The 52,935-nt window shown below is 34.5% G+C and overlaps 4 protein-coding genes, 1 long non-coding RNA gene and 1 pseudogene across 6 annotated transcripts; 2 read left to right on the top strand and 4 right to left on the bottom strand.

Moving 5' to 3' along the window:
* The first annotated feature begins 18,924 nt into the window (after window positions 1–18,924).
* On the top strand, window positions 18,925–24,032 carry LOC129871661 (uncharacterized protein At4g29660-like). 2 transcript variants are annotated; one of them, XM_055946619.1, is made up of 3 exons: window positions 18,925–19,062; window positions 22,257–22,469; window positions 23,642–24,032. In XM_055946619.1, the coding sequence occupies exons 2-3, from the start codon at window positions 22,287–22,289 to the stop codon at window positions 23,759–23,761; spliced, it is 303 nt and encodes a 100-aa protein (XP_055802594.1). In that variant the 5' UTR covers window positions 18,925–19,062; window positions 22,257–22,286; the 3' UTR covers window positions 23,762–24,032. The 2 variants fall into 2 exon arrangements, with proteins under 2 accessions (XP_055802594.1, XP_055802593.1); XM_055946618.1 differs by lacking the exon at window positions 18,925–19,062 and adding an exon at window positions 20,600–20,797.
* A 3,661-nt stretch (window positions 24,033–27,693) lies between these two features.
* LOC129870782 (transcription factor MYBS3-like) lies at window positions 27,694–30,242 on the bottom strand (annotated as a pseudogene).
* Window positions 30,243–32,373: 2,131 nt separating this feature from the next.
* LOC129870959 (probable acyl-[acyl-carrier-protein]--UDP-N-acetylglucosamine O-acyltransferase, mitochondrial) lies at window positions 32,374–35,493 on the bottom strand. Its single transcript, XM_055945828.1, has 8 exons — window positions 35,482–35,493; window positions 35,190–35,314; window positions 35,006–35,132; window positions 34,621–34,702; window positions 34,407–34,522; window positions 34,223–34,306; window positions 33,762–33,866; window positions 32,374–32,964 (listed from the first exon to the last, which is right to left on the bottom strand). Exons 1-8 carry the CDS (start codon window positions 35,491–35,493, stop codon window positions 32,941–32,943), a joined length of 675 nt encoding a protein of 224 aa, XP_055801803.1. The 3' UTR covers window positions 32,374–32,940.
* Window positions 35,336–39,957, top strand: LOC129870629 (serine acetyltransferase 5-like). Its single transcript, XM_055945453.1, has 2 exons — window positions 35,336–35,944; window positions 39,235–39,957. The coding sequence occupies exons 1-2, from the start codon at window positions 35,555–35,557 to the stop codon at window positions 39,724–39,726; spliced, it is 882 nt and encodes a 293-aa protein (XP_055801428.1). The 5' UTR covers window positions 35,336–35,554; the 3' UTR covers window positions 39,727–39,957.
* A 1,344-nt stretch (window positions 39,958–41,301) lies between these two features.
* Window positions 41,302–41,969, bottom strand: LOC129870887 (uncharacterized). Its single transcript, XR_008762152.1, has 2 exons — window positions 41,854–41,969; window positions 41,302–41,766 (listed from the first exon to the last, which is right to left on the bottom strand). It is a non-coding gene; the product is annotated as an uncharacterized LOC129870887 (long non-coding RNA).
* A 27-nt stretch (window positions 41,970–41,996) lies between these two features.
* LOC129870957 (mitochondrial carrier protein CoAc2-like) lies at window positions 41,997–42,694 on the bottom strand. The gene is made up of 4 exons (XM_055945826.1): window positions 42,545–42,694; window positions 42,326–42,452; window positions 42,060–42,244; window positions 41,997–42,005 (listed from the first exon to the last, which is right to left on the bottom strand). The coding sequence occupies exons 1-4, from the start codon at window positions 42,692–42,694 to the stop codon at window positions 41,997–41,999; spliced, it is 471 nt and encodes a 156-aa protein (XP_055801801.1).
* Window positions 42,695–52,935: the final 10,241 nt, after the last annotated feature.

Genomic DNA, 52,935 nt, shown 5'->3' with positions numbered 1-52,935 from the left:
AGGTATCAGGAGAGGGAAATTAATGTGACCCCTTGACAATATTATATATTATTCCGTCTGTTTTAAAATAAGTTTTATTTTTTCCTTTTTGATATGATTGACATAATTAAATTTTAAAATTAAATATTTAAATATTTTTAAAATATTGAAACAATATATAAATTGTGATTTTGATTTCGTATATGAAAACTTCCATGTAGGAAGTTGATCTACAATAACACTTGTATCAATCGTCGTTGGGATCCTCACAAGACAAATAAATTTTCTTATTTTCATATCCTAAATTATTATTTTTTGAAAGATACAAAAATTTATTTTATAAACCCTAGCTCATAATGTATTTATAAGTTATAAATAAAATTTAAGAGGAAGTCAAACTAATCGGCTAATAGATTAACTAGTAGCACTCCTATGGGCAGAATTCATATCATTTGAATGAGAAATATCAATATAATTTAAAATATTAATTAAAATTTATATTGTTTGAATTTTGAAAAGCAATAAATAATTTGAGACGAAAAATATAAATATGGAATTATTTTCCTGGCCAACTCATAAATTTGAGGCATTCAGTTCATTATTGCACAATTTGACTTAAAAAACAAAGTATAAAAATGGGAAGATAATAGTAGTTAATTATTCTTGCGGTGTCAATATTTACTTGTTTATGTTAATTTAATTTATTTTTTCTAAATTAAGAAAAAAATTAGGGCATAAGTTGAACACCACTTTTTACTTTTAATTATTGTCAAATTATTCTTGAAAATAGAAATAATTCAAAGTATGAGCAATTAACTTTCTTGAATTTGACCCCTAAAAAATATAAATAAAGGACAAAAATGGAAAACAAAAAGTTCAAATATTTATCTTGATGTAACAATCCGAACAATCGTTAATTAAAAACAGAGAATTCATAGAAAAATCGTGCCAACTGAGCCCCACCATCCCGCCAGAGTAGGATAGATCTCGCCAAAGCGGGATAGTTCCCGCCACGGCGACGCCGCTCCAGCGGGATCTTTGTCGCCAGAGCGGAATATCGCGAAACAGAACTTAAGTCGCAATTTTTTTATTTCCCCCTTTTTTCCTAAGTGCCAAAAAGAGGCAAGAGTTACCCAGAAAACCATCAAAGGGTTGCTCTAGGCTTGGGAAGGAGGGAGAAGGAGATTTCAGAACAGGAAAGGTTCCAACTGGCGGAATTCGGGCCTATCTTCACCATCTGGCGTCTGAAATCTAGGATTGGAGCCACGATATCTTTTCACAACTGCTTGGCGCCCAAGTAGACTAGATTTGCTTATCTGAGTAGTTAAATATATACCCATTTCTTAGTGTAAGAGAAATTAAGGGGAGGTTCTGTGGTTAGGCCCTCGAGCACGAGCTATGGACAGAAAAATGGGTATTCTTAGCAATCAAATTTGGTGTGAACTGGGTGAGGAAAAATTGTCTAATGAATTAAGGATAAGTGATGGTCGTGTCTTTCCGCATGTGTCATATGTGCTGGTTAACTGCTTCAATTGTATGCATATATGTATGTGAATAAGGAAAGATGAATTGAATCATGTGAAATGATTGTTTCTTGTATATGCTTGCAATGAACCGATGAGGGTATTTGTGAGATGAGAAAGCATGAACTGGATCATAACAACTGACTGTTTAATGTATTGTGTGCAAAGAATATGTTATGGGTGTTTGTAACTGTTCATGACTACTCATTATAATTGTGATTATCAATTGTTGTGCTTGTTAGGAATAGGTGTCACGTTCTGACACATTTATGGATCGAGTGTCATGTTTTAACACATTATTGAATCTGGTGTCATGTTCCAACACATTCATGAATCGGGTCCCATGTTTCAGCACGCCATTAGTCTAAGTTTGGATTCCATGAGAGGACCAATTGTGTGTGTTGATAGTCCCATGAGAGGACTAGTTATTATCATCAACCTTAGTTTGGGTGTCCTTCTCCTATACCAGAGGGGGGATACCAGCAGCCCTAGTTTGGGTGTCCTCCTCCTGTTCAGCCTACTCTTGCTCTTCTCCAACTTCCATCTCTCCCTCAAACTCATTCTGGGGAGTAGGATAGGCCTCACCTACCAGCACCTCTTCAATAGGGACCTTCACTTTGGCAGGTGTCTCTCTCTCTCTCTACCCCTGCCTCGCCTCCCTCTCTTGCCTCTTCCTCTGTCACGCCCTCGAACGAATGACTCTTCTTCTGGATCCACAGGAGCTATAGGCCTGACACCGTTATAGCGAGGGTTAACCATCTGCGGATAAGAGAGTGAAAGAGGTTAGATACCAATTGGAATCAAGTTATAGCATGAAGGAAAGAAAATAATGAAACTTTTCCTAAAATCCTGTAGCCTCTCAAAGAAAAGTACAAACGTCTTCGTATCATTCCGCAAGACTCTGCTAGAGTCATTTTGGTTCGACGAGATCAACGAACCTAAGCTCTGATACCAACCTTGTCACAATCCCGACTCGTCGTGACTGGCACTCACAATAACCTTCCAGTGGGACACCATTTTTACAGTCCAACTTGTCAAACTTAAAAGATAACAATTAAAGACTTGCAGAAGTAAGAATAAAAATAGAAATAATACTGAGTTCCCATAAACTCAGCTAACAATTTTTATAACAACAAAATACGGAAATATCCTAAGAACTGGAAATCGTCCACCAAAACTCTAACCAAATGTCAATGTAAAGAAAAAGGAGAACACTCTCCAAAAAAATCATAAAACTAAACAGTGTTTGAAAATCCGAGTCCTGAAAAAGGGACTAGAACAGAGAAGAGTCAACGACAGTTTGAAACAAACAGCTCACCCTTGAACTCGAACAAGCTTTACTCTTCTAATTGATGTCTCTTTGCAACCAACTGAATATATCCTATACTCAACAAAATGACAGAGCAAGAGTAGTATTAGTACACAAATACAATGGTGTACTGATAGAATCACGCGTTAGCTAGTAAGCAGATCATAGACAAATAAATTCTATACAATAGGCATATACATATATAGAATAAGTCAACTAATCTCAAGTTCAATCATATTCAGCAATATCACAACTCCATATTTTCCACATGCTATAACTTCATACAAAGGTCCTCTGAAAGGACCTACAAATAATCAACCTTATGTCAGAATGTGACACCCGATCTAAATATGTATCGGAATGTGACACCCGATCCAATTATGTGTTGGAACGTGACACCCAATCCAAACATACCATAATCACAAATACGTTCAATATTTACAACATTATATTGCCAAGAATAGGTTCATCAAAAAATAGGCCAGTAAGTGATCATTTCACACATAATTTAGCAGGTTTCCCTATTCATATACACACATGCATATCATGAAGCAATTTAACAAGTATATGAAATACATACGGAAAACTAGACCATCACCTACCTCAAATTTATGCTTCAACAACCTTACAATGCAAGAGTTTTCCGTATGTATTTCATATACTTGTTAAATTGAAATACATACGTTCTTCTCGTTCTTGATCATGCAAGTATATGAAATACATACGTTCTTCTCGTTCTTGATCTAGAAATAGTAAACACATATAAAGGATCAACACCATGGCCTAACTATCATGAAATATAATGCAATTCACACCCCAGGCTAAACCCATGATACTAACTCCATCTTAGGACTATTTTCCACCATTAGTTTTCAGTTCAACCCCCCCCCCAATGATTACCAATCATAAACTCTAAGTTCTAGGAATCAAAGAATGAATGTAGGGAGTAAAATCCTTACCTTAAGCGTTGGAAATCCGTGGGAAATTGATAGAATTCTCCCCTAGGCCGCCTCTTGAAGTCTTATAAATTGATTTTGCATAAAAAGACCATTTCTGCACTTTATCACGACCTAAGTAGCGACTGCTCCGCTCTAGCGGGACCCATCCCGCTCTGCCGGGATATGCAAAAATAGTGAGCTCGGAGTTTGTTCTCCAATCCCCCATTTCACAACAAACCTCATTCCAAGAACGTATTAAAATATACCCTTCACGCCAACTTCGATTCCGAGAGTTTTACTCGCCCGAATGCGATTCTGTGAAGCTGTAAATGCTTTGTATCATCTTGGCTATCATCCTGTCCAATCAAATTAGATATTTGACCTCTCATCATTCATATTATCACCCTAGACTTCACCTGACTTAGAATTCATTCAAGTTTGGCCTAGGCTTAATTTTTTCAAAGTTACTACCCAAAATTTTCTGGCCCAAAATCCTTTCCCATTGGCCTATTTTTAATGATGGAGATAGGTCGTTACAAGATATACCAATTTACCCATCACTCATCCCCGAGTCTAACTAAGAAAAATAGGGCCAAAGAAGAGATAGAGTAGTACCTGTTTCGTCGAACAGTCGAAGATACTTGTCACGCATGTCTTTCTTAGTCTCCCAAGTAGCTTCCTCTGTTGAATAATGTGTACATTGCACTTTAACTATGTTGATCTCTTTAGTCCTCAACTTCCATACATCACGATCAAGAATTGCAACTGGCTTCTCCTCATACTTGGAGTTCCTTGTTTAATAACACTGAGTCTCATTTAATGATGTAGTCCTTATCTCCATGGTACTTTTTCAGCATGGACACATAGAACACCGGTGTAGCCCAGACAAGCTATGTAGTAAGGCTAATCTATACGTCACTGGCCCTGCACAGTCAATAATTTCAAAAGGGCCAATATAGTGAGGGCTGAGTTTGCCCTTCTTGCCAAATCTCATTACCCCTTTAATGGGTGACAATTGTAAAAGTACTTGCTCACCAGCCTCGAATGTCATATCCCTTACCTTTTGGTCAGCGTACTCTTTCTGAAGACTTTGAGCTACTAGCAAATTAGCTTGGATGCTTCTTACCTTATACTGAGCATCCCTCACTAAGTCAACCCCTAATGACTCCACTTTCTCAGCTTCAAACCACCCTATGGGAGACCTGCATCGCTTCTCATATGGGGCTTCGAATGGTGCTATATCAATATTGAAGTGGTAGCTATTATTGTAGAATAACTCACACAAGGGCAAGAACTTGTCCCAATGTCCCCCGAAGTCTATAACACACGCCCTCAATATATCTTCCAACACCTGGATAGTCCTTTCCGACTGCCCGTCTCTCTGTGGATGGAAAGCCGTGCTGAAAGTGAGTTGAGTGCCCAAATCTTCATGTAACTTCCCCCAAAATTTAGAAGTGAATTGTGTACCACGATCTGAAATGATAGAAAGAGGCACCTCGTGCAGCCTTACTATCTTCTTCACATAAATCCTGGCCAGCTGTTTTGCATTGTAGTCCACTCTAATCGGAATGACGTGCGCTGACTTTGTTAACCTGTCAACCACCACCCATATGGAGTCATATTTACCCAAGGTCTTGGAAAGTCCCACCACGAAATCCAAGGTTATTCTCTCCTACTTCCATTTAGGAATGGACATTCTTTGAAGCAAACCTGCAGGTCTTTGGTGCTCGTATTTCACCTGTTGGCAGTTCTGACACTTGGCTACATATTCAGCTATATCTTTCTTCATACCAGGCCACCTATACAACTGTTTCAAGTCTTGATACATCTTAGTCACTCCCGGGTGAATGGAGTATCGTGAACCATGAGATTCAGACAAAATCTTCTAAATTAGTCCATCTACCCGGGAAAACAAATACTTCCCCTATAGTGAAGCACCTCACCTACATCAAGTGTTGAGTCTTGGGCCTTGCCCATCAACACTTTCCCTTTAATTTCATTTAAGCTCACATCCTTAAACTGCTTGGTCTTGATCTCTTCTATGAAAATGGGCCTTAGATCAACTCCGGTTATATGCCACATTTCTCTGAGATGCCTAGCCTTTTAAACCTGGCCACTAAGACCTGAATTTCTCTAGCCAAGGGCCACTTAAGAGTCCCCAAATCAGCTAAACTGCCCATGCTTAGCGGTTTTCGGCTCAATGCGTCTGTTACCACATTAGCCTTACTTGGATTGTACTCGATAATGACATCATAGTCTTTAAGCAACTCCATATACCTTTGTTGTCTCAAATTCAAGTCCTTCTAGGTGAACACGTGTTGCAAGTTGCGATGATCAGTAAACACCTCACACTTGACGCTATACAGATAATATCTCCAGATTTTCAGTGCAAACACTATCGCTACCAACTCCAAGTCATGAGTCGGATAGTTCCTCTTATGCACCTTCAATTGATGCGAAACATATGCTACAACATTCTTATTCTGCATCAACACGACACCCAAATCGGAATGTGAAGCATCACAATAAATAATAAAGTCTTTACCTTCGACCGACAGGATCAAAATTGGTATTGTGGTCAGAAGAGTCTTGAGATTTTGGAAGCTCTCTTCTCACTTGGCAGTCCACTCGAATGACACCTCTTTTTTAGTCAGTCTGGTCAAGTGAGTAGTAATAAAAGCAAAGTTTTTCACGAACCAGCGATAATAACTAGTCTGTCCTACAAAAATTTCTAAGCTCGATCATGGAACTAGGCCTAGCCCACTTCTTAACTGCCTTCATCTTTTGTGGGTCCACCATTACTCCTTCTTTGGAAACAACATGGACTAAAAAGGTAACTGAAGGCAACTAAATTCAGACTTAGATAATTTTACATACAACTTTTATCTTCCCAAAACACCTAAAACAATGCAAAGATGATCTTCATGTTCCTGTTCACTTTTTTAATATACCAATATATCGTCTATAAATACTATCACGAACAAATCCAGGAATAGCTTGAACACCCCATTCATCAAACTCATAAAGGTTGCAGGTGCATTGGTCAACCCAAAGGACATCACTAAAAATTCATAATGCTCATACCTGATCCTAAAAGCTATTTTGGGCACATACTCGGGCATAATTTTCAACTGATGATACACAGACTTGAGATCAATCTTTGAGAAGACTGAAACACCTTGCAACTGATCAAAAAGTTTATCAATACGAGGCAGAGGGTATTTATTTCTAATGGTGACCTTATTCATTTGTCGGTAGTCAATGCACATTCTCATTCTACCATTATTTTTTTTGACAAACAACACTAGGACACCCCAAGAAGAAGCACTAGGATGAATGAACCCCTTGTCAAGAAGCTCCTGAATCTGAGCCTTAAGCTCTCTTAACTCTGTCAGAGCCACACGGTAGGAAAAAATAGAAATTAGACGAGTACCCTATTCTAGGTTGGTGCAGAAATTTATATCTCGATCAGGAGGCATACTAGGCAAGTCTAAAGGGAAAACTTTTGAAAATTCACACACTATTGGGATAACTCAATAATAGAAAACTCTACCTCCACATTTCGGATGTTGGCCAAGTAAGACAAACAACCCGGCTCCACCATTTTTCTAGCCTAGAGAAAGGATATGATCTTAGTTGGCTTAGGCTTGTACACCCTTTCCCACTCTAATCTTTCCTTCCCCGGGATCTCTAGAGCCACAGTTTTTGCAGTGCAATTAAGTACATCAAAGTAAGAGGACAACAAGTCATGCCTAAGATCACATAAAAACTTGTCATGTCTAGAATCACTAAGTCAACCCAAGTCTGGTATCCTATAAACACAATAGAACAAGCACGATACACATGGGTGACTATGACTGACTCTCCAACAGAGGCAGAAACATGAACAGTGACATTCAATATATCACACAGTGCATCAAAACCCAATGCATATTTTACAAACACATAGGAATAAGTGGAACCCAGATCAAATAAAATAGTAGGCATCTAGTCACAAACAAGAATAATACCTGTGATAACTACGACAGACGCCCCTGCCTCAGTCTTGCTCGAAAATGCATAAAATGAGCCCGATCATCCTGACGGGTTATCTCACTACCTTGTTGGGCTACTTCTTGACCTGCACTACCTTTACCTCAGCCCCCATAGCCTCTTGGACTTCCTCCTCGCCCATTTTGTGGACGTCCTCTGCCATTGCTCCCTTAGTTGCTGGGACCATTGCTCTAGCCTATTGGGGTGTTGAAATCATCCTACGGGGTAAGGACACTCCATCTGTATATGGCTAGGCTCCCCACAATTAAAACAGCCACGATAAAAGGACGGGAGGCTACCTGGGAATGATGCTCCCTAACCCTCATGGGCCAGATGCTGCTGTGGAGTACCTGAAAAACTGCTAGTATAAGCGGGCAATGCTAACTGAATTGGATGGGCAGCAATCACTGACCTGCCTGACCCTATGGAATAGGATCAATAAAAGTTACCTGCACTCTTAGGCTTTTTAGCTAAAGTTTTGGTTTGCCCATCTTTCCTCACACCTTCAACCTTCTTAACAAAGTCTATGAATTCTTTGAAACTCCTACCAGACGAAGTCATAAGGACAGAAAATACTTGCAACTCGGGGTTCAACCCCTTTACGAATAACTTGATCCTCTTCTCCTCTGTAGTGACTAGCTGAGTGGTGTACCTGGACAATACATGAAACTTGGATTCATAATCAGCCACTAATAACCCTCCCTGCTCAAGGGCCATAAACTCATCTTTTTTTGGTCCCTCAAGGTACGGGGAAAATACTTTTCTAGGAATAAAACATGAAACTGAACCTAAGTGAGTAGGGGTAACACAGGCGAACGACACTCCACATAAGCCCTCCACCACTGCTTAGCCTCATCCTGTAGCTGAAATGTCACAAACTCTACTCCATATTGGTGCACTATACCCAGCTTGTGCAACCTCTCATAACAATCCAAAATAAACTCATAAGTATCTTCATTTTTTGTACCCTGGAAGACTAGGTTTGAGTTTGAGTAACTTGGTGAGCATGTCATGCTCAGTACCAATCATCACAGGACCCTTAGTGGCCTGAAAATTGTATTTGTGCCTACCACCTCATCTGCTAGCTAAGCTGCAGCAGCAAACGGACGAGCAATAGGAGCAGGTACTGCAGGCATGGTGGGTATGACGCCAGTGCCAGCCAACCCATTCAGAATGGCTATGATCTGTTGAGCTAATATTGGATCCAGAGAGGGGATACCAACAGCCCTGGTTTGGGTGTCCTCCTTTTGTTCAGCCTGCTCTTGCTCTTCTCCAACTTTCACCTCACCTACCAGCACCTCCTGAATAGGGACATCCATTCTGGCAGGTGCTGCTCTCCTTTTGCCCCTGCCTTGCCTCCATCTCCTGCCTCTTTCTCTGCCACGCCCTCGAATGGATGACTCTTTTTCTGGATCCACCAGAGCTATGGGCCTAACACCGTTATAACGAGTATTAACCTCTGCGGACAAGAGAGTGAAAGAGGTTAGATACCAATTTGGATCACCAGATACCAATTTGGATGGAATCAAGTTATAGCATGAAGGAAAGAAAATAATAAAACTTTTCCTAAAATCTTGTAGCCTCTCAAATAAAAGTACAGACGTCTTCGTATCATTTCGCAAGACTCTGCTAGAGTTATTTTGGTACGACGAGATCAACGAACCTAAGATCTGATACCAACCTTGTCACAACCCCGACTTGTCGTGACTGGCACTCACAATAACCTTCCAGTGGGACATCATTTTTACAACCCAACTTATCAAACTTAAAAGATAACAATTAAAGTCTTGCAGAAGTAAGAAGAAAAACAGAAATAATATTGAGTTCCAATAAACTCAGCTAATAATTTTTATAACAACAAAATACGGAAACATCCTAAGAACTGGAAATCGTCCGTACCAAAACTCTAATCAAATGTCAATGAAAAAAAAGGAGAACACTCCCAAAAAAAGTCATAAAACTAAACAGTGTTTGAAAATCTGAGTCCTGAAAAAGGGACTAGAATAGAGAAGAGGCCACGATAGCTTGAAACAAATAGCTCACCCTTGAACTCGAACAAGCTTTACTCTTCTAACCGAGGTCTCTCCGCAACCGGCTGAATATGTCCTATACTCAACAAAATGGTAGAAAAAATTAGTATCATTACACAAAAACAATGGTGTACTAATAGGATCACGCGTTAGCCAGTAAGTGGATCATAGACAAGTAAATTTCACACAATAGGCATATATATATATACAGAATAAGTCAACTAATCTCAAGTTCAATCATATTCAGCAATATCACAACTCCATATTTTTCACATGCTATAACTTCACACAAGGGTCCTCTCAAGGGACCTACAATAATCAACTTTGTGTCGCAATGTGACACCCGATCTAAATATGTGTCAAAACGTGACGCCCGATCCAATTATGTATTGGAATGTGACACCTGATCCAATTATGTGTCGGAATGTGACACTCAATCTAAACATACCACAATCACAAATACGTTCAGTATTTATAATATTTTATTACCAAGAACAGGTTCATCAAAAAACAGGCCAACAAGTGATCATTTCATACATAATCTAGCAGATTTCCCTATTCATATACGCACATGTATATCATGAACCAATTTAACAAGTATATAAAACACATAAGGGAAACTAGAGCATCACCTACCTCAAATTCACGCTTCAACAACCTTACAATGTAAGAGCTTTCCCTTTCAGGGTTCGTTCTTCTCGTTCTTGATCTAGAAATAGTAAACACATATAAAGGATCAACACCATGACCTAACTATCATGAAATATAACACAAGTCACACCCTAGGCCAAACCTATGATCCTAACTCCACCCTAGGACTATTTTCCATCATTAGTTTTCAGTTCAAACCATCTCCCAATGATTACCAACCATAAATTCTAGTTTCTAGGAATCAAATGATGAATTTAGGGAGTAAAATCCTTACCTTCTGTGTGGAAATCCTTGAGAAATTGATAGAATTCGCCCTAAGTCACCTCTTGAAGTCTTAGAAACTGATTTTGCAGAAAAAGACCAAATTTGGACTTTATCACGACTGCCCCGCTCTGGCGCGACTTATCCCGCTCTAGCGGGATATGCAAAAAAAGTGAGCTCGAGGTTGTGCTCCAAGCCCTCATTTCACAACACACCCCCTTCCAAGGACGTATCAAAATATACCCTTCACGCCAATTTCAATTTCGGAAGTTTTACTTGTCCGAATGTAATTTTGTGAAGTCGTAAATGCTCCGTATCGTCTTAGCTATCAGCATGTCCAATCAAATTAGATATTTTACCTCCCATCATTCACATGATCACCCTAGACTTCACCCGACTCAGAATTCGTCCAAGTCTAGCCTAGGCTAAATTTTTCGAAGTTACTACCCGAAGTTTTCTGGCCCGAAATCCTACTTCATTGGCCTATTTCTAACGACGGGGATAGATCGTTACAATAGTAGTGTGGTTACGGAGGACTTCTATGTGTTATAGAAATGCTAGCTTGGGTTTATAAATCGGAGTTAGCAGTGGTCCAATAACTAGTAGGTGATGTCCAATAGCTTAGGTAAAATTAAAATGACTTTATTTTCGGTAACAATGTATTATCTTCTTCATGAACTTATTCAATGTAAATTTGGATTAATCACATATTTAATCTATGAGTATCGGATTGTTAAATAAATTTTAAAAAAAGCTTATTAAACCTCAATCATCGTGTTTCCTTTTAATTTTTTTCAACAAAAAGAAGGAACGATGAAAATGTACCTTTTAATTTTTTTTCAACAAAAAAAACGAACGATGAAAATGTATTGGGCCTGTTTGGAATGTTCTTTTTCTCTTTTAGAAAAAAAAAGCATGTTACTTCTACGTACCCTAAAGCATGTTACTTCTACGTACCCTATTCTAATTTAATCTTCTTTAATTCTGCTTCTATAGTTTCATTACCATTGAATGTGGATGCCAAATTTATTCCTTCAGTAAAGTAATAATCATTATTATATCACTGACAAATGCACTTTTCGATAACAAAATCATTTGAATTCAGTATTTTCGAAGTAATTTTTGTAATAATCATTATTATATCACTGACAAATGCACTTTTTGATAACAAAATCATTTGAATTCAGTATTTTCGAAGTAATTTTTTTAAAAAATTTCAAAAAATAGTAAATTTAAGTGGAATTGCAAATTGATTGTCGACACTTATTTGGACTTGGTAAAGACGATCGTAGCATGTACTAAGAAAAAGGACTTACCACGATGCTTACTAGAGGCGCAGATAATTTCTTTTGTTTATGAATTTTGAATTATAGAAAAAATATCTTACAAAGTTCTAATGCGTATTAAGTGATTTTTTAAAATATAAATACAAAGTTTGTGTTAAAACTATCGAGTTATGTCGAATCCATAGATAATTTATATATAAATCTGCCTTTGATGCCCACAGATCAAATTATGTTGTCTTCATCGTTGATGTTCGTCAAAGGCACGCCACGTGGATTGAATAAGGTTTTCTTCGGCTCCCCATAATATTGTTGTGTTAAAGATTTTGAAAGTCGAGACTATCGACTTTAAATCTTCTTATTTATTCGAGTTAAGCTTATCCCTTACCTAGTCATCGTTAGACAAGGAATGAGCTTATATAAATTAAGTTTAATCTTCAAGGTTTTGCACTGGTTATCTCTATTTAGAGTGGTTTTAAATTTATGTACTTCGAATTAGGGGTCTTTAATTTTTGTCCATATTTCTCATTTAATCAAAATCTGCAAGTCAAAGTATCTTTAACTGTGACCTAATTTCGTAAAGTAAAAGCTCTTGCCCGTCATAAATTGTGTAGTGTATATTTATTCATAGTAATCAAGAGGCATAATTTTATGGGTTTTGAACTAAACTTATATGCCTTGTAACGCATAACTTAAGCCTGGTAAGACATAACTCGTATTGCAAATTTCGTCTGTAGTATATAATTCACAAGACAAATATGTAGAGAATCAAGATGCACAATTTTGTGGGTTCTAAAACTGAACTTATATCTTGGAAGGCATAACTTGTGCCTCACAAAATTTGTCATAATTCTGTAGGTTCTAAAATTAAACTTATGTCTTGTGAGCATAACTTATGCCTTGCAAAGTTTGTTGTAGTATCTAATTTTCAAGGTAAAAGTTGTCTTGTCCCATAAAAATTTAGAGAATCAAGAGATATGAATTTGTGGGTTCTAAAATTAAACTTATGCTCGGTAAGATATAATTTTTATCTTGTGAATTTTTGTCTTGTGAATTTTTTTTCCAATATCAGGGACGTTTTCAATCACTTTTTTGTTAGTTGAAGTATTTAATTACAAAAATTAAACACCACCCAAAATTGTATGACCCTTTAATCTTTAACCATTTTGTTTAGGGAACAATTTGTCATTAAATCCATGAGCTATAGTATCAATATCTATAAATTTTTATTAAAAGTTGGAATTTTAATCACAAGGTACCAATCATTTCCTAAAAGTATGACCCTTCACCTTTTTTTTTCTATATAAAAAAATCCTTCTCCTATTCCTTTTCCCAAGGCTAATAAGGCACCTAGGAAATCAAAAGTGGTAAACATTTTCTTAAATAGAGGCAATGTGGTTGACACATGCATTTCAAAAATTCTTAATAAAAATTCCACTCATTTTTCATTAATATTATCTTTGTTTTAAGATTCTGTACATATAGTTAAGAAAAGGTTTTAATTTAACAATTTTAATCATAAGAATATTGTATGGCTATCCTTTTATCTCTTTTTGAATAATTTAGAAAATTAATCTATCAAAAATATTTTCTATATATTTGCTTTCGAAAATCTCTAACAACGAGTCAATTTCTAGCTGGACATCGATAAGAAATTCAAGTTTTTAATTAGTGCATATAATTAACACTGCTCATTATGGAAACAGTAAGATTAGATTTGAAAGAAAAAAAAAAGAATAATAGTATATAACTTCTTAGCTTTATTTTCCAAAACGTCAAATACTTTAAATAAATTCTATTGATTAAAACAATTATAAAGTTTAAGTAGCTTTTCTATTTTGAGCGCTTATACTTAGTTGTGTGAAGTAGATTCAGAAATTTATCTATATGTCTAGTCTTTAAGTAAAAGAAATATTATTATTCTTTAATTTGTGAACTCAAAAATTTAAATTTTGAATTCATTTTTTCGTTCTAACAGAGCCTCATCCAACTAACATCAATACGATACATATAGTAAAAAATTTCAAAAGAATGCCTTCACCTACACGTTGTTAGTTGGGTGGCTCACCAAACCACTCATGGTGAACTATTACTTACTATTTTATGTTTAATTTCACATACTATGTCACCTATATTGAAAAACAAATGATTATGATATTTAACTGCCAAAGAAATCACCTCAAAAGCTCTGAAATTATAGCATATTTATATAAGAAAATGTAAGGTAGACAATCTAACTTAAATTTATGGCTTAAATCTTTAACCTACATGGAACGAAAATAACTTTATTATTATTCTAAAACTTCTCATTTAAATTAAAGAAATCAATCCACAATAGTTTGAAAAGGGAAAAAAAGGTAATATTAACTAGCGTTTGGCCCCAAGTTTACAAATATTCGTGTTAAATAATTTTTGGGTGAAGTTTCATCATGCGTTTGGCTATAAATTTTTCTAAAAATATTTGATTGTTTCAAAAAAATATTATTATGTACCCGTAAGTTCTAAAAATTATTCAAAATATCCATAAGTTTGTGTTATCATTTTATAATGAACATGTTCCGTTAAAAAAAACTTATAACATAATTGATAACTATCAACAACAACAAAATAACAATATGGGCAAAAACAATACATTAATTGAATTAAAAATAAATTGTTCTTTCTTTTCAATCTTGCCACTCAAACTATTCTTTTTCCGGAGGAGGTAATAACAAACTACTGTTTTGTAAAATCTTCTCACATTGTACGAACAATCTTTTTCCAACAATAAATGATGAATGTTTTTATAAAATATAAAAGTATGAATTTTTTCTAGAACTTGAAAACTTGGAATATTTGTCCAATAATGATAAATTATATGGTCAAACACTAATTTTTAAGGTTTTTTTTTTTAATTTTTTCCCAAAAGATATTTGGGGCGACACTAGTTAAATGATGTGATTTCTAAAAATATATTGTGGTCAAATTAGAATATATTTTTCCCCAAATCAATAGTTAAATGATGTGATTTCTAGAAATATATTGTGGTCAAATTAGAATATATTTTTTTCCCCAAATCAATGAAGGATGTCGTTAAGCCATTTAGGGTCCACATTGATTCTTTAAGGGTTGGCCCAAAGTCCCAAAAACAACTTGATACCTTAGATGATTTTGGTTTGAACCCTTCAATATCTTATTTACAAATTCTGTACAAAGTATAAAAATAATATATACTTTGATTATATTAATAAATTAATTAATCAAAAGATATGTATTCATAAATTTCCCATTTGGATTTCCATGGGAATTAAGTGTCATCATGTTATAGTCGTATATGATTTAATATAAATATTTATTTTGATATTTCTATTAAATTAATAAATATATAATATGTATTTATAGATATGATTCTTTCACTTAATCATGACTAATTATTATTTTTTATTTTATTAAGTTGCTTAATAATAATAAAAATAAATATTATAGTTTGATGTAAACATTGATGTAGATAAGTTTGTGACCTATGTTTCCATGGTAGTATGGTCCTTTCTCTTTTCTTGTCCTATCCTACATATATTGTTTAAGAAAATTGAAAAAAATAAGAAAAACATCATTGAACGACTTTCAATTTGAGAATATATTTTTTGGGGGTATGAGATATAGATTTTTTTTATTATTTTTTTTTTTTGGCTTTGAGATATCGACTTTTTATTCGAGTTCTCTTTTTTGACTTTAAAATATCGACTTCTTATTTTTATTTTTTTTGGCTTTAAAGTATCAACTTTCTATCAGAATTTTGTCTTACTATAAGCATACAATATCCAAACTTTATTAATCTAGTTAATTTGAATTTGAATTTGAAACCTCCGATTAAAGAGATTAGAGTAATCAAAACATGAAGAAGTGATGCCTATTTAAGTAGTATTGTTGTTTTCGATAAATACTTACTCGTACCAAATGTTTACACCAAATCAGACAATATAATGTGATCAAAAGAGTTAAAAAAATTATAGGAGAAGACATATTACTTTAACCATAATTTGGAGATACATGTGTATGTGTAAGACAAATGTTGTGATCATTGGATTGGTGTAAAAACCATCATCAGATGCAGATTCAAAATTTGAACTCTATGGATCAATCTCTAAGGTTATTATTTCTACCGAAAAAAGTGCTTAAAATGCGTTCGAATTATTGAAAATAGTATAAAAATATCTTTCATCCATCTATTGGACCTAAAATGCCCTTAACATCCATTTTTAGGTTCAAAAATGACTTTTTCTTTAACAGAAAATGGCATGAAGGCATTTTTGTACCATTTAAATTTCTTTAACATATTTTTAATTAAATAATTTGAATAATTTTTTTAAAAACGTGGCGGTCATCTATTGGTTATAATTTAATTATTTAAAATTAATTATAAATCAAAATTTATTTAATAGAATTTTAATCAAATAATTTGAATAATTTTTTTAAACACGTGTCGATCATCTATTGATTACAATTTAATTATTTAAAATTAATTATAAATCAAAATTTATTTAAAAAAATTTTAATTACGGAAAAGGGCCTAAAATGCCCTCGAACTATTGGAAATGGTACAAAAATGCCCCTCATGCCTTTTTCCGTTAAAGAAATGGTCATTTTTAGACCTAAAGGTGGATGTCAAGGGCATTTTAGACCCAATAGATGGATGAGGGGCATTTTTATACCATTTCCAATAGTTCAAGGGCATTTTAGGCCCTTACTTTTCCGTTATTTCTACACATGAATTTATATTCCACATCAAAAGTACTAGACGATCCCGGTACTATTAGGCTTCATCCGCCCTTGCTCGGTGAGAGTAAATTTTTAGGAGGGATTACACAAATCTCATCGTGTTAAGAGCTAATTACATCATATCTCTACTCTTTTTCAAATTATAAAAATTCCTTAAAATTGGCGGAATCCAAATACATCCCAAAAATATTCTGATAAATCGCCTCTCAGTTTCGGATACATTCTTCAACATCCCGATACACCATGTCTCAGTTTCAGATACATCACTCAACGTTCTGATACATCACATAAAGTGATGTATTTGACCGATATATCGCGTAAAGTGATGTACCTGACCGATACATCACCTGAAGTGATGTATCTGAGAAAAAAAAGAGTATGGATTTTTGTAATTTTTTCAAATGATAGAAAATTTTAAAAAATATGATAAAATAAGTTGTGTATTTAGGTAATTTTTCTTTTTTTTCCGTCCTAGTCACACTAGCACATCTAGCACTGTAGAGATATTTCGGCCCAGGCCCACCCAATTTGCAAAAGATAGTGACAAACTAGATTATGGCCCATCACAATAGGATATCCAATTTTTGAGCTTGTTATTAATACAACACTTTTAATAATCACACCAGAGTTTAAGTTATATACATTATCAATATTAAATTATTTTCATCATTAAGTTATTCGAAAGATATCTATATAGAAAAATCTTTTTAAAATGTGAGATTTGTAGTATGAAAATAAAATAAGTTCGTAACTAAAACAAATAAAAGTGACTCAATACTATAAAAAAAAATACTAACGATATATATAAATTAAACTCGATAAATAAAACAAAGTTTCCACAAGTAGAACATTGATGGTGAAATATAATTGAACATCTATTCACAATATCCTGGACCATCTTTCTTAATACTTGGACCACATGATTGTTGACAAATTTGTACTTCCTTTTAATGGGCCTTATTGACAAATCCATACTTTACATCTTTGGGGCTAATTGGTTCATGGTCCAGTCAAATCTTGGATTCCTCATTGAATTTTATGATTTGGATAACTATTGACTTAGTTTATTGACTTTTACTTGTCCACTGGAATATCTAGCACATATTTTTTTTTAGTAGACGCTTTATCATACAAATCAAATGTTTTTCACTTTATTTGAAAGTTGGAGGTGAAAATAGAAATGTGTTTGATTATAATTATTGCAAATGAGAGGCGATGACATTTCATTTGAAATTTATGAAGATGGAGCTGAAAAACAGGTTATTAAGTTGTTCTTCAAATTTGGAATCCAACTCGCCTTTAAACATTTGGTATCCTGAATTCACTAGTTTGATTAATGCAGATTTTTATCATGCATATCCCATTTAAGGGGGAATTGCTTCCTACCAAGAAACTCCCCCTTGTTAGGGTTCGAACTCCTAGTTAAAGGTCAAAGGATCTAGATGCGTATTCAAAATCTGAAATTTATAGATTTCAACAACAACTTCAAGTTAATATACAATAATAATTGTGTTCAAAGCAAAATATTTATAGACGTATAGTGTATTTCTTAATAAATATACATTATACATGCATAAGCTACTGAATTTCCGTGAAACTCCATCTATCTCATCAGGTCCCTTGGTTATAGCCATCCCTATGAAGAGCAATGTTGGCAATGTCAAATGGGTTGAATTGGATTTGGCCATAAACAAAAGTATGCTTAATGGGCTACTGATAAAGCCCAGAGTGAAATTTCAATTACTAAGTAGGCTTGCACAATATCTGTAAATTGAAGTCCACTTTACAATAAAGGCACATTCTAAGCTAAACTTTGGGCCCATTAAGGGAGAGTAATTAGCACAACACAGCTAAGTGGTTAAGTACATAATAATTTTGAAATACACCCTTAATGTGTAATTTGTAATACAACAAGGGACACTAAAGCAAATATTATAATCCTAGTGGACCCAAGTACAAAATATATTAGCTTAGAACTTACAAAAGTTAAGACAAATATTTAAAGAAAAAGATTTAAAAATTTAAAAACATTACTTATTTTATTTAGTTTCCGACACACCCAAAATAAATACAAAATTTTGAAATTCAAAAAAATTGGCATCTTCTAGAATATAAAAAAGACCAAATAGTGGGGTGAAGTTCAATACACGAACTATTTTTAATTTTTTTAAATGTTTGGCAGGCTAATTCATTTTATGCTGCAAATTTCCAATTTATAAACCTACTTCGCATTTCATTTTTCTTCTCTCACAAAAAAAACCCTGCCGCTCTCTTTTGAAGGATTTTTCTTCGATAATGGTTAGTAAATCGCGTTAATTTTCATATATTTAGTTATTTTTTTAATGTTTTTGAGATAATTAGATGATTGTTGAGGTGTTTATACGATTTGTTGGATTTTTTTTTGATTTGGATGAGCTTATGAGGATGTAGATGAGTTTGTTCTTTGAGGCTGTTAGTATTATGTTGTTCTTTATAATTTGGAGAAAGTATTTATCTTAATTGGAACGGAAAGTGTTAAATACAGGAAAATTTATATAGCTGCAAATTGTTTATCAGTATCGGGATGATGAGATTGAGTTGTTTATAGGATTTGTTTTTGTTTTTTTTGGTCAAGTTTGTTCCTTTTTTTCGTTTTAGAAGTTGGGTTTGGAGTTTTGTATAGCTATGATCAACACTCCAGTATCTTCATTATGCTTGCTTTAGCGTGGGAATGTAGCTTCTTTTGGAGGGCACTCCTTTGAGCTTATTTAGCCTGCCATTTCTTATCTCAGAGAAAGTACAAATGATCAAAATCAGCAAGAGTAAATCTAATGATATGCACCTAAACTTCTGGCGCATACTTCTGCATCTGACAGTTTGCTTTCACAAACAACTGAAAATGCCATCCATTAAGACACTTTAACTTATTATTGTGCAACAGTTCACAATAGTGGAAAGTCACACTCCATACATCTCTAAAGTTTTATAAGCTATACTTCTTAATTTTGACATACTTTCTTTGTATAAAGACGTTTGTTAACTTTTTTCAATTTTACATGAGTAATGTGGTTTCTGACCTTAATATTTTTTTATTTCTGGTAATCCATCTTGAGTTATGTTTTTATATTTTTTTCGTAACTTGGTTTTCATCTTCTCCTGATCACTTAATCTGCATATGAGAAATGATAAACAAAATCAGCACCTCCTGCAAATATGATAATTGTGTATTCCCACTCCCAATTATTGATTATGAGGAAGATTGGTTTCAGAAGGAAGTAAAACAATTTGTTGTTATACACCATGCTGAGTGCCTTGCAATCTTGTCAAGATCTTTGGAACTTCCAAGTGAAGTGGGAGGGGTCAGCAATATCACCCGTCTCTTTTATCTTTTTCATTTCAAGGACCATGTTTCACTTATAATTTTGAACGGAGCATATCTTTCATGATAATTAAAACTATACTTGCAACTTCTAAATTTAGCTAGATAGTTTCATTTTTAATATTATAAATCTTACCAGAATCAGACTTCAGATACATGTATCTGGCGCGTTCAGATACATATGGTCAAAATTAGGTGTAATTTGTTCTGAATACACTTTTTTCATATGTATCTGACTCTCTCGCTTGGCTCTCCCCCTCTCGTGCTCGCCTCTTTCCCTTTTTATTTGTATTTCAAAATGTATTTGGAATGTATCGGGTATCTCAGATACATGTATCTAATGTGATTCACATATATCATGGATACACATTCTCTTTCGCTTGCGTCCCTCCTATTTCGCTCGCCTCTCTCCTATCTAGCTCGTCTCTCTTCCTATAAATATGTATTTCTGAGTGTATTTGATAGCAAAAATACATGTGTCTAGGTGTATCTAATTTGAAATCATGTATAATAAAAAAGGTCCAAAAGAAAAAATGAAATTGGGCCATTTAAATGGAACTTGGATCTAGCCCAAATTCATTCTAATGGTTCCCAAATTCGACCCGGTTTCTCCTGATTTCTACACTGAACCCTTCAGTGTTCTCTCTCGCGGTCTCTCCCTTTCCCCCTCTTAAGGTATTCTCCTTCCTAATATTTTGAATATGTTTTTTTTGTCATTTTTTTTAATTCTCTTTGTGTATTGATTGATTAAAATAGATTTGTAATGTAATTTTAATTGAAATTTGTATTCTATTTGCTTATGGTAAAATTTAGTCTATTTGCAGCATTTCAATCCAATCATTTAGTGAAATGGTTAAGCAATCCAACTAAACTATGAATGCTAGAAGTACCGATTTTTTTAATTTTTCTTTTGAGCTCAGGGTTTATCAGAAACAGTCTCTCTACGTTCTAAGGTATAAGGTTTTGGAATTACACTGGGTATGTTGTTGTTGTTTAAATTATGTTTTCCTAGTTGTATAACTATCGGTGTGTTCAGTATGAAGGAAAACTTTTTTCATGGAAAATATTTTCGAAGAAAATAATTGGGTTTGTTACTTATTTTTTGTGTTCGGTGTGTAAGCAACAAATATTATCCTAAAAGTATTTGTATATATATAATCTAGATAAACTAGGGGTGTGGGGTGGTAGGGATGGGGGCTATGAGGGTGGGGGTTGAAGATGAGGTGCGTTGGATGGTGGGGAGGAAACAATCTTGTTGAATGCTACTTGTGAAACTTGTTTTCTCTACTTTCATTAGGTAAGTCATCATTTTAACGAGTTTTTTTCCTAAAATAAATATTTACCAAAATTTTAGACCAACCGAACATGAAAGGGAAACTGGAAAATGTTTTCCTCTATACTGAACACACCCTATATGTAGCTCCGAGGGCTTTGGTTTAGTAATAAGAGGGCAACACGTGTAGACGCACATCATGGGTTTGAATCCTGTTGTAGAAAAAAACCTAGTATTTCAATGGAGAAGGGTAGAGGAGTGGGCTCATTATCTGTCAAGTTTCGTACCGTGCTCCACTAGAGCTTGGGGATTTCTCAATTGTAAAAAGGATGTATAACTATACGGTGTTTGTATCAAACTTGTAGAATAGATGGCTTTCATGGCATCACTTTTGTTGATTTCTAAACAGCAAGCTATATATTTTGTTATGTCTTTCTTGATAGAACTCCTCATGTTACCAAATTACTACTCTACTGTTTGTTCTCTTGCAAGTGTTCCTCCAGCTTATATTCCTTCTTTTAGTAGTCCCTAATTACAACATTTACATATTATGTTTTCTAGCAATGATTTGTAAGTTTTATTCCACAAAATTATGGTAATATCAAAATGATATGTTTTACTTGAGTCGAGGGTCTATCGGAAACCTCTCTACTTTTTCAAGATAGGGGTAAGGTTGTATACACACCACCCTCCCCTGGCCTCACTTGTGGGATTACATTGTTATGTTGTTGTTCTTGATGTTCAACTATCTAAAATTGAGCAGTCCTGCATTTAAAAAACTATCCCTTAATAAATCTTGTTTCTGTTTTTCGCATATTGATAGCTACATCTTCCAATTAACCAAATATTTCCTTTGTGCAGTTCAGCTGATAATTGAAGGATCTCGTGGAAATGGCAACGTATTTGTGGAGGAAATATGCAGATTATGTATACACAAAATGGGAAAAGACGCTCCTCTGGGATATGGTAGAACCATTTAGGAGACCAAAATCATTTACTCCTCTTGTTACAATCTACGTAAGTGCATTTTATACAGGGGTTATTGGAGCAGCCATCACTGAGCAACTCTACAAGGTATAGTGGCTTTACATCCTCTTTTTTAAAGTACTTAATGCTTGGCCTCTCTTTTGATGATTTACGGGATAGCAGCTTTAGAAAGTTAGTTTTGGAAGTTGGAGTCACCCAATTGTAGATAGTTCACCAAGTGTAGGGTATATAGGACTGCACATCACTTTATTAAACTTCCCATGTTTACTTCCTCGACTTTGCTCCTTTGTTCGGAAGGAGGCTGTTTTTTCATTTTGATGATCAATAATTATGCATCAACTCTTTAGTTTTGCTCCCTCTCATTTTTATACGTGGAAAGTGTGACTTATTGTTTAATCAGTAAAATTACTTTGTGAAAAATTAATTGGGAAGCGTGACTTCATAGAATGAACATTCCATACATCTTTCAGAAGTTTCAAGATTTTGATTATTCGGTAATTCCCAAAGTATTATTAAACGTTTCTAATTTGTAAACAAGCTTATTGTTAATTGGAAGGAGTACATTGTTTGTTAGTTCTTTTTTCTTAATTCATGACTTGAAGGGTCTTTTTGCCCAATTGCTCTTGAGAGATGGAGAGATGCAAAAAAAAAAAAAAAGAAGCTCCAAAGGGAGAGTGAGGCTACAACAGATTTCAGGTTTTTTTGTTGAAAGGGTGGTTGCCTCTCTCTGTATTAGCCCGTGATTTCTCAACCCCCTTAACATCCTTTTTTTCAGGATTATTTGTACAAATTATCCCTTTCTTCCCTCTTACAAAGGAACTATTAATGGCCTGTTTGGGGGGTTGCTACCATGAATTTTCTTTTATGCCTCTTCATTACTTCCTTTGAGCTAAAGGTCTATCGGAAACAGCCTCTCTATCCAAAAGTTAGGGATAAGGTCTGTGTACATCCTACCCTCCCCAGACCCCACTTGTGGGATTACATTAGACATGTTGTTGTTGTTGATTACATAGTTTGTTCCGTCTGTCTGAAAATATTGAAGCATTCAAATTAAGAGGATTTTATGAATTTATCTGTTTTATCTACTCAAATTGCTTCTGTTTTTTTTCCCCATCTAATTCTTGACTTTTTGGTATTTATACGTTTTATTAGTACTTATTTGCTCAACATAAAGACATCCCTTTTTGCATTAACAATCAGATTCTCTACTGTCCTAAATTTGTATCTTAATATAAGAGTTTCCTTCCCCATAATAACAGGAAAAATACTGGGAAGAACATCCTGGGCAAGAAGTGCCTCTAATGAAACCAATGTTTTATGGTGGCCCTTGGAGAGTAATGAGAGGCGACGTTCCTCCTATGGGGAAGTTCGATTTCTAATCTGCATTCAGTTGGATAGTTATTCGGTAGCCAACATAAGCTCTATGAGAAGGAAAGGTACCACCCTAGGCTTTTGTTCAACGGCAAAGGTGGTACAACAGCACGCGATTGTGTGATAGGTGCACACGACTTCAACTCAGGCCGGTTATCCACCAATTCTGGAACTGGTACGTAATAAAAGAGAGGTACCATTTTTCTGTAATTGTTGTGCATTTATATTTGAACTATCCTCTCTTGTGAAGATTATAATATAGGTTTCCAATTTTCTCTATACCTATCTTGGTCCTTCCTTATATTTCTCCTTGTCTTCTTATTTTTAATTGGTCATATTATTTTCAAGATCAATTATATATTTACATTTCTGGTTTTATGTTTGTGTTTGTTTGAAATATCACAAGAAAGTTACTTTGATGGCTGGATTTCCCAGAACGTATGAAATTTGATGTATAAAAAAACCATAAGCATGAAGTTCACACTAAACGAATAATTTATTTCATTTTTTCACCAAAGTCTAAAAGTTTTGTCCATCCCGCAAAGAGAGAGTAAGCTATGCGTACATCCTTCCCTCCCCAGACTCCGCTTGTAGGTGTGGTGTTGTTGTTGTATGAAAGGTTTGTCCACAGTACTTTATTAGAGTACTTTCTCTTTACAATTATTGTTGCAGATTATTGAAATGGCCTAACCACAAGGGACAACTCTTAACAATTATAATGAAGCAACTCGAGGGTGCATTGAACTAGACATGTGTTGAACTAGACGTGTCAAGTGGGTCGGGTGGGGTTAGACCTGGCCCGTGTCCCTTTAAGGCTTCCTCCCATGGGTTCCCGGAGCAGTCGGGAAAGGCTCAGCTTAAGGAGCTTGGTTGGGAGTTGGGCCATTTTGAAATTTGGAGTGAGAGACACAGGCCCATTAAGTAAATTTGTTGTGCCTGGTGAAGTTTAATTGGGCTGGGTTTTATGTCGTCTTATTATAATTTTATAAAGTTAAAATTACCACACAAAAAGGTCAAGTGTTGAACTAAGATACAAGAAGTTGAAAACAAAGGTCAAGCATAATTAAGGGTTTAACATGCAAATAGTTAAATAATTAATATATGGAAGTAAAATTTACATAGCTAGAAATCACATCTTATTACTTCTTATATGTTAAAAGTTGTGAGGTCTGTGACGGAGGACGGATCAAAGAAAAGGATTGATAGGTTTTTACAATGTATGACCAAAATTAAAAGAAGAAATTAGATATTCATCTCTCATTCAATTTATTTGATTTGATTTGGAGTATGAGTCGAGTCTCTGAATTTTACTTGTGAAACTACACTGAGTATGTTGTTGATTTAGAGTACATTTATAAAGGGTGACTAGAAGGACCCATGTGTATTTCTTGATAACTCATTGATAGTAATATGTACTCCTTCTATCTTAGTTTTTCTTTATATTCCAAAAAAGAAAATGTAATGTTTTTTTTTTAAATTTAGAAGTGATCTAACTGTAAACTTTTTATCTTATTTTTAATGAAATAATTTATAGTTATATCTAAGACTTGTTTTAGACTGCAAGTTTTCAAAGTTTTGAACTAGGAGTAATTTTCTTCCATTTGTTCAAATATTGGTGGACAGTCATCAGGTACCTGGGTTAATGGGAGGCTAGGTATTCTTGAAATAGTCAAAGTGTACGTAAACTCTCAAATACTATGGTTATAAAAAAAGTTTTAAAATAAAATTTATATTCACTCAAACAATATGGCATAAATTGATATTTAACATATCAATCTTTTTAATTTGTTCTAAGGTCACTATCTCTAAAAAGTAAATAAATGTAGGACCAGCTGACAAATGCCAGGTGCCTATTTAAGTTAGACACAAGATTTTATTGTAAATTCTAAAATATACCCTCACCCCACCCCTAGTCCCCCACCAAGAAAATGCCAAAAATATAAAGATAAGTGTGTTATTTGGGTATTATTAAGGATGTTTAGTATTTGATTGATTATGTTTTTCAAAAAAAAAAATTAAAAAAATTGATCAGTCGAACATGAAAAAATTAGAAAAATATATTTATAACAAATAAATTAGAAAAATATCTTCGTAACATACCCTTAAAAGTTAATAGATTTAGTGATTTCTAAATCATCCACACGTGCACATACACGCATATAACAACTTATCTACTTTCACTAGATAGGATTAAAGTTTTGTATATGTCATTCTTCCTAGACAATACTTATGGAACTATATTGTGTATGATGTTGTGCACGTACACATATACACACATATTTCGTATCAAAAATAGTGGGACATTTAATTGAACTACTCATTGTAAACATGTTATATCCATCTCTCGATGGATGATGATTTCTCTACAATTTATATATATATATATATATATATATATCACCGATTAAGGCTTATATCAAGATATATATGATTTTCAAAGAAATAAGGGTAAATTTTGATTCTACCACCGATTGAGGTGTATATTAAGGTCCATTGATCATTGTCAAATTATTTGTCTGAATTTTTAGGTGTATATGTGAATGAAGGTACAATTATTGATTGTTTCCAATTTATAAACGTTTCAAGAATGTACTTTTATATCATCACTTCAAATTTTGGTGGACAGAATTATTCGATCAAAGTTGAAGATCTATCTGTAATAACTTTTCTAACTCCAAGTAGGGGCGGATCTACGTTCGGTCTAGAGGGTTTGGCGTTCGTTAAAAAATTACACTGTATATAGAAGATAATTATTTTGATTTGCGTGTATATATTTAACATTGAACCCCTAAGCATAAAAGCAAGGGACTTAGCTCAGTGGTAAAAAGGTTCAATATTTCGCCTAGTTGAGTTAGTTCGCGGATTCGAACCTTGTTAATCACGCTTTTTTTCTTTCTAATTTTAGGCGCATTTGTAGGCGTGCTTGATTGTTTTTGAATCCTCTTGATAAATTTTTTGCCTCCGCCACTACCTCTAAGGTAGAGTTAGATCTGATACATTCTATCCTTATTAGTTTTATTTGTGAAATTATATTGAATACCTTATTTTTATTGTAGAATTACTCGACAACGAAAAATAATGAAAACTCTATAAAATTAATAGGGAAGCATACAAATTGATCAGAATATCGCACGATTATTAAAAAAGAATGGTTTTTTTATGTTTCTCTAGTGATTTTGTCCTATTAAATCTGGAGTAATAGTGATGATGGACCCCTTTTTGTAGGCAAAAGTTGACCCTAAAAAATCCAAGTATATCTCACTTTGGCATATTACATAATAGCTGACCTGAAAAGTAAGATGCTAGCTGTTTCAACATATGTATCTTTTTAAAACTAAATAATAATTAGGCATTTAATATTCTAGATCTACTGGCCTGATTAAATTGGATACGAGTGGTGTAGGCTTTCTAAAAAAAAGGTAAAATGATACCTTTCAAAATAATTTAAATCGAAACCTCTAACTAAGAATATAATTAGAGTTTATATCCCTTTTTTATTAATTAATTATAATTATATATTGAAATGTTTTATTGTCATATTTTTTTTAAAAAAAATTCTTATTAGAATTTCTGTCTCCACAACTAACCACATCATGGTAAAAGCCTATATATCATTATGTATACATAGATATACCCATGAATCTATTGAAGCATAAAATCATATGAAAGGTATAGCACAAGAGCTATTAGGAAATAGATCTTCATAAAGTACTTTGTTCTAATTTATGTTGCTTGCTCAAACTCTTCAAAAATATTACGAGATATATGTTAAATCCTCCAAAAATAGTCATACATGAGTACAACAATATTTTTAGAAAATCTGAACTATAGAGTTTTTAATTAGCAAAAGATTGAAGTAAAAGATGGGGAATAGAAGTGTATAAATGGACTTATAATACATAGTCAATATGTTACCTTGGGAAAAAAGAAGAAATAATACAATCATTGTGCTAATTAATCACTTGAGAACACTAATACTAAAGTCACTTTCAATTAAACATTAATTAGTACAAGTTAGGTAACTCTAATTGGTCCAATATTCATGAAAGTAGTTTGGATGGTGATGAATTATTTTTATCAAACAATATTATTTCTTGGAGATGAGAGACTTAGCTCCAAATCAAGAGTTCCATTTGAAGAAATGGACTTATTTGGAACTTTATAGTGATGAGAATTTTGTGATATGGTAATTTCTTGACAATCTTCTTGGCAATTATGAGCAAAATCTGCATATTTGTTGTTGCTCCTTGCCTATCAGGTTTACAAAATAAAAGTTAATAATTAGTAATATGTATTCACAGTGTAAAAAATATATTTATATGATCAATTCAAGTATAAGTAAATCTCTATAATGGGCATTAAGAGTAACTAACCTACTATAATAGGTAAACTACTTTGATTATCTAAAAGTATCTTTATCAATGTGTATAACTTTAATCTCATGCTGATCAGATTCTTCAAAAATTAAGATGTACCCGTGTTCGACCCTCTTAATGCATTCATTTTCTAGGATTAGACACTACTTAAGGACATTGTGTCCGTTGGAAATTAACTCGATAAGTCATCGAAAATTCACTTTTTTTAATAGTGTAACATGTGTGACAGTGGCAGAACTAAAATTTTCACTAAAAAGAATTAAACTATAAAATAGAAAACACATGAAAAAATAAAATAAAAATCATATTATAATAGATATACATTTCAAAAAATTTATCTATTTATTTACGCACTGAATTTTCTAGTTGAAGGGGTGTCATTTAACACCCCTTTTAAGACAAAGTTGGCTCCACCAATGGTGTGCAATGATATTTTTAAAAGATCCAAAAAATATAGCTTACATCCTAGGGATATAATACCTCAAAATTTTTACTTAGGAAATTCACAAAAGAAAAAAAAGTAGGATCGAGCTACAAATAACTTCTCTATCTAAACAACAAAAATTATCCTTAATTCTATTATAGCTACGAATTATCAAAATATTCTATTAGCTACGAACAATTTATATCGATTGATTAGCGACGAAGTTCAAAAATAATATATTTACCATGTCAAAGAGGCTTGAACGTCCTTTCTTTTTGTTGAGACTTGATTTTCTTAGAAAATATTTTTGAGCATGACTTGCAACTTGAGTTGGAGTCCTTGTTGTCACAAAATGTCTTGAAATTCCTCTCCAATCTCCTTTACCTAACTTTTCAAGTCCAATTAAGAATTTTCTGTGTTCCTCTTCTGTCCACGAAACTCCTGTTCGTCCAATATAAATATATACATATATCAATAATCACATTAAGGGCGGCACGACGATGGAGAAAGCATTCTGCGTTCACGCCAAATTTGGAAAAAGGTCGCACCATAAGGAGTGTAATATAGATAGTCTATCCTGATATAAATATTAATGGTTGCTTTAATAATCGATCACATTATCAATATAAATTAAGAGAATATTTCTATTGGATATAATAACCATGACAATGTCATAACCCCCCTTTATATATATATATATATATAACGTTACAATTAGGACAATATAGTTGAAGTTGTGTACAAGTGCTCACAAGAAAGATACATGTTTATGTACGGCTACACCCGCTACAACACAATTCCATCAAGTTAGGTCGATTATCTGAATTTTCACTATCTAGTATATCTCGTTTTAAGCTCATCTCAGTTTAATGTGCAAATTTTCACTATACACACACACAAAAAAAATGAAATTAGCTATAATTTCATCGCTAAATACTAAATAGCTAACAAAACTTGTTAATAATCAATCGGTAAATAGGACTAGCGGCCTATATATTACTAATTCATATTTTTTTTAGTAGTTCATATTGTCGGTTTCGGTCTAGGTTGTTGGTGATGATAGGGTTGAGGGTTGCGGTTGGCTGACAACCAGCATAAAGCTAGCTAGTCAATTTATGATGAATTCTCATATAAATATAAAAAAGATGTGTGATGACAACATGCAAATAAGAAAAACCATGATTTAAGAAGATGATTCCCCATACCCCCACCCCTCCACCACCACAAACCCCTACAAAATTAAAAAAAGCAATGATTTTGGATTAGACCATATAGTGAACCACAAACTAGAAATTAATGAGTGTACAATAAATATGAATTAATTAAATGACATACCTTTCTTCCTTTCACCAACACAACCTACAAGAGTACCATCAGAGAGATAACTATTATTATTATTAGTAGTAGTACTCTTTTCACAACTTTCATTAAGAGATGGAGAAGGAGATGATGATAAGTGGCTATTTGTTAAAAACAAACAATCCAAACTAAAACTTTTCTTCAAATTATGACTAGGAAAAGAAGATGAAGAAATATCAAGTTGCACTCCAAAAAGCCTTAATCCACCAATAAAATTATTACCACCAATAGCACATTTCAAAGTTCTACAAGTTCTTGAATTATGACCAATGTAGCCACAATGTGAACACTTTCTCCCCATCTTCATATAGACAAAAAAAAAGGCTAGTTTCACAAATGTTTTTTTTTTAAAGTTGTTGAAATGGGAGGAAGAGGAGGGTTGTGTATATATCAAGAACTATTTAGTTTTTTTTTTATAAAAAAAATATGATTATGATGTGTTGTATAGTACAAGGTAGAATTTTATGAAAATAGCCAAGAAAAGATGATTGGATGGACATTAATGTTTTTGGTTGGTTGGATATATTATCCAAGTTGGGGGTTTTAGAGTAGAAAGCAACAACTTTTTGGTGTCTCTACCAACGACAAAATTAAAGGAAGATAATGGAATTATTGTAGACAAATAATGTTAAAAGGTCTTATCTCACAGAATTACTACTGTGCACAAAGCATTTTGCGTTCACTTATATTTCGAAGAAGGGTCACACATCTCAAGAGGTGTTGATATGCGTAGCTTGCTAGTGTAAATATTAGTAGTTAGTTCCACGGCTCGGACTTATAACATATAGCTAACACAGAAATAACTTTACCATTTCTCCAAAACTTCAATTCATATTAAGTATATATGAATTTAAAATAAATTAATCTCTTTATTAGAATTTGGCTCTGCTACGGATTATAACTTACTATAGTTGTATGCATTAAACTCTATTATTATTAATTGAAAAAGAAATGGTCAATAAGGTCATCTAGTGGTAAATATTTGGAAATTTTTTGATGTTGATCCATCAATGGCTTTTTGAACATTGCACAAATGGTGACCTCTTTTCCATTTTTGGGGGTGGGTGGGGGTTGTAAATAGGGGAAATTTCACAAATAACCATTATAATAAATTTAATTAGGCTCTTTAGCTATAATTTGCATATTTACGGGTTGTAATTATAGTTTAAGCTGTCTCATTTGTATAATTCGCAGGTTTGTATAATTGAACAATTTTTATATAAACTCGAAACAACGAATTTATACAAATACAAATATTTGAACTTTAAACAGGTATACAAATTATATTATACAAAAGTTATACAAATGTCAAATTATTCAAACTCGAACGGTAATTAACAATAAATGTTAGGGGCGAATTATAAATTAGCTAAACTATAACTATGTTAACTAATTAATTAGTATGTGTTTGCTTATTCACCAAATTTTCCCTCGTAAATAAGTCCAATATATGTTCAAAATTCATGAAATTAGTTCTAGCAAAGACTTGGAAATTGGAATGTGTATGTATAAAGAGTCAGTAAATAAATTCTATCATGTAATATTCTTTTTGTTATGATCTAGAAATCTTCAAAGTCCTGCAACACACAATTTAAAATGCGATGAATAATGAGTTTATTGCTCTATCTTTCTTTATTAAATATTAGATTTATAGAATCGCTTACTATTTTTGAATTTTTAAAAGATAACCTATGATTTTCATAATTAAAAAAATATATTTTGAAGGTTTATAAGATGCTTAAAATATTGAAAATGATAAAAGCATCTGAAAAGGAAATCATTACTTTTCTCAGTTGATTGGATTATAAGTGCGATAAATTATTTCACGTCCCTGCATAACTTCTTAAAGAATTTTTCATACAATCGGCTCCTATTCAAGATTGGATTATACATATTTTTGAGATACTTTTAATTTTTTTTAAGGGGGATTGTCTCTATCCATATAGAAAATTATTTACCTATCAGAAATTTTGAGTTTCAGTGGGTGTGGGTGTGGATGCGGGTGGGGAAATTCAGATAAAAAAGTGTGCACTTTCAAATTTTACACTATATAAATACAAATTAATCAAAATTTTAAAACAATAACCAACACCCAGTGAAAAACCAACCAATATACCCACATAATTATCATATCATTGTACTCCACATCCCCTGAAGGAATCTTGATTTTCAAAAATAAAAATATCACTCTTCCTAACCTTTCTTGCTGATTTTTTTCTTGTCATAGCACAAAGTTTTGATTTAAATATCTTTGGCACATCACAAGTTGGGGATACTAATGCAATATAATACTCTCTTTGTTTCAATTTATCTATCTTATTTTTGTTTTTAGCCCGTTTAAAAGTATCTTTCCTATTCAAACAATTCTTTAATTCTAACTTTCCATATGCATGTGTAAGACTACAAAATTAAAAGGCATTTTGGTACATTCGACATATTTTTAGAGTATGACCACAAGATTCAAACCTATCATTTACTTTCTTAAACTCCGTGTCAAGTCAAAAATCAGACAAACAAATTGAAACAAGTGAAGTAGTAGTAGTATATATCCACATTCCACACTAATGAATGTCTACCATCACAAGAATCTAACTCTTTAACCTTGGTAAAGAATTACAGATTCAGAGTAACACAGAAAGGAATTTGTTGCAAATGTTGAACTCTCTCTCTATCAATATAATTATAAGGCGATAAACAAGCGATATTGCTGCTTGAATCAATTAGCAGCTTCTGCTATCGATAACACGATGACATAGAGCCAGGGACACTATAGTTGCTCCCGGAGAGGAAGAACAGGTCAACGAACTACTACCATGAATCACGAGATTCTGGAAAAATGCAGTGGTGAGATATATGTATACAAACTATGACATGATGATGAACTTCATTTAGTCCATTCATCCGGAACTTCTTCTCAGTTCGTTACTCCTAGTGCAGCGATGTTCACCTTACTAAAACTTTCATAGGACGTGCAGGATATCGTTGCTTGTTTTCACTCTGTCATTGGATGAGATCAGAAGACCATGATTCAGGTGAAACTCGGTATTCTTAACTGCAAAACATAATGAATTTTCACAACATATCCAATGAGTTTAGATACAACAACAACAACATAGCCAATGTGTAATTCCACAAATGGGGACTGGAAAGGGTAAGATGTACGCAGACCTTAACCCCTATTTTTGTGGAGGTAGAGAGGTTGTTCCTGATAGGCCCTCAGCAAGTACTACGAACCAAGTATTCAGTAAAATGAATTTACCATTTTGCAGTCAACATACAAATAGTGGTCTTAATTCGAATAGAAAAGACTTGCTCAAGGTATACTTTTAGGACGGCATATGAAAAATAAAACAAAGAGCAGACTTACGAAGAAAAGATGCTAAGACCCACTCCAACTTCTAAATTTACAAATTCCATGACGATTTTCAGCAAAAGAATCATGTATTGACTGAACCATGGAACAGACAGCTGGAAATAGACCCAGGTCTTTGTGCTGCTCCTGAAAATACGGACTCTGCGCATAGCGGAAGCTTATGTGCACCGGGCTGCCCTTTTTTTAAACTGATAATACATCTATCTTTTAAGGATTAGTGATCAACGTGATATGCTTTTATAGATCACGAATATTGCGGAATTAATTGAAATAGTACATCAACAACAACATACTCAGTATAGTCCCACAAATAAATACATCCCACTTACAAAATTACATGACCAGTGCAGTGAAGACAGACCAATTTAAAATCCTCGAGAGCAATCCATATCATATATATGGTATTTTGCTTATCAAAATTCAACTTCCTACATTTGTTAGAAACGAAGTGCAATTGTTTTTAAAATGAAACAAACCTCCATAGCAGAAAACCCACGACGTCTTAAGCCTTCAAGATTCAACCCACGAAGCTCAGCTCTTTCCCCGGAGACAATTATGAACTTTGGAACATCTTGAGAAACCTGGAGGATAAATAGATTGAGATCCAAAAAGGAAACACATACTTGATCTCAAATTCAGTTAGTGTGCTCCAATCCAAGAAAATAGGTGCTTCCAATCTTAGAAATGCAGATGAAATAATTAGATGATATTCAACTTAAAAGTAAGTGGATCGAAGCTTAGCTTTCATGACGTGCAAATTACAAAGAAACTTAAGCGTCTAGCAATTATAGATGCTTTGCTAGCTTGAATTATGTTTACATCAGGGGGAACACGAGAACTATGAAACTGTTGGTATCTTAGTTTAGCATGAGAGGAAGGCTGAGTCTTTTGAAAAACTAAAAGACAGCAAATACTTTGAATTAGAGAAGAGTCTCACCACTGAACCACCACCAATGAAAGCATACGAACCAATACGGCAAAATTGATGAACTACGATACCTCCTGCAGTGTGAGCATAGTCCTGTATGAGAAGAATATAAACCATCATCTATCAGTTCGATTAAATTTTTCCAGAAAAGTTCATGCTTCGTTAAAATGACTAAAGAGGAATAGTCAATCACCTCCACCACAACATGACCTGCAAGAAGTGTACTGTTTGCCAAAATATTGTTGTTGCCCACTTTGCAGTCATGAGCTATATGGCAAGAGCCCATAATAAGATTATTATCACCAATAACTGTTTATGTAAGCTCGTTAAAGATAACTATGTACTGAAATTTATAACTTTCTGCGCTACAAAAGAACTAACAAGCTAGTTTCATACGTTTTTATCACTGGGAGTTGAAGATCGATGGATGGATACATGTTCCCTGATTTCATTGTTGTCACCAATCTCGAGAAAACACTCATTCCCAAACTGAAATGGTCAAATTTCAAACAAGATAATGTTATTTACATTCTTAAATAAACACCACCTACTTAAATTTGAGGGTGGCGGAGAGAGTGATCATGATGAAGAGACGGATCATCGTACTGATGGACACAACTTCGAGCTCATAAGCCAAACGAAAATGATTCTCATTTCGACGGCAGCACACATTTAAATCTATATGTTGTAATAAAACAGTATTAAATAAATTTAGCTGTCAATTCTATCAAGATGTTTTTCAAATTTCTTTTTAACTTTTTTTGGTAATGAGTTTAACATCAGGATACTGACCTTATATTTCATGTCCTGGCACTTGACACCAATTACAGCATGATGCCCAAAAACATTGTTTCTCCCGACGACTGTATGACCAAGAAGATCATCTCCAATTACAGTACCACTGCTAAAAATATGCACCCTAAACGGTACTGGAGAGAACAGAAAAGAAGTAAAACTCAAGTAAAATTGAACTCACGTCATCAGGATGCAATTGTCCCCGAGTTCAGTATTTCCAAAGATGTGGCTTCCAGGGTACAGTTGACAAGCCCTTCCCAACTTTGCAAAAGGCCCAATAGTACAGAAGGGACCAATTGAAACACCCTACAGAAAGAGAAAGCTCCTTAAACTATCTGCAATATGCTAATTCACCTAAAGCTCCTTAAACTATCTGCAATGTTTTGATAAACAATTTTTTGGACCGCTCAGCGAAAGCTTTAGTGGCTGTTTTTTTTTAGAAAGTTGACACGTGTTATCTTTATCTGCGTTACTTTTTTCCCCATACATACTCCCTTAAAAATTGGAAAAGAAAAATATCTCACGAAAACGACGCCGTATTCCGAGATGCCAGCCGAAGAACACCGTAACGCGTCGCCGGCGACGCCACATCCACCGACGGACACGGCGGAAGAAGCTATCTGGTTATGGACACAGATCAAAGCAGAAGCTCGGCGCGACGCCGAAGCTGAACCGGCATTAGCGAGCTATTTGTACTCAACTATACTTTCTCACTCTTCGCTTGAGCGTTCGCTCTCTTTCCATTTGGGAAACAAGCTTTGTTCTTCAACGCTTCTCTCTACTCTTCTCTACGATTTATTCCTCAATAATTTCTCTACTGATCCTGAGCTACGCGCCGTCGCGTCCGCCGACCTTCTCGCCGCTCGCTACCGTGACCCTGCCTGTGTTTCCTTCTCTCATTGTTTGCTTAATTACAAAGGCTTCCTTGCTTGTCAGGTTTGTAACTACTCATACTTGTCCACTATTGATTATAAACTAAGTGATAAATTATATTTTTTATTTTCTAATCGAGATAAGTAAAAGTGGACGTTTATTTTTAGCATAGTGAATAAGTAAAAGTTGGGATTTGGATGTTGAGATACATTATATGAAAATTTGATGATTGAAATTGTTGAACTCAGTGGCGGAGGCAGTATTTCTGCTTAGGGAATTCAATATTTAGAGAAGTAAAACACGCAAAAAAGCCATAGGATTCAATATCTACTACTCCCTTCGTTTGTTAGTGTGGTTTTGACTTGGAATGAAGTTTAAGAAAGTAAATAAAAAATTTGAATCTTGTGATCTTAAAGTAAAGATACGTACAATGTATCAAAATGTTCTTTAATCTTGTGGTTTAAACATGTTATATGGAAAGTTGGAATTAAAGAGTTGTTAGAAAAGGAAAGAGACGTTCTTTTTTAAACATATTACAGACTAAAAAGGAAAGTAAGACAAACAAATTGATACAGAGCATATATATACTCTAACTACAAAATAGTTTCACCCTTGTACATACTACGTGCAATGTAATTTTTCGATGATGTACCCCTTGTGGAACCATAGCTCCACCCATGGTTGAATTGAGTCTTCATCAGGGAGACTCAAATATTCCCATTGCTGCCTTGGAAGTTATACAAAACAAAAGATTGACATAGGATGTTAAAGGTATATGTCAATCTACTTGAATCTACTTGAATATGAGACTGATAATTTGACCTCTTTTTAGTTTGGGATTTGACATTGTTCAAGACTTGGTACTATACTACTATGTTGTGACAATAGGCATATTTGGTCAAATATTACATTATTACTCCCTACGTCCCAATTTAAGTGTTTTAGTTTGACTAAGTATGGAGTTGAAGAAACAAAGGGAGACTTTTGAACCTTGTGCCTTAAATTAAAGATGTGTCTAGTCCTTTCAATTTTATGGTCTTAAACTTGCCAGGTAGAATGTTGGAATTGAAAAACTTACTAAATATAGAAAGAGGCACTATTTTTGGGACAAACCCAAAAGGAAAGTAAGACACTTGAACTGAGACTGAGGGAGTACTAGTTTAGTAAGGTAGCGGGTGGAATTAGATCTTGTCTTTGGATGTATACTTGGTTTGCGTTTGGATAATAGTTGAGTTGAAGTTGAAAAGAGAGCATTTGAAATTAAGTTGGAAAACATTGTGGAAGTTAATGTATATGTTTGGACATGAACTTCACTTGGAAAAATAGTTTGTGAATGTTGTGAATTTGTGAGTAGAAGTCGAAGATGTGAAGAACCTGTTATGACGGAAGGACGCAAACCTAAAAACAGAGAAAATAAATAACATCAAATTTAACGTGGAAAAACCTTTCAAATCGAAGGTAACAACCATGGGATCTTCAAAATCCGAATTGCTCCACTATAAATATAAGAGTACAAATAATCGAGAGAAATAACCTCACACAATTCACTCGGAATAAAAAGAGGTTCACACAAGTGTTAACGTAACACTTGTGTCTCACCGTTTCTCCCCCTACACAAAACTCTCAAAGCCCCTAGAACTACATTGTGAATGCTACCAAGTTAGAAGGAATAAGCTTCTATTTATAGAGTCATAAACCTTTTTCCTATAAGAAAAAGGACTAGCCAAATATGGAGACATTGTGTTTTCCTTTTAGGAAAAGGAAAACCTAATTATACTAGGAAAGTCAGGGCAAACACCTAACAAATCTCCCCCTTGGCCTGAATTTCTAGCAAAATAAATTTGCTCCATCTTCTTCACATAATCTTCAACGAGTTGCATCTCCATCTTCATAATCTCCTCTGCAAAATCTATGCCTCGACACAGAGAACTTCTCTGAAAAATTTCTCCAACAAAAATCTTCATTACTGTCAAAAAGTTGAAGCTAGAACTGAACCCGCCAAGATGAACACCCATTTTTAACCTCGCTCTGATACCACTTGTTAGGAACAAATATAATTAGGTGTCATGCGGAAGCTAGTAAAGCAAACCTTGAATGACCATGAGTAAGAAGACAAACAAGAAATATACCATAAGAGACACAAATATTTAACGTAGTTCGGTCAACTGACCTACGTCCACAAGAGGAGATGAGCAATCCACTATAAATATGAGAGTACAAATAATCGAGAGAAATAACCTCACACAATTCACTCGGAATAAAAAGAGGTTCACACAAGTGTTAACGTAACACTTGTGTCTCACCGTTTCTCCCCCTACACAAAACTCTCAAAGCCCCTAGAACTACATTGTGAATGCTACTAAGTTAGAAGGAATAAGCTTCTATTTATAGAGTCATAAAGTTTTTTCCTATAAGAAAAAGGACTAGCCAAATATGGAGACATTGTGTTTTCCTTTTAGGAAAAGGAAAACCTAATTATACTAGGAAAGTCAGGGCAAACACCTAACAGAACCTCACTTGAAATAAGCTTTCAAACCACTATTACAAGATTTCATTTATAGTTCAAATCAGACTTCACTCGGTATCCGAGACTTCATGGCCAAACTACTATTTGGAAATAATTATTTCATGGCTGAACGGGTTAAAATGGTGAAAGTGTGTGCTGCAATGGAGCCATGGATTTGATGGACTAGTTAAAAACTTTTGATAGGGAGAGAGAGAGGGGTCAGTGTAGGTTGTACTCCTATTTTCGTACATTTTATTGCTCATCATCCCAATTGATGTGCATGCTGTTTGCTCAGTAGTCTCTAGTATCTGGTTGGTAGGTATGGTTCGAAAGAAGTACAAAGATAAAAGGTTGCCAGTTTGGTGGTCTGTACCGTTCCTTGTTTTTTCTATTCCATTCCAATCCAATTTGACATAGGCGGCTAATGGAACATCGTACTCCTGGGTTTTCCTGTTTATTTGTGTAGGAAGTCCCGAACACACTTATATATATAAATGAATGTATGCAATTTATCTTTCCTTTTCTGTTAAACAATGTTCAGTAGCTACCATGAGGTTCCCTCTGAAATGAGGCATGTAAGGGAGCCACTACGAAGAAGTTTCGGGAGTTACGAAGGAAGCTTCGAGCTCTGCTGAATTGGCTCCCCGCTGACAATGAAATAACTTTACAGATGCATTTGGTTAACAAATGTGAGGCAATTTTTTATTTTAATAAAATGAGTAGCTATTAGCATATCATGGAAATTGAATATTGACAGATTGCCTGTGTTTCTGCCCCCAGTCCCCTTCTTGACTCTCTCTGCAGATGGTAGTATTAAGTACTAACAATTTAATGTTTTATTTTTCAGGCACATCGAGTGGCTCACAAACTTTGGACTCAATCCCGAAGGCCACTTGCACTTGCACTTCAATCCCGAATCTCTGATGTTTTTGCTATTGACATTCATCCAGCCGCCAAAATCGGAAAAGGCATCCTCTTTGACCATGCAACAGGAGTGGTTGTTGGCGAAACTGCAGTTATTGGAAACAATGTGTCGATTCTTCACCATGTAACCTTAGGAGGAACTGGTAAGTTTGGTGGTGACCGACACCCTAAGATTGGTGATGGAGTGCTCATAGGTGCAGGTGCCACAATATTAGGCAACGTAAATATTGGCGAGGGGGCCAAGATTGGCGCTGGATCAGTGGTATTGATTGACGTGCCACCACAAACAACTGCAGTTGGGAATCCAGCTAGGTTGGTGGGAGGGAAGGAACAGCCAACTAAGCACGAGGAATGTCCCGGAGAGAGTATGGACCATACATCTTTCATATCTGGATGGTCTGATTACATCATATGACCTGCATACCATGTATGATATATTTGCAAAATGAACAAGTCATCGTCGTCGTCGTCGTCTCAGAACTTAACCGAGAGGACAGAGGTTAAATCTTACTGCTGCTGACTACTAGTTCAACAGTCTATTTATCTGTCTACTCTAAAAGATTATTCTTCTGCTTTTCTGTACTTACTTACTGTGAAGGTTGAAGATATCCAGTATGGATGAATAAAAAGTGTAATGTTCTTGGAATTGAGTAATAGTTAGCCACAATTCTGCACAAGACACATGCAAGGGGGCCGCCCCAAAATGCTAAATACGGAGAAAGGTAGACGACTACTATAGGTTGAAAGATTACGAGATAAAAGAGATTCGATTCGAAACTCTAATATGTCCAACATTCAATGTTGAAATAATTTCAGAGGTTTTCCCTGACTTTGTCTGTGTCAACAAGCAATTTGAAATACCTAGACCTTTATAGAACAAGTCTGAGTCGACTCTACTACATGCTGATTTTTCTGAATTTGATGCTGATTTTTCTGAATTTAGTTGAATTTGATTGGTCCATCAGAAATGGCATGGTGACCAATACTCATTGTTTTGCAATCAAACATATTTATTTTTGGCATTTTGAGGTCATAAAACACGAATTCATAATTATGGGTGCATTTGTGTGTATTAGACTATTAGTACATGTTGATTTTCTTGAATTTGATTGACGAACTACGATTGACCTATAATTTGGTCGGTCCATTGGAAATGGCTCGGTGGCCAATACTCACTATGAAAAACGTTGTGTTTATGGCATTTCGAAGTCATGAAACACGAATATAGACAAGCTGGAAGCCACTCATTTCTACAAAGAAGTTGAAAGGCTTTAGAGGCCTAAAAGGAGGATGCAGATTGCAGGCTATATACCAAAAAAGTTGTATGAGCTTGAAGATATTGAAGAGGAGTGCAAGGCGCAGGTATTGGATGTATCAAGTGAACAGTTAGCTAAAATCATGACACAATGTCACGGTCCAAGCCCATAGCATGTATTATCTGTTTTGACCCAATAGATCTCATGATTTGTCCTAAACTCATCACACTCTTCTCTCATTCTAATGTGGGATTCGTCTAAGGTATCACATGCATTCTTTCTTTAAAAGCTTGTTAGTCCTTCTCTATGACCCGCCCTCTGCCATGGGCGTCACACACAGATTGTTGAGAGAGAGTCAATCGTCCGAGAAAATAAGCAGTTTCATCATTTTAGAGATGGTAATGTCACTGCCAAAGACTAATGGTGAAGTCCATCAATCTAGATTTAAGCAATTCCTACAAATTTCACAGTAGAGTTACATGTAACCAATTGGTGTTTGAATGGTCTTCAAAACTTGTTTATAGAAAGATATCAGTCTTTACATTAGTATATGATCAATCTGCCAGAGAAAACACATACATGTCTGATTTCTCCACTTCTATGCTGCTACCTTTGCATATGGAACACGATTTATTATCGACGAGAACTAAAGAATTTCATACTTAACACAATTGACATAGAGTAGCAACACTTCATCAAGAACTCAGATCTGCTTAAGAACAGACACTCGAACACACAAATATGCGCTACTCTTCAGGTCATTAAACTTGTCAATCAATGTATAAGATGCCAGAATGAGGCATTAGTTTACAGCAAGTTGTTGTTAATATACATTTTTGCAGTGTAACCTCGTATACAGATGAATTAATAAGAGGATTTGTAGCCAATCCCAACTAATTTGGGATTAAGGCAATACTATCTGATTGCTTGCAGTAAGCAACTTATTGTAAAGAAGAATTATGCCTATGTTAAAGAATGGAAATTTACACACTTTAGCAGCTCTCAAGATGGCCAGTTTTCTGAAATTGAACTTGACAATCTCTGATCCTGAAGAAGATTGGCTAAGAGTGCAGAGTGGATGGTTGACTATCTCTGTTACTAGTGACGACTTCTACAACAGCATCATCTCGTGATGGTACTCTCAGGTATGCTTTCATCATATCGTAAACACTAAACCCAATTGCCACAGATGGTACAACCTTATTATCAAACATAGTATAGTGATCAGTTAATATAATAGTTACAAAAGGCAATAAGGGCCAGTCGATGTGCAGTCTGTTTCTTACCTTCAGATAGTTGAGGCTAAGCCCCGAAAATAGTTGTTTCCATCCATGTGTCCGTAAAATCATAACAAGAGTATCAGCTGTTCCTTTCATTTCGTGGCTGTTAGATGCTGAGAGTCGCTGGACGTGAAAGTTCATGTATTCTATCATTCTAACTGCAAGTTTGTCACAAGAATAATTAATTGACTTATGCAATGTCACTAAATTACCTGCATTTGCCGCTTAACAACATCTAGAGGATAAGTGAAAGTTTGTCCTAGAAGTCCTGCTACAGATCCACATGCTAGTTTTATCGTGATATCATTCTTCCGCTCCTTAGGGACATGGCTCTTCATTTTCTCATAGAAGTAAAATTTCAGCCCGGCATATGGAAAGATTCCATAGAGTGATGGAGCTGGAATGCAACATGCACATTACGTAAGAAGACTTGCAACTAACAGTATATACAAGTATCACAAGGCAAAGCACTTCATACCAACTCCACGGTATAGGCCCTTTATTCCAGCTTCCTTGTATGTCTTTGAAAAACAATCCTTTATTCCCTTGTAAACTTGTTCACCACTAACAAACCCTTGTATATTCAACTTTTGGGATCCAACTACCTAGCTGATTATATGTGAATCAGTCTTCAATTGTTCACAGAGCAGTAAAGTGGATTTTTCCCCCCAAAAGAGTATGTCTTTATGTTTCTCACCTGGTAAGCCAATTTAGTTCGAACTAAATCAAGTGGATAAGTAAAGAGTACAGCAGTCCCACCAGTAAATGATCCTGCTACGAGATCAAGAATGGGACCTTTCCCCACTCCGGGAATTCCATCTATAATGAATTCATACTTACTTTTCATTCATAGCACATTCCACTTTTTAATATTCAATAGCACCAATGTATCTCTAACTAACAACTGTGGAACAAAAAACAAAGGTATCTCTAATGCTTGTATGAGGAAAAGTAGAAAAGTAAAAGAAATTTTTGCGAGTACTACAACATCCATCATTCAATCCTCGAGTCTTCCTGGGAAAAATAGCGCCAGTCTAATACGTAACATAATAGTTAGTTGCCAGAACAGTTTGACCTATAATTATTTAATAAAATGATTGTGTGAAAATATTTTTTAATTAATCAGTGCATAAAATATAAACTCTTTTTTTTTACACGTTATTCAATATTTCGTAAGCCATGCCAATTTTTAGAGATACAAGATACAGAGTGTATAGATTACTATGAGACTTTAAGTTAATATATAATAATTGAGTTTACGATTAACTATTTATAAATACTTAGCAATTTTTAAATAAAAGATGCTCCTATAAATCCACTTGAAACATTCTATATCCGTCACGATAAACCTCCAATCAAATATTCTGATTAGTTTGTGTGAATTTTATATAGAATTATTCTTTTTTTAATCCCTAACAATTGGCCCTTTATAGCAAAACGCATCAAATGAAATTTAATTACTTGATTTGGTTTAAATAATAAGCATAATTCCTTTTTATACTTCTACCTATACTACTTGATTATGTTCTTTTCCAAAATAGTACGTAATGTAAGAAAAAAGAAATTAACGTGGGCATCTAAATATGTTCCCAATTTTATAATTAGGTTGATGGAATTGCTTTTTTAGGATTTGTTTGGATATGATTTCCAAATTATGATTAAGGATTTGATTAATTTGAATGAAATTTTATTCTGACGGCAATTAGATTTTTTAAGTTGTATCTTTTTTTCATAAATATGAAAGTCTCATAATTTGTAGCAACTATCAAAACTTCCTCAATTTTCATACAATTTTACCAAATAAATAAATTATAGTTCATAAATAAGGCATCAAAATATCCTAAGATATCATATTAATAAATCACATACCTCCATCTTTCTTTAATAAATAAATATTTATAATTACATGATATTACAATATTTTAAATACACATAATTTTATAAAAATTCACTGATCTAAAAAAATCAACAGTAGTTATAATTATTTATTCTTTAATATAATCTTACCACATGGTACGAATAATTTATTCACGTCAGGCATGAGTCCTTTTATTACAAAATTAACTTATGAGTCAAGTTTACCATTTAAAAAATTGAGATTCTATTTTTTGAAAAATTCAAAATTTAAAATCATAATTTAAAATTAAAGTTAAATTTTGTACAAATTTCATAAACATAACTCTAATTTGAAATAAAAATTTAGAGTCACAAATCTAATGGTCAAATGCCTATTTGATTAAAGTAACATAGTGGACCTAATGAAAGGGAAATTCTGTCATTCTGAGTTGATAAAAAGATTTGATTCCCACTAAATGCGTATATATGTTTTTTTGTTTAAATTAATTAAAAGTTTGCATATTAAATTGTAAGTTGTACGGAGAGATCTGTTTTTTTTCTTTTCTCCCCAGCAAATATTTTTTGGCACCTAAAATTGAAGGTCCAAAAGTTCCATTGTAATTAGATTAAAAGTAATTCCGATTTTAGCTTATTTTCGTGTGTGTTAGTTAGCCTATTAATATTTTGATAATATGTCTTTCGGTCAAATTTTTTTCGAAATCTTTATGGGATCCTACGTAAGTAATCATGGGAGCAGTATGTGTAGCCTCGACACGATCCATGACGTATTTACAACATTTAGGGGTCGTACAAGCGGAAACAGACAATTTTCTCATTTTTCGTGTGTGTTGGCCCATGAATATTTTGGTGATATGACTTTTGATCAATTTTTGTCTGAAACCTTTATGGGACCTTCTGTAAGTACCCAAAGGAGCAGTACAAGTAGCCTCGACACGATCCACGGCGTATTCATAACATTTACGGGCCACACTAGCGGAATTAGATATTTTTTTTCATTTTTCGTGTGTTAATATTTTGGTGATATGACTTTCGGTGAACTTTTTTGTGAAACCTTTATGGGACACTTTGAAAGTACCCAGGAGAGAAGTACGTGTAGCCTCGACACAATCCACCTAATATTTATAGCATTTACGGGCCGCACAAGCGGAATTAAGCGATTATCATATTTTTCGTGTATGTTAACCAGTGAATATTTTGATGCTATGGCTTTCGGTCAATTTTTTTATAAAACCTTTATGAGACCCTTCATAAGTACTGGGGGAGCAGTACATATAACCTCGGCAGGATCCACAATGTATTCATAGCATTTAGGGGTCACACAAGCGGAATTAGGTGATTTTCTCATATATTTTTGTGTGTGTTAGATCATGAATATTTTGGTGATATGGCTTTTGTTCAATTTTTTTTGAAACCTTTATGGACCCTCCGTAAGCACCCGGGGGATCAGTACGTGTAGGCTCGACACGATCCACATCATATTCATAGCATTTAGGGGCCGCAAATGCGAAATTAGGTGATTTTTCTCATTTTTCGTGTGTGTTAGCTCATGAATTTTTGAAGTTTTTATTGGACCATCCATAAGTACCTGGGGGAGAAGTACATGTAGCCTCGGCACGATCCATGGTGTATTCAAAATATTTAGGTGTCGCACAAGCAAAATTAGCCTATTTTCTCATTTTTCGTCTATGTTAGCCCACAAATATTTTGGTGATATGGCTTTTGGTTAATTCTTTTTATAAACCTTTATGAGACCCACTGTAAGTACTCGGAGGAGCAGTTCGTGTAGCCTCGACACGATCCATAACATATTCATAGCATTTAGGGGCTGTACAAGCGGAATTATGCAATTTTCTCATTTTTCGTCTGTGTTAGCATGAATATTTAGGTGATATGACATTTGATTAAAAAAAATTCAAAACCTTTATGGTACCCTACGTAAGTGTACGTGGGAGCAGTACGAGTAGTGTCGACATGATCCACGACATATTCATAAAATTTATGGGCCGCACAAGAGGAATTAGACAATTTTCTCATTTTTAGTATGTATTAGCCAATGAATATTTTAGTGATATGACTTTTGGTTAATTTTTGTTCGAAACTTTTATGGAACCCTATGTAAGTACCCGGGGGAGTAGTACAAGTATCCTCGGCGTGATCCATGACATATTCATAGCATTTAGGAGTCGTACAAGTGAAATTAGACGGTTTTCTCATTTTTCGTATGTGTTAGTCCATTAATATTTTGGTGATATAACTTTAAGTCAATCTTTTTTTGAAACCTCTATGGGACCCTCTATAAGTACCGAACGAGTCGTACGTGTAGCCTCAGCACGATTCACGATATAGTCATAGCATTTAGAAGCTGCACAAGCGGAATTATGTGATTTTCTCATTTTCATATTTGTTAGACCATTGATATTTTGGTGATATGTCTTTCTATAAAAAAAAATTGAAACATTTATGGTACCCTCCATAAGTACTTAGGGGATCGATACATGTATGCTCGGCATGATCCACAATATATTCATATTATTTAGGGACGACACAAATAAAATTAGACGATTATCTCATTTTTCGTGTGTGTTAGCCATGAATAGTTTGGTGTATGACTTTCGATCAATTTTTTTATAAAACTTTTATGGAACCATTCATAAGTACCCAAGGGATCAGTACGTGTAGTCTCGGCACGATCCACGGTGCATCCATAGCATTTAGGGCCGCACAAACAGAATTATGTTATTTTCTCATTTTTCGTGTGTAAAGCCCAAGAATATTTTGGTGAACGGGCTTCTGTTTAGTTTTTTTCTAAAACCCTTATGGTTTCTCCGTAAATATCCGAGGGATCAGTACGTGTAGCCTCAGCACGATCCATAGAATATTCTTAGCATTTAGAGGTCGCATAATCGAAATTAAGCGATTTTTTCATTTTTTGTATGTGTTAGCCCATAAATATTATGGTGAACTAGTCTCTAGATAAAAAAAAATCGAAACCCTTATGGGACCCTCCGTAAGTACCCGATGGATTAGTACATGTCACCTCGACATAATTCACGATGCATTCGTAGTATTTAGGGGTCGCACAAGCAAAATTAGGTCCACGGTGCATTCATTGCATTTAGAAGCCGCACAAGCAAAATTGGGTGATTTTCTCATTTTTCATATATGTAAGAACATGAATATTTTGATGAACTGGATTTTGATCAATATTTTTTTCGAAAACCTTATGGGACCCTTCGTAAGTATCGAAGGAATCAATACGTGTAGCTTCGGTATGATCCACGATACATTCATAACATATAGGGGCCACACAAGCTGAATTAGGCGATTTTCTCATTTTTCGTGTGTGTTAGCCTATTAATATTTTAGTGAAGTAGATTCCGATTAATTTTTTTTTGAAACCCTTATGAGAATCTCCATAAGTACTCGTGGGATTTGTACGTGTAGAGCCGGTACGATCCACAGCTCATTCATAGCATTTGGGGGACGTACAAGCGGAATTAGACTATTTTCTCATTTTGCGTGTGTGTTAGCTCATTAATATTTTGGTGAACTTGCTTCCGATAAATGTTTTTTACAAAACCCTTATGGGACCCTCCATAAGTTTCCGGAGGATCAGTACATGTAGCTTAGGCATGATCGACGGCTCATTCATAGCAATTAGGGGATGCACAAGCGGAATTAGAAAAATTTCTCATTTTTTTGTGTGTTATTTCATGAATATTTTGGTGAACAAGCTTTCAATCAAAAAAAAATTGAAATGCTTATGAGACCTCCCGTAAGTACCTGGGGATAAGTACTTGTAGTTTTGGCACGATTCACAATGCATTCATAGCTTTTCTGGGCCGCACAAGTGGAATTAGATGATTTTTCATTTTTCGTGTGTGTTAGCCCATTAATATTTTTGGTAAACTGGCTTCTGATTAATTTTTTTCTGAAACCCTTATGGGAACATTCGTAAGTACCTGAAGGATCAGTACGTATAACCTTGCCATAATTCACGAAACATTCATAGCATTTAGGAGTCGCACAAGCGGAATTGGACAATTTTCTTATTTTTCGTGTATGTTATCCCTTAAATATTTTGGTGAACTGGCTTCCGATAATTTTTTTCTGAAAGACTTATGGCACCTTTCGTAGGTAATCGGTGGATCATTACGTGTCGGCTTTATATTTTCCATGACGAATTCATATCATTTTGGGACTGCACAAGCAGAATTAGGTGATTTTCTTATTTTTTATGTGTGTTAGCTCATGAATATTTTGGTGAACTGGTTTCCAGTCAATTATTTTTTGAAAACCTTATGGGACCCTCTGTAAGTATCCGAGGGATCAATATGTATAGCCTCAGCACGATCCACGGTGCATTCATAGCATTTAGGGGTTGCACAAGCACAATTAGGTGATTTTCTCATTTTTTGTGTCTATTAGCCATGAATATTTTGGTGAACTAACTTTCGGTAAATATATTTTCAAAACACTTATGGGATCCTCCATAAGTACCCAGGTTAATATGTGTAGTTTCGACACGATCCACGACACATTCATAGCATTTAGAGACCGAACAAGCGAAATTAAGTGATTTTCTATTTTCCGTGTATATTAGCCCATTAATAATTTGGTGAACTGACTTTTGGTAAAAAATTTCAAAAACCCTTATGGAACCCTCCGTAAGTACCCAGGAGATTAGTACGTGTAGCCTCGACACGATCTATTGTGCATTAATAAAGTTTAGGGGCCACATAAGTAGAATTAGTAATTTTCTCATTTTTCGTGTATGTTAGCCCCCTGAATATTTTGGTGAACTAATTTTCAATTAATTTATTTCCAAAACCCTAATAGGACCCTTCATAAATACTCGAGGATGAGTACATGTAGCTTCGGCATGATCCATAGCGCATTCATTGCATTTAGGGCCCACACAAACAGAATTAAGCAACTTTCTCATTTTTCGTATGTGTTAGCTTCTTAGGGGCCGCATAAGAAGAATAACGATATTTTCTCATTTTTCATGTTTGTTAGCTCAATAATATTTTAGAAAACTAACTTCCGATCAATTTTTTTTTTTGAAATATTTATAGGAGAGTCCGTACGTACCTAGGAAATCAGTACGTGTAGCCTCGACACAATTCATGGTGCATTAATAAAATTTAGGGGTCAGACAAATGGAATTAGGCGATTTTCTCATTTTTCGTGTATGTTAGCCCATGAATATTTTGGCGAATTGGCTTCTAGTCAATGTTTCTCCAAAACCCTTTTGTGACCCTCTGTAAGTCCTCGGGAGATCAGTATTTGTAGCCTCGACACGATCCACAAAGCATTAATAGCATTTAGAGGTCGCACAAGTGGAATTAGTCAATTTTTTTATTTTTCATGTGTGTTAGCCATGAATATTTTATTGAACTGGCTTTTGGTCAATTTTTTTATAAAACCCTTATGTGATAATCCATAAGAATCGAGGATCAGTACGTGTAGCCTCAACACGATCCACTATGCATTCATAGCATTTAGGGGCCACAGAAGCGGAATCGAGAGATTTTCTAATCTTTAATGTGTATCAGCCAATGAATATTTTGGTGAACTGACTTCCAGTCAATTTTTTCCAAAAACCCTTATGGGACCCTTCATAAGTACCCGGGAGATCAATACCTATAACATAGGCACGATTCACGATGCATTTATAGCATTTAGGGGTCGCACAAGAGGAATTAGTCGATTTTCTCATTTTTTGTGTGTGTTAGCCCAAGAATATTTTGTTGAACAAAAAAAGGAATGCCTTTGAGTGAGAGTAGAATGTAGGTGAACTGGATTCTGATCAATATTTTTTCAAAATCCTTATGGGACCCTCTATAAATATCTGGGGGATCAGTATATATAGCGTTGACACGATCCACAGTGCATTCATAGCATTTAAGGATCGCACAAGCAAAATTGGTCGATTTTCTCTTTTTAGTGTGTATTAGCCCAAAAATATTTTTGTGAAATAGCTTTCGATCAATTTTTTTTCTAAAACCCTTATGGGACCCTTCGTAAATATTTCGAGGATCAATATGTGTAACCTCGGCATGATCCACGGCACATTCATTGTTTTTAAGGGTCGCATAAGCGGAACTAAGTGATTTGCTCATTTTTCGTTTGTGTTAGCAATGAATATTTTGGTGAACTGGATTTCGGTCTATTAGTTATTGAAACCCTTTTGGTACCCTTCATAAGTAACTGGGGATCAGTACATGTATCCTCGGCATGATCCATGACACATCCATAACATTTAGGGGTCACACAAGTAGAATTAGGCAATTTGTTTTATTTTTCGTGTGTGTGTTAGCCCATTAATATTTTGAGGAAATAGTTTAGTAAATTTTTTTCTAAAACCATTACGGGACCCTCGGTAAGTAACTGGGGGATCATTACGTGTAGCCTCAGTATGATCCACAGTGCATTAGTGGCATTTAGGGGACGAACAATCAGAATTAGGCCATTAATATATTTGTGAAATAGTTTCTGGTCTTTTATTTTCCAAAACCCTTATACGACCCACCGTAAGTACCCAAGTATGTAGCCTCGGCACTATCCATGGTGCATTCATAACATTTAGGGGGCGAACATATGGGATTAGGCGAGTTTTTCATTTTTCGTGTGTGTTAGCCCAATTGACTTTTGATCCATGGTAAGTGAAGCCTCAGCCCGATCCACGGTGCATTCATAGCATTTAGGGGTCACACAAGCATAATTAGGCGATTTTCTTATTTTTTAGTGTGTGTTAGCTCATTAATATTTTGGTGAACTAGCTTCCATTTAATTTTTTTCTGAAACCCTTAAGGCACCCTTTGTAAGTATCCTAGAGATCAGTATGTGTAGTCTCGGAATGATCTATGATACATTTATAGCATTTAGGATCCGCACAAATAAAATTATGCAATTTTTTTATTTTTCATGTTGTTATGTCGGGAAAAGATGGTTTAAAATTAATTTCAACTTCTCAAGAAAAACTCAATTTTTAAAAAATAGAGTCACCACTTAATTTTTTAAAAGAAATTAAGAAAACTTAATGTAACAACCCCTAAAATATTGTATGTCGGTATTTCAATTCTCGACGAAAATAATACAGCCTCTGTATTTTGAGCATAACTTTTCATAGGTTGGTCCACATTAGGTGATTCAAATTTCTGGATAACCACAACATCCATACCTACAACTTTCATGAAGAACATATCTTACGATTCGGAGTATAAGTAGGTCAAATAAATTAATTTTTGCAAGCTATAGTACTGTGACGGAATTGAGTGTTTATAGAAGAAAATTCATATCTCACTGTAGGTTGCTCCAAATTGGTTGATTCTTGAACGATATGAAACTAGATTTCCATATCTACAATTCTTATGAAGAAACCAAATCCTAATAAGGAATTTATCTTATTTAAATGCAGCTTCAAAAAAAATATTCTGTTAAAAAGAACTCATCTTACCTACCATGGAAACATCTAGATACATTTGACATCATGCATGACATAAATTGTCCTCCATTTAACATCATCCATGACATCAATATATTCCATTAAATTTTCATATTTTTCTTTATAATTATTTTATTTATTGTTAGGTCCCTCTTTCCCACCTATAAATACTCACCTTATTTCCTCATTTTATTCATCAAGCTTTCTTAAGCATTTCTTCTCTCTATATACTTCTTCTCAAATATAGTTTTAGTTTTAGTAGTATAAAAATACTACTCCGGTGATTCTTATACTCCGGGTAGTACACAAAACGCTCCGGCGAAAAGAAAAGGCTAAGGGTCCAAGAGTGTTCCAATTCGGAGTAAACCTTCGGATTTAAGGTATGTAAGGCTTTCATAGCATTGGATTGAGTTCGTCCATGCGCCTAATATTTAAATTGATTCTAATTGAGTTATAGTTGAGTTTTATCCAAATCTTGAATTCTAAATGAAATAATTCTTCTTCTATTGCGTTGGATATATTTATGCATTAATATTATTATTATTCTTATCTCTCATATTATTGGAATTATTATTCATGGCTACTTTCCCATGAATCCAAATTGATTTGATGTTCATGAATATTTTTACACATGTTTGGAGTAAAGATGTTGGCTTTTTATTATTTTTATTGATAAAAAGAAAGTTATATGAATTAATACTATATATGTATTTTATTGAGTTTTGAAAGAGCAAAAGAGTTGAATTTGAATGAATTTGAGAAAAATGATATTTTGAGCAAGATGTTTTGATGAGATGTAAATGATGTTTTTTGGAAGTATAATGATTGATGAACATGAAATGAAGTGAGTTTGATGATTTAAATTAAAGTCCAATGAGACTAGATGATGAGTTTAATATGAGCACATATTTTGGGAGTAGTATTGAGCACCGAGTTGGGTAAGAGTTTAATTGACTCAAACCCCAGAACTACGTAGCCAGTGTAGGATGGAGGCTATGCCTCTTAAGTCCCAAAAAGAGGACTTTGATGAGTGGATCCAAGATGGTGATGTGCTTTACCCTGGCAAGGTATTGGATGGATGTGGCAACGACATCGCTTCGTTGTATCATCGCTAGCTCATAAGTGATGGTTGTCGGTTAGAGAAACTCCCAACTGAGTAAGCATTGCTTATTACTATTATTTTTATTATTATATTTTTAAACTTGCATTACATATTCATGTTGAGATGATGTTGAGTTCTGAGCTGAGTTTTATTGAGAGGAGTATCTTGATATCTGTCCTTACCTTCCTGCCATTTTACATACTCGTACATTCCACGTACTGACGTCATTCGACCTGCATCATTTTATGATGCAGATACAGGTGTTAGAGATCCTCAACAGGCGCATCGTTGAAGATCATTTCTTTTCGGCTATTTTGTGAGTCCTTCTTGTATTCGAAGGAACTCCTTATCCTTTTATTATTGTTGAGTGTGATGTTTCTTTTGAGGTAGCCATGGACATGTCATTGTCACCATCTAAGAGTATTAGAGGCTTCATAGACAGAGTCTGATGATGTAATCGGAGTAGTTCTCCTTAGAAACTACTTCTTCTAAGAATTATCTATTTTTCCTTTGATTATGACAAGCCCACATTAGTATTCTTAAGTCTTCCGCTGATGAATAAATAAGAAATGAGACCAAGTGGTTCTCTCAGAAGCCAGAAATGGTACCCTAGGCGTGGCCGGCACTCAGAAACCATTTCTGGCTTCTGAGAGAACCACTTGGTCTCATTTCTTATTTA

This window comes from Solanum dulcamara, chromosome 10 (genome assembly GCF_947179165.1).
Source record: "Solanum dulcamara chromosome 10, daSolDulc1.2, whole genome shotgun sequence".
In the NCBI taxonomy this organism is placed as follows: domain Eukaryota; kingdom Viridiplantae; phylum Streptophyta; class Magnoliopsida; order Solanales; family Solanaceae; genus Solanum; species Solanum dulcamara.
Note: the sequence above shows the minus strand (reverse complement) of the source record. Positions and strands in the feature narration are given on the sequence as shown.

Coding starts and splice junctions, on each gene's coding strand:
- LOC129871661 (XM_055946619.1), top strand. CDS start 22,287: ATGGCAACGTATTTGTGGAGGAAATATGCAGATTATGTATACACAAAA. Junction 22,470..23,641: donor TCACTGAGCAACTCTACAAG/GTATAGTGGCTT, acceptor CCATAATAACAG/GAAAAATACTGGGAAGAACA.
- LOC129870959 (XM_055945828.1), bottom strand. Junction 35,133..35,189: donor GACAATTGCATCCTGATGAC/GTGAGTTCAATT, acceptor AGTACCGTTTAG/GGTGCATATTTTTAGCAGTG. Junction 32,965..33,761: donor GTGGGTTTTCTGCTATGGAG/GTTTGTTTCATT, acceptor TATGTTTTGCAG/TTAAGAATACCGAGTTTCAC.
- LOC129870629 (XM_055945453.1), top strand. CDS start 35,555: ATGCCAGCCGAAGAACACCGTAACGCGTCGCCGGCGACGCCACATCCA. Junction 35,945..39,234: donor AAGGCTTCCTTGCTTGTCAG/GTTTGTAACTAC, acceptor TTTATTTTTCAG/GCACATCGAGTGGCTCACAA.
- LOC129870957 (XM_055945826.1), bottom strand. CDS start 42,694: ATGAAAAGTAAGTATGAATTCATTATAGATGGAATTCCCGGAGTGGGG. Junction 42,453..42,544: donor GAACTAAATTGGCTTACCAG/GTGAGAAACATA, acceptor ATAATCAGCTAG/GTAGTTGGATCCCAAAAGTT. Junction 42,245..42,325: donor GGGCCTATACCGTGGAGTTG/GTATGAAGTGCT, acceptor GTTGCATTCCAG/CTCCATCACTCTATGGAATC.